The 72,089-nt window shown below is 44.1% G+C and overlaps 1 protein-coding gene across 1 annotated transcript; it reads right to left on the minus strand.

The window, feature by feature from the left end:
* Positions 1-18,334: 18,334 nt before the first annotated feature.
* LOC311021612 (interleukin-10 receptor subunit beta-like) lies at positions 18,335-59,146 on the minus strand. Its single transcript, XM_084022276.1, has 7 exons — positions 59,018-59,146; positions 58,363-58,483; positions 37,138-37,316; positions 29,257-29,411; positions 27,741-27,891; positions 21,564-21,709; positions 18,335-19,011 (listed from the first exon to the last, which is right to left on the minus strand). Exons 1-7 carry the CDS (start codon positions 59,073-59,075, stop codon positions 18,841-18,843), a joined length of 981 nt encoding a protein of 326 aa, XP_083878402.1. The 5' UTR covers positions 59,076-59,146; the 3' UTR covers positions 18,335-18,840.
* Positions 59,147-72,089: the final 12,943 nt, after the last annotated feature.

A 72,089-nucleotide genomic window follows, 5' to 3' on the forward strand; every position in this document is an offset into this window, starting at 1 on the left:
TCACGTTGGCGTTAATGAAACCCGATTACGCCAATCGGAGGTCACTAAAATTAATGTTGGCTCGTTGTGCGAATATGTAGTTTTCTCTGGTCCCCTGCCAAACTACTAGTGATGACATGTATAGCCGCATGTCATCTTTCCACCGCTGGCTGTCGAGGTGGTGTCCAGATAACGATGTGGGCTTCGTTAATAATTGGCAGCCTTTCTGGGGAAAACCTGGTCTGATCAGGAGAGATGGCATCCACCCCACTTTGGATGGAGCTGCTCTCCTATCTAGAAACATCGCTGATCTCATTGGTAGTCCTAAAACATGACAAACCAGTGTTGAGACCAGGAAGCAGAGTTGCAGTCTTACACACTTCTCTGCGCCTCCTTTAGAGCAGTCACCCACCCAAAACCAAAACCACATAAGAACGGTGTCTGTCCCCCGACCAACCAAATTAATTTGGTCCAACAGAAGAGAGATTTCACATGAAAACCTAATAAAGATTAGTACTTTCGATGTAGTAAAACAAAATAAGAGAATTAAATGTGGACTCTTAAACATAAGATCTCTCTCATCTAAAGCAGTATTAGTCAATGATTTAATATCAGATAATCATATTGATTTATTCTGCCTGACTGAAACCTGGCTGCGTGATGAAGACTATGTTTGCTTAAACGAAGCTAGTCCTCCCAGCCATATTAATACTCGTATATCTCGAGGCAGCAGACGTGGAGGAGGAGTTGCAGCCATTTTTGATTCAAGCCTGTCAATCAATCCGAAACCCAAACTAAATTATAACTCATTTGAGAGTCTGATTCTCAGCCTTTCGCACCCAAACTGGAAAACAATGCAGCCAATTCTGTTTGTTATTGTGTATCATGCTCCTGGTCCATACTCTGAATTCCTATATGAATTCTCTGAGTTGCTATCAAGTTTAGATTTTAATGTCCATGTGGACGTTGTAAATGACAGCCTTAGTGTAGCATTTACTTCCTTAATAGATTCTATTGGCTTCAGTCAGAGTGTACAGAAACCAACTCACTGTCATAGCCACACTCTCAACCTCGTCTTATCTTATGGCGTTGAAATCGAAAACTTAATAATCTTTCCTCAAAATTCTTCTTGATCTGACCATTACTAGATAACCTTTGACTTATTGCTGCTGGACTTCGCTCCTCTAGGAAAAAGCTACTACTCTCGGTGTCTATCGGATAGAGCAGTAGCTAAGTTTAAGGAAGTAATTCCGCCAGTCTTGAGTTCACTTCCATGTCTTAATGAAACGGAGGACTTCTATGTTAATCTTAGTCCCTCCCAGATCGATTCTCTTATAGATGAATCTGGAAGCCTACTGCGAACGACTCTCGACTCTGTTGCTCCGCTAAAACAGAAAACTATAAAGCATAGGAAGTTAGCTCCCTGGTATAACTCCCAAACTCGTAAATTAAAACAAAAATTGCGTAATCTTGAAACCATCTGGCGCTCCACCAAACTGGAAGAATCCCGCCTAGTCTGGCAGGACTGTCTTAAAACGTATAAGAAGGCTCTCCGTAATGCCAGAGCAGCCTACTACTCATCTTTAATAGAGGGAAATAAAAACAACCCTAGATTTCTTTTCAGTACTGTAGCCAGGCTGACAAAGAGTCACAGCTCTACTGAGCCATGCATTCCTAGAGATCTTAGTAGTAACGACTTTATGAACTTTTTTAATGATAAAATTCTAGCAATCCGCGACAAAATTACTTGCATCTTGCCTTCAATTGGACCCGCATTACCCTCAAACTCAGGAGTTTTAGAACTAGCATTAAGACCTGATATATATTTAGACTGCTTTTCTCCAATCAACCTAAACCAACTAACGTCAATGATCACTTCTTCTAAACCTTCAACCTGTCTCTAGGGCTGAACGATATATCGTTATCGTATCGTTATCTAGATATGAACATTCAAGATATTCATATCGAAAAAGCAACGATATAAATGATATAGATTTCCCCCGTGCTCGCCCTGCATGTACAGCTCTGGCAGTCACAATAAACTTCATTTTTACAATTGCCCTTGAATGCACCGCTATGGCCAGCCAACCACAAACCTTATTTCATGCTTGCTGTGGATCGATAGCTGAAGCCAACCAATGATGAACATACGAGGGCGGGACTCCCGCCGCGGGAGTGAGGGAGACTGAGACGCAGACGCAACATACGCAGCGGGGAAATCAAAAAGAAAGAATGAAAAGTGAGACGAGTGCGGAAGATAATGCGGCCGGTGGCGGTGCCGAATCTGATTTGGTGCCAAAACATAAATCATCCTCCATTATTTGGAGGTATTTTGGATTCAATAACGATAATGTCAACCAGAGCGAGGTGTTGTGCAGGTCGTGTTTGGCGAAAATTGCACCGAGTGTATTGCAATGCGTTCAGTAGCGTTACACCGTATGAGTCGGCGTCCACCAGACATAAAGACATTACAGACGCTATAACATACCACATTGCAAAAGACATGGTACCCGTGTAGACAGTCTAAAATGTTTGATTTTTTATTTGATTGGTGACTTTATGTTAATGTTGACGACTGGCAGTGAGTTATCATCAATAAAACTGCAGTTTCCACATTCTTTTGTATTATGATGTTTTTATTTTTCTGAAAAATATTTGGTTTTCACCGAACCCGTAGTCATATCGTATCATATCGATATCGAGATATCTGGCATGAATATCGAGATATGAAATTTTGTCCATATCGTTCAGCCCTACCTGTCTCCTAGACCCGATACCAACCAGGCTACTGAAAGAAGTCTTACCCTTAGTTAACGCGTCGCTATTAGATATGATCAATGTGTCTTTATTAACAGGCTATGTGCCACAGTCATTTAAAGTAGCTGTAATTAAACCTCTTCTTAAGAAGCCTACTCTAGATCCAGGGGTTTTATCAAACTACAGACCAATATCAAATCTTCCTTTTCTCTCTAAGATCCTTGAGAAAGTAGTCGCCAATCAGCTGTGTGACTTTCTCAACAATAACAGTCTACTTTAGGACTTCCTGTCAGGATTTAGAGTACATCATAGTACAGAGACAGCTCTGGTGAAAATTACAAATTACCTTCTTATTGCTTCTGACAAAGGAGTGGTTTCTGTACTTGTTCTGCTAGATCTTAGTGCTGCATTTGACACCATTAACCATGAGATTCTAATATGTAGACTGGAAAAATGTATTGGCATCAAAGGAACCGCATTAAGCTGGTTTAAGTCCTATTTATCCAATCGATCTCAGTTTGTGCATGTCAATGAAAAATCCTCCAGGCACACTGAAGTTAAATACGGTGTTCCTCAAGGTTCTGTGCTCGGACCAATTCTTTTCAACTTATATATGCTTCCTTTAGGCAACATTATTAGAGGACACTCTATAAACTTCCATTGTTATGCTGATGATACACAATTATATCTATTGATCAAGCCTGAAGAAACCAATCAGCTAGTTAAACTCCAGGCATGTGTTGATGACATAAAATCCTGGATGACCTGCAATTTCCTGATGTTAAACTCCGATAAAACGGAAGTTATTGTTCTTGGGCCTAAAGTCCTCCGAAGCTCGCTGTCTAAAGATATAGCGACTATTGATGGGATTGCCATCGCCACAAATGCTACTGTAAGAAACCTTGGAGTTATCTTTGATCAGGACCTGTCCTTTAACTCACATATTAAACAAACTACAAGGACAGGCTACTTTCACCTGCGTAACATTACTAAAATTAGGCCAATGCTGTCTCAAAAAGATGCAGAAAAACTCATCCATGCATTTGTTACCTCAAGGCTGGACTATTGTAATTCTTTATTATCAGGCTGCTCTAATAAATCTCTTAAATCTCTCCAGCTGGTCCAGAATGCTGCAGCGCGTGTTCTGACTAAAACCAGAAGAAGGGATCACATTTCTCCTGTATTAGCTTCTCTGCACTGGCTCCCAGTAAAATCCAGAATAGAATTTAAAATCCTTCTCCTCACTTACAAGCCTCTTAATGGACAGGCACCATAATATCTTAAAGAGCTCATTAAACCCTACTGTCCTCCTAGAGCACTACGCTCTCAGAATAAAGGGTTACTTGTAGTTCCTAAAGTCTCCAAAATTAGAACAGGGGCCAGAGCTTTCAGCCATCAAGCTCCTCTTCTGTGGAACCGTCTTCCGGTTCTGGTTCGTGCGGCAGACACTGTTCCCACATTTAAGAGTACACTGTAAAAAAAAAAATCCTAATTTTACGGTATATGACTCTAATTTTTTACAGTCGTTTTTCTGTTCTTTGAAAATAGTGTACAAAACTGTAAAATTACAGCCTTTATCAGTAAATGAACAATCTGCCTGTTATTTTAAGTATTATGACAGTAATGACAAATTACATTTATTTCTCATTTTTTTACAGAAAAATACTATATTATTATACATGATCTTTCCGTTTTCTTAAATTAAATCCAAATTATTGTAAAATGACAGTAATTCTCTATAATTTAATATGTAACTTGTAATAAAAAGGTTTATGTCCATAAAAACAATCTTAACACTTTTCTCTGTAATTTTACAGTAAATCTTATTATTTTCACATTTGCATGTAATTATACATTCAACCTGCAATTAAATATGTAGCTTGTTATATGAAGGTTTATTTCCATACTAACAATTTAATGTTTTTCTCTGTAATTTTAAGGTAAAACTTATTAGTTTTAGATTTATGTGTACTTTTACATTCAAACTCTGTAATAAAATATGTAGCTCATTATATTAAGATTTATGTCCATACTAACGTTTTTCTCTGTAAGGTTAAGGTAAATCTTATTAATTCACTAGTACTATGTGGTATGTATAAAAGTACTTGTATAGACTTTGGATTAGACTAGATAGTATTAGACTAGTGAGTACTTTAATATTCAAACTGTAATGGTAACAGGTATGGTGCGTCTTTCAGTGGCTGAAGCAGCGCAATGTGTGGGGAGGTGAAAAACAGGTCAATGACGGCAATCGGTAAACTTGTTGATGGGTAAAGCTTGAATTCGGATGATGCTTAAATAACAATGATTATCACAAAATAAAAAAATATGAGTGGGTTAGCATTTATACATTCCAATTAAAATAATTAATAATATATCTATGTTACATTAAACTGGAATAGGCCTTTATCTGCTGTTCAGCCAGTAATGCAAGTACCAGTAAAAATATTGATGCTTTTGATATTTTGCTTAAATCTGGACTACCTGACCACTAACGTATTACCTGGATTATTACCTGTACTATTTTACATCTGCTTGCCATGTTTTCATTTGGAGCGAATCTGAGTTGTGGGATTTCAACGGAGAACAAAAAAGTGGAGTATGGACACAGTTGAAGAGTCAGGCGGATCTGTTTGGTCAGCTATTACTTGGACTTCACTTTATAACTGCTGTATCAGGTAAGAATTCATTTCCCTTCCCTTTGTAAAATCATAACCTAACGCAGTGTTTGTGTTCATTCCCTTAATTTACAGTGATGGTCTTGTCAAACTGTTAGCTAACCGTTAACTAATGTTATCGTATAGTCGTAGGTGATTAACGTTATTTTAGCACATTTAGGTCATTTCGGTCAGCACCGAAATCTGTTTCTGAAAACATTTTATGCGAGAAATAAGCTATGCAGTTGCTGAATCCGTCTTTATTTTAGATCGACAACGTTCGAGTTTAAAAGATTTTCGACAGCTTGCGGGAGGCGGCGCCCCGTCTCTCAAAACTCGCCGCGACGCAAAGCCATTGCACGGCAAACAAACCAAATAGTTTAGCGCTGTGTCCATTTATTCAACTCAAGCATTAATTCAAGAACAGCAATAAGGTTTGTGGCATTCAGATAGCACCATACAGCTTAACTTCTACTGGAAACAGAAGCACTGATGTCAACCTGAACACTGAAGTAAACATTCATACTGGGAGCTCCAGCAGCTAGGGAGCTACCTCTCCTAGCATGAATGTTTACTCCAGTGTTACTGTTGACTTCAGTGCTGACGTTTCCAGTACAAGTGAATATCGCTGCTTCCTGCTCGCTCCCGTTCGTGTCGTCACTTCTTGTCCGCGTATTTTTGGGGAAAAAATATGGATATCCATACCGAACACCACAGCTAACTAGCGACTAGAGCAACTGCGACCATGAACGTCAAGCACTAACAGCGTCCCTCTCATGAGTCTGACTCAATGACCCGCCTCCCCAGCCCCTGTATTGGCCAGCACGTTTGTTCGTTGATTGGATTGGTAGAATTTTATCGACAAACCGAGATAGGAATAATAGAAGGTTGGCCACTCCGAGGTAAAAAACAAGACCCAAATAAAATAAACAGTTTCCAGCTCAGGGCAGGCACTGCCATATCTATGGGCAAAAAAAATTGACTCTGGATCAACTAATAATAATAGAAAAATAAATAAAATCCTTTTTATAGTAAGGACTTTTCAGTGGATCTTACTTTGTCCTAGTGTTGTCACGATACCAACATTTTGGTACCGGTACCGGTACCAACATGTGTTTCGGTACTTTTCGATACTTTTTCAAATAAAAAGTGAACGCAAAAAATGTCATTACTGACTTTATTTTAATAGAAAATCTTAGAACAATAACATATTAATCAGCAAATAAAATAAAATACCACAAAGACAAGCTTTTCTAATGCACACAATTTTAAAAATGTTAAAATATAAATACAATAATATAATATAAAATATAATAATATAAATAAATCAGCTCTTTTTTTTTTCTTCCAGAGCTACTTTTGTTAAGAGTGAAGGGCGGTGGCGCTTGCTTTTAGCACTGAATGTGGCTTTTTTTCATGAGTTTAAATGACCTGTCGTTCCCTGAGCTCAGTGTGCAGGTCTGGGTGCTTGTCCTTTAAGGAGGTGTTTCCGCCGTTAGCCATGCATGTTTTAAACACCGTTACACAGTGGTGCATCAGCGTTAACTGCCTCGCCTTGCGCATTTGTTTTAAGCTAAAGTACGGCCATATCGCACTTCGCGGCGCTGGTTTGTCCGCAAGTTGCGGCGTGGTGACGGTTGCAGCAGCCATTCTCCTCTCCGTGCTTCGCTCTCTCGCTCTCTCTCGCTCTCTCTCTCTCTCTCTCGCGCTCTCCAAGCTTTCCTTCAGCTCCGTTTGTTGTTCCAGTCAATGCTGCTCGCTAACTTGCTAGCGGTTTCCTCCGGCTTGCTTGCTTTTTCTTTTTATCTCCCCAAGCTGCGGCTCGCTCCTCGTCCTCTCAGCTGTAGTTACAACGCGGTGACGTCACGTGGCGAGTTCGCCGCGCTGTTGCGGGCGCTGTTGCGGGCGCTGCCGGCGGCGCTGCAAGTACCGGTCCCGTCCAAATGCAATATGGTACCGTTTTAAATGCCTCAGTACCCCGGTACCAAATTAGTACCGGTATACCGTGCAACCCTACTTTGTCCTTTTTCCTTTCCCCCTCCCCCAGGTGCACCAAAGATCCATCTGATTACTGGCAATTGGGAGGAGGATTCTTCTTGATCTGCTACATTGCACTGTCACCTCTGGTACAGATTAATTGACCTTTTGTGGTATGTTTTGATTTTATTTGATAATACACTGTACATTTAAGGTTAAATTAAGAGGGCTGAATAGGCTAAATTAAGAATGTAATGCATGTGCACAAATACTACAAATATTATTGGAACTACAGAGCCCCCAGGGACAGGAAAACATTGTGGAAAACAATATAAAACTGAATTGGAAAATACAAGCTAAAAAACAACTGACAACAACCCCCTCAGCCCAGCAGCTCTCCACCTGTTTCAAAAGTGAAACGCCATCACCTCATCATGATAGTACAGCTATCAGACAAGATAGACACATGGAGAAATATAATTTTTAGTTTTTCAATTCTTCCTTGGGGGTCTCTGAGGAACTGTTTGTGAATAATTGGTTGATATTGTAAATTTACAACTCAATACATTAAATAAAGGGGTTTTAGAATCAATATTGGTGTGTATTTTATTTATAATTAAGTTTCACAACCTACTTTAATTGAAACAGTGAAAACCTTTAGATGTATCGATTTTGAATTTCCTAAGTATGTTTTGAGTTGAGGATATTTCACAATAATCTTTTACATGATATTTTCAGTCAGTACAGTAGTTAAAATATTCAATGTATTACATTAAAACTAATATTACAAAAACTGAATCATTAAATATTTAGCATGTAACACACTTATTGAAGGTGTTTGATTGTAAAAAAAATATAGGAAAAATATGTAGAATAGTGGTATTTTTATGCAGAACCATGCAGAATGAAAATGTTACTTAATCTGAATTAGATGTATTATTATAGATATTTAACTTTAATTTTAGGGTTTTTGTTTGGCAGCCGTAGCTGCCAGTCATTTGACTGTTTTTAAGGTGTTTTTAACTGTTATTAAAGGTGTTTGATTGTAATAATTTAGGAAAAATCTGTAGAATAATGTTATTTTTCTGCAGAATTTTTAGCATTGTCACTTTATTAAAGGTGTTTGATCATAAAAATTGAGGAAAAATCTGTAAAATAACGGTATTTTCCTGCAGAACATTTAATGACATTTTCTGTAATAGTAATGTTTTTGAACTTTATTTGAAATAAAATATTTTACTTTAATTTTACGATTTTTGGTTGGCAGCCGTAGCTGACAGTCATTGACCGTTTTTTTACATTTTTTTTTCTTACAGTGTAGGCTTAAAACCGTTCTCTTTGACACCGCTTATAGTTAGGGCTGGCTCAGGTTTGCCCTGAGCCAGCTCTTGGTTAAGCTGCTATAGGCCTAGACTGCTGGGGGATTATTGTGACACACTGAGCCTCTCTCTCTCTCTCTCGCGCTCTCTCTGTGTATGTTCCCCCGGAGTCCCTGTGCTCTCTTGCCTAGCAGGTCTCCCTGGACCGTGGTGGAACCTTATCCGGACTGCACCGATGTTGTGGTCTTGTTTGCCTCTTACCGCCAGTATTTTTAATTAAAGTAATTGACTAAAATCGGCATCTCTACTGTCACTAACTTGACTAGTCTGGCTATGCTTTCTGGTCCAGCAGAGTCCACTGAGGTCCTGACCGATGCAGACTACTAACTGGCCTGACGCTGGAAACACCACATTGTAGCTCCACCTGCCCGCTGTGTGACTGCTCAACTACTCCTGCTTTCTGGTCTACGGCGACATGGTTGGGATGGATCCATCTCGGCTTGGCTGTGCCTGCTGCCATTGACTACTACTGTTGATACTATTGCTTCTGTTAATACCACCACTACTGTTAATGCTACTACTACTATACTACCAACACCAAATGCAGTTGGAACCCAAGGGCCTGGGCTGCACGAGATTTCTGCCTAAAAGCCTATTAAGGCAGTTTTTTTTTCTCGCCACTGTCGCTGTAACGCTTGCCCCTGGGTGATGTTGTTACTTTGAAATTGTGTTGACTCTTGAAATTTTGAGCGTATTCTAGTCCTGCTCAATGTGTTAAGTGTCCTGAGATGACTTCTGTTGTGATTTGACCCTATAAATAAAATTGAATTGAATTGAATTGAATTGGACCTATGCTGACTTTTGACCTGTTCTCCCCTGGTACCTACACAGCCTGTTCTGTTGGACTATCTTTAAATAAATGTTTTTCTCATTAAAATGTTTTGAATGTTTGTTTAATGTCAACATGATAAATGACCACAATATAATATGAACTAAACTGATCTGTAGAATACAATATGGTTCTTCATAGAACCCTCAGAAGATAAGACGGTTATTTGTGAAAACCTTTGAAAAGGGATGTTTTTAGAACCCCGTGTGAGGTCTAGATGAAACCCTTGAAACATGAAAGGGTTTTTGGTGGAACTCCTTTTGTAGGTTCTAGATGAAACCCTTGAAAAACAAAAGGGTTTTTAGTGGAACTCCATGTGTGGGTTCTAGATAAAACCCTTGAAATATGAAAGGGTTCTTAGTGGAACTCCTTGTGTGGGTTCTAGCTGAAACCCTTGAAATACAAGAGGGTTCTTAGTGGAACTCCCTGTGCGGGTTCTAGATGAAACCCTTGAAAAACGAAAGGGTTCTTAGTGGAACTCCCTGTGCGGGTTCTAGATGAAACCCTTGGAAAATGAAAGGGTTCTTGGTGGAACCCCCAGTATGGGTTCTTTGTAGAACCTCTCATGGGGGGTTCTGGGTGGAACCTTACACACACAGTTCTAGGTGTAACCCTTTGTGTGGGGTTCTCGGTAGAACCCTCCAAAAAGGGTTCCAGGTGGAACCTTTATAAAAGGTTCTACTTGGAGCCAAAAGGGGGACAAGCCGAAGAACCTTATATGGTTCTACTTAGCACTTTTATTTCTAAGAGTGTAGAGGCCTCAGGACGGCACTTACTCCTCCTACTTCGTCACTCATTACTTCTTCATAATTTTCTGAAGGTCTACTTAGCATTTTGTCGTTTACTCTCTTTACCGCTTCTGCATAGGATCTGTTGTTGCTAACCTTACATTTTTGCACCTCTTGTGCTAATCGGTACAGAAGCCTCCGTATGCTGCACTATGTTCTCCTCCACAGTTGGAGCATTTCAATTTCGCACATTTTGCATATTCATGTTCCCCTCCACATTTTGCACATCTTTGCTTCCCATGGCACTGTTGGGCTACATGCCCCATTCTTTGGCATTTGAAGCATCTAACTGGCTTTGGGATATACTCTCTGACTTTATAATTGATCCATCGCATTCTGACCTCTTTGGGAAGCGTGCTCTCAAATTGAACCAGCATTGACAAACTTCCTTTTTCACCCCATCTTTATTAGTCTGAAGTCTCTTTATGTCAAGTACTTTATCTCCTCTTATTTCTTTCTTGACTTCCTCCTCAGACATTTCTAGCGGCACATTTGTAATTAAAACTGCGAGCAGTGTCATGACGGGCCCTCGCTCTTATGCGGTCGTGGACTGCCTGCGGTCACAGGGCAGTGTCGTGGACGCTGCCCTTGGCGCGGCCGCCTCTCGTGGGGCAAGTCGAGACACAAGCGATGGACACCGAAAGGCATCCATCTGTCACGTGCGGTCGTGGAGTGCCTGCATTCACACGGCAGTGCGGCAGCCGCCTACCTGTGCAGCGGCCACCTCCTTGTGGCGCAAGTTTAGACACAAGCGATTGACATTCAAAGCCATCTGTCTGTCACATACACACATGTTCATGCCTTCCTGACATCTCTCCTCCTCCCCCTAGTGTGACCTCTCCTCCTCCCCCTGTGTCCTCCTTGCAAGCTGAAATGAGAGGAATTAGTTTAAAAAAAAATTTTACTTGGAAAAATTCACAAAATCAATGACATTTCCTGATGCCAGTAGGTGGCGCTCTGACTGTGAGTGAATATCAAAGTGCAGATGTGTTCAGGAAGGAACTCTAATCAAGTGTGCAAAGTTTGGAGCAGATCAGAGAAGAAACACTGAAGTTATAATAGTTTTGATGTTTATGGCAGAGTTCAACTGACAGCTGTGTGAGGATGCATGTGAAGTGTGCCATCTCTCCTCCTTCCTTTGTGTCCAGGCTGAAATGAGAGGAATTAAATAAAACGAATTAAAAAGTCACAAAATCAATGACATTTCCTGTCACCAGTAGGTGGCGCTCTGACTGTGTGTGAATATGAAAGTGCAGATGTGTTCAGGAAGGAACTCTAATCAAGTGTGGAACGTTTGGAGCAGATCAGAGAACAAACACTGAAGTTATAATAGTTTTGATGTTTATGGCAGAGTTCAACTGACAGCTGTGTGAGGATGCATGTGAAGTGTGCCATCTCTCCTCCTTCCTTTGTGTCCAGGCTGAAATAAGAGGAATTAAATAAAAGGAATTAAAAAGTCACAAAATCAATGACATTTCCTGATGCCAGTAGGTGGCGCTCTGACTGTGAGTGAATATGAAAGTGCAGATGTGTTCAGGAAGGAACTCTAATCAAGTGTGGAAAGTTTGGAGCAGATCAGAGAACAAACACTGAAGTTATAATAGTTTTGATGTTTATGGCAGAGTTCAACTGACAGCTGTGTGAGGTGCATGTGGAGATGTGTGCCATCTCTCCTCCTCCCTTTGTGTCCAGGCTGAAATGAGAGGAATTAAAAAAAAAATGAATTAAAAGTGGCATGACTGTTGATCTGGTGTGAAGCAGACTGCAACTGCATGTGAGATTCACAGTTCTCCATGTGTCACTGATAGATCTCTCTCTGACTCCATCTGGTGGTCGCTGGCCCCCTGTGTCTCTCCCCCCTATGCTCCCTGAGTGAAGATTGAGTGAAAACCTGGCTGAATTACACACTTGGCTAAAAACATTTTTTTTTACCCACTTTATGATGACTTTAAGGGGTGGGTCTAAGAGGCTTTTTTGTACATCTCCACTTGGGCTATCTAGGAAAAAATATTTCATGTGCGTATGCCCTACCTAGAGGGGGGGCTGTTGCTCAGAAAATGGGCATAAAATCGGTCACATTTCATGTCGCCATTAGGTGGCGCTCTACCTGTGAATTAAAATTCAGTGCAGTTGTGTTCAGGACGTGACTCTTAACAAGCATGAATATTTTGGAGCAGATTGGAGAAGAAACGGTAGAGTTATAACAGCTTTAATGCCTATGGCGAAGGTTCAAAATAGTAGGCGTCGGCGTGGCCACGCCCCTAAATATTCTGGACATCTTTGGATAACTTTTTGTCCTTAAGGCCTTTCCAACAACATATCCAATTTTGGTATTGATGGGATCAACGGTATAGTCAGTTTTTGATTTTGTACGTCCCCTGTGAATGGCCGAAAACAGCCAAAAACGGCCAAAAATTGCACTTTTTGGAAATTTGTGGCAGCGCCAAACATTACCCAATTTTGATGAAACTTGACATGTCTATTCTTTAAAGCTATGCCACATAGGTTTCGAGTTTCGTAATTTTTGGGGCAAAGGTTATAGAGTTATGCTAATTGCATTTTGGTAGCCCCACCCTCTAATGTTCATTGGCCGATATCTCCTGATTAAATGCATTCAAAACCTTTTCATACCATAGCCCCAACTAGGTCTGAGGAGTATGCGTACCAAATTTCGTCAAAATCTGGTCAACGATGTCCGAGAAATGCGCAACTTCCTTTTTTTCATAAAATCCAAGATGGCGGAAAATTTCGGTAGGCGGACTTTGGTACTCCAAGAGGATTGTTTGTAGAGGAGACTTGTCTGCACATGTTTGCAAAATTTCATGTCAATCGGAATTACGGTGCGGCGGGGCTGGCGATTCTCCACTCTAGGTGGCGCTAGCGAGCAACTTTTTCATGAGCGAAGGCGAAGATGCCAAATTCTTCAATTTTTCACCAGGCCCTATAGACACTCCAATTTTGGTCAGTTTTTTTTCATGCTCAGACCCCCAAAACGCAGGTCGAAGGCATGAAAGAATAATAAGAAAAAAAAACATTCGAATAACAATAGGGCTTCGCAGCCCAACGTTGTCGGCGCTCGGGCCCTAATTACCCCTCTCAATTTAGCCAATATTCCCGGGATATGAGAAGTGATCTGAACTCCGTCAATTGTGTTTATGTTGAGAATTCTTTCCTGTTGCTGCTTGTTCATGACAGAAATAAGAACTCTGCGATTGTTAAGAAACTTGGCAAATCATATCTTTCCAATTTCTTTTTCAATAGCTTTAGTCATTCAAACAGGATGGAAGTGCCCCGTCTCTTTTCCAAACAAAATAATTACTTTCCACTCGTTCTCGTTCTCACGTTGCACTGTATCTTCCCGATACGATCTTATTTTTTTAATGGCACCCTCTTCTTCTGGACCACTTCGATCTGACATAGATTCGCTTCTATCTTTCTTATCCTGTCTTTTCCTAATTCGGTTAGATGCAACACGCCAATCCATATCCTCGTCATCCCATCCCTCCGAACTTTCACCCATCCTACACTCACGGTTCAGTTGATTGCAATCTACACACACGCCTCCAAACAATTTTCGTCCGACTAGAAACTCCTCCCCGTCCCGCCTCCTTCCTCCTTCTTCTTCTTCTGTTTCTTGGTAGATTACTATTTTATAGTATACCGCCACCAACTGTACGGAGTGTGTAATACCATGCACGTGGCTTAAATTAAAGCACTTCTTGGGTGCAGTCGAATAGTCAAAAAATAAGGTCCTAAGTAACTCCTAGGGTGCAGTCGAATAGTCAAATAAGGTCCTAACTCCTATTCCTACCTCCTATTCCTTGACCTCTGGGGAAAACGTCACGGGTTCAAGGAAAGGCGATAGGAGAACTCGAATGGATTTAGGAAAAGACGGCCGCGGTGCTCAGAAAATCCGACCGGACTTTTACTAAGCTACGTCATCCTAATGCTGCTAATGATTAACAGCTGATGATCGGCACCGGTGATTGACGTGCGTCTGCGCTGGAGAAACTACAATAATGGACTACAAAAAGAATCCTCCACTTCTCCCCATGTTGTTGGTTTTATAAAACAGCTGGTCCACTGACCGGCTTCAGGTCCAGCAGCTCCTCCTTCCTGTTTGACAGTTTGCTGTATTTACATTTCATTTGTGGTTTTAGTTTCGGATTTTGAAATTAATTGTTGAATATGCAAATGCACATATCATTTGTTTTCATGAACGGCGAGGTTGCTCTTGCAAAGAATTGTGGGTTGGCGTAATTGCCTTTCCTTTCGTATAGGAAGGTCCGTTGCATCCTATGCTAAAGGAGCTCTGAAAGGAAGCATTGGAGCTCCTTTCCTTTGCATTTACAGAATTTAAAGTGCTCTTATTATGGCGGCAACTTGTTTACTTCCGGGTCACTTCTTCAGTTAGGAACCTTCCTAAGAGAAATAGACTATTCCACCGCAGCCCTTACCTTTCTGGCATTTCACACAATTTTTCCACCTCCCTCCAAAGCCCACCCTCTGACCCCTGCCTGACCTCTGACGCATGCGGTGAATGTAAGAAGCACCATCAGTGAAAACTAAAAAAACATGAATTAAATATTATTCTATATGTGGTACAAAATAAAATGCCCGGGTAAGGTTTAGTTACCTTTGTAGTCTTACGAACTACCATTAACGTTATTCTCGTAATTATCGTATTTCATCGCCTGTTTGTTTACAGTCAAATGCGTCATTTTCGGCCGAATTCATACATATTTTCTTGCAAACCGCTGTCATAACGTCTTGCCTCACCAGAATTGGCCCAGTAATGTAAGTCATTAAATTAGGAGCAGTTGCAGCTGTTTTGTTTACAGGCTAACTTTGTTGAGTACCTGTTTTGTCAGCTAACGGTAGCTAACTTTAACCCTTGTTCAGACGTTTGGCTTCTACATTTTTTTTCTTTTAACTTTATCGTCACGTTATATTGTCACAAAGTAAAACACCCTTTGTTTGTTTATAAATTGTGGCGCTACTTGGAGAGGAGTGTGGATGGAGATCCCAACTACGTTCCAGATCTTCGTACAGAGGAAGATGATGATGATGCTGTTGATGATGAGGACGACGACTCTCCCAGCTCTTCAGCTGGCAGGAAATGGAGGGAGAAAGGGCTGTCCCAGGGGTACCAAAGGCAAGGGCCGACAGCAGCAACCTAGAGCAGGGGAGAGGAGTGAGTGCCACGACAAGAGCAGGTCCTCCCAGGGGCTGCCAGGGCAGGAGCAGCAGGGGGGATACAGAGTGGGGAATCTGCTAGCAGCCCAAGATTCAGAGAGGCCGGTACCAAGCAGACAAGCTGCACCAAGATCCTCAAGAAGAGCCAGAGGTCAGAGGGCACGTGGACCTGCTGTACTCAGTCATGAAGATCTCATCAGATTCCGGCAGTTTAAACAGGACAGGGTAGCAGCCGAGCAGGTAAAGCAGTACATTATCATCATCATCGTTATGATTATTCTTAATATTAGTAGAATTACTGCTGCTGTTGTTGTTATTGTTGTTATGGATGAGATGTCCAGCAGCTTCTCTATTTTTGTGTTTACATTAATGCTCTTGACAGCATGAATTGACATGAAAATATCTACTCTTCCAATTTAGGATTCAACAATTCGATCTGGCATCCGCACACAACCTTCTCTCTACTGGCCTTGAGAGAGACCCGAGCTTGATGTTTCACCTGATGGCGTTCACCCAGGTTCAAGGCTCTCCTCTTTGAGATAAGAGATGACATTCAGCTCTTCATGACTTCCAGGGGTACCAAGTCCTGGCTGGTGCTGTACATCCTCCCTTTACTGTGGGAGTGCTTTACCTTGACAAAGAGTAAAAGAAAAGAGAAATGTGACACAGGACGTAAATTGCAAATGTATGTGTTAGTGTCAACCTCAAAGTGCACCATTTTATCTTCCACTGAGCATTCATTTATACACTCAAACAGGCTAGCGTTTCTATATAAATTCTGCTCCTTTAGCACAGAGTGATCTAATCACAATGTATAGGAAGTGGAGCAAGTGTATATTTCAACTCACCAAGGCCTCTGCTGCGTTGCCTCTCAGTTCCTCAGTTGATGGAGCAGGGACACCACTGAGAGGGCCAAGGTGGCGAAGGTCCCTTTTATGGGGTCAGTTCAGTCTCAATAATGAATGCACAGCCCGAAGGAGCGACGTGGGCCCGCCCTCCAGTAGGCTCACCACCCGCAGGAGGGTACAGAAGGGCCGGGTGCGGTGTGATTTGGGTGGCTGTCCTGGGCAGGTGCCCCGGCGACCCAATCGGCGGACGGTGCCATGGGGACATGGAATGTCACCTACTGGGGGGGGAAGAGCCTGAGCTACTGCGGGAGGTAGAGCGCTACCGGCTAGAGATAGTCGGGCTCACCTCCACGCACAGTCTGGGCTCTGGAACCCAACTCCTTGAGAGAGGCTAGACTCTCTTCTACTCTGGAGTTGCCCGCGGTGAGAGGCGCTGAGCTGGTGTGGGCTTGCTCATAGCTCCCCAGCTCGGCCGCCATGTGTTGGAGTTTTCCCCAGTGAACGAGAGGGTCGTTTCCCTGTGCCTTCGGGTCGGGGATAGGTCTCTCACTGTTGTTTTGGCCTACGGGCCAAACGGCAGTGCAGACTACCCGGCCTTCTTGGAGTCCTTGGAAGGGGTACTGGAGAGTGCTCCAACCGGGGACTCCATTGTTCTACTGGGGGACTTCAACGCTCACGTGGGTAACGACAGGGTCACCACCTGGTGGTGAGTTGGATCCGCTGGCAGGGGAGGAAGCTGGACAGACTTGGCAGACCAAAACGTGTCGTGAGGGTCTGCTGGGAACGTCTGGTGGAACCCTCTGTCGGGGAGGTCTTCGACTCCAACCTCCAGGAGAGCTTTGACCAGATCCCGAAGGAGACTGGGGACACATTGAGTCCGAATGGACCTTGTTCTAAGCTTCCATTGTGGATGCGGCTGTTCGAAGCTGTGGCCATAAGTCTCCGGTGCCTGTCGTGGTGGCAATCCCCAAACCCGGTGGTGGACACCGAAAGTAAGGGATGCTCCCTTACTTGGTGGTCACCGTCGTGCCCATCTGCACGATCCGTGCACCACGGGCGGATGAAACATCCCCGCAATGAGGACACATTCTCATCTTGTTTCAACAGTACTTTAAAGGTCCCCTATTATACTGTTTTTCCTCAATTCCACACAGCTGTCAGAGGTCCAACAACACTGTATTCGATATGCATTGCCCCAAACCCATCCGTGGTCCTGAATTTCAGCTGTCTAAAAGTTGCTCAAATGAGCTCTCCTGAGAACAGACTGTTTCTGTGCCTGTTCTTCTGTTGCTGGGACAGAATATAAGCACTTATGTTAATTTGTACAACCAACAACAGAGCAATCTGCATGTGACGACATTGTGAAACACCGCTATCTCACCGCAGGACACACTGAACTTCACCTCTGTGATGAACGCCCCCTCTCGGATATCTCCTATCATCACAGGAGTTCAGCCTATCAGGACACATCGAACTTCACCTCGGTGATGAACGCCCAGAGGAGTTCTGTCTATGCAAATGACTCCCTTCGTTACGTAACGAAAGGAGCTGAATCTGAACAGCCTGTAGGAGTGCCGTTGCACCAGTTTGGGGGGGGGGGGGGGGGGGGGGGGTCGCTTGTTTTCCTCATTCTGGGAGTTGACAGGGACCTTTAAGTACTCCTTACCAACAGGATAAGTAGTCACCACAACACTGTGTGATATTTATTAATATGTCTGACACCTTAGTATGAAACCAGTACTAGTAAATTGCAGACTATTAATGTGGAAATATCACAGTATGATGAACAGTGGTGCTAACAGTGGTGCTAACACCAGAATCACGTAACTGGAAGGAAATGACGTGTGCCTCCTCTACAGTGTTGCCATGGTGACTGACAAACAGGCTGCACCTTGTGGAGATGGTTTTAATCGAGAGAGAGGGATAGAATTTATTTTGTTTTTTATTTTACAAATGTAACATCCTACTGATTACACATCAATATGTATCCTTTTAACAAACACAATATACAAACAAACAAATTTAACTTTACAATGTGATGGAATCTGGAATTAAGCACTGAAACTACAGTTGGTGTCTGTGAAAGACAGAGATGAATTCTAGGGCATAGGGGTCACGCTTCCATCCTTTTAGAATCTAAATGCCGCCCTCTCCAAAATCCGCTCACGATTCGCTCACATGCTCTGATGCAGAGGTTGAGTATTTACTCGTGATGACTCTGGAAACTACGTAAAACCATGTGTGTGTCGAATTACGATGTGATGAGATATGTACAAGTGGTGACTATGATTAGGCACAGTTGGGCTTGGAGCAGTGAGTGCAGGCATGTGGGGAAGAGTAGAGGGGGACAACTGGGCCTAGTGTGAGTGCACCCATAATAGTCCAAACTGATGCAGCCTGTAGATGGGCTCTTCTTCTCCTCTTATATTTCTATGTGGCATCAGGCTGTTTACTGCAGTTGTTTTCTGCTGCCTCTAGAGGGTGCACTTCTTCCAGAGTCCCACCGTCTGTGATGATGCTGACCTGGTGGAAGATCTCCTCAGGGGGATGGGAGTCACGGATGGCCAGGTACGTTGACGAATTGAGGGGTGCCAGCAGGTACTGGTGGGCAGAAAGGAAAGGGACTAGTGTTGTACTCATCTTTAATAGAGGAAAATAAAAACAACCCTAGATTTCCTTTCAGTACTGTAGCCAGGCTGACAAAGAGTCACAGCTCTACTACAGCTACTGAAAGAGGTCTTACCCTTAGTTAGCGTGTCGCTATTAGATATGATCAACGTGTCTTTATTAACAGGCTATGTGCCACAGTCATTTAAAGTGGCTGTAAATTAAACCTCTTCTTAAGAAACCTACTCTAGATCCAGGGGTTTTATCAAACTACAGACCAATATCAAATCTTCCTTTTCTCTCTAAGATCCTTGAGAAAGTAGTCGCCAATCAGCTGTGTGACTTTCTCAACAATAACAGTCTACTTGAGGACTTCCAGTCAGGATTTAGAGTACATCACAGTACAGAGACAGCTCTGGTGAAAATTACAAATTACCTTCTTATTGCTTCTGACAAAGGACTGGTTTCTGTACTTGTCCTGCTAGATCTTAGTGCTGCATTTGACACCATTAACCATGAGATTCTAATATGTAGACTGGAAAAATTAATTGGCATCAAAGGAACCGCATTAAGCTGGTTTAAGTCCTATTTATCCAATCAATCTCAGTTTGTGCATGTCAATGAAAAATCCTCCAGGCACACTGAAGTTAAATAAGGTGTTCCTCAAGGTTCTGTGCTCGGACAAATTTTTTCAACTTATATATGCTTCCTTTAGGCAACATTATTAGAGGATACTCTATAAACTTTCATTGTAATGCTGATGATACACAATTATATCTATTGATCAAGCCTGAAGAAACCAATCAGCTAGTTAAACTCCAGGCATGTGTTGATGACATAAAGTCCTGGATGACCTGCAATTTCCTGATGTTAAACTCCGATAAAACTGGGGTTATTGTACTTGGGCCTAAACTCCTCTGAAGCTCGCTGTCTAAAGATATAGCGACTATTGATGGGATTGCCATCGCCTCAAATACTACTGTAAGAAACCTTGGAGTTATCTTTGATCAGGACCTGTCCTTTGACTCGCATATTAAACAAACTACAAGGACAGCCTATTTTCACCTGCGTAACATTACTAAAATTAGGCCAATGCTGTCTCAAAAAGATGCAGAAAAACTCGTCCATGCATTTGTTACCTCAAGGCTGGACTATTGTAATTCCTTATTATCAGGCTGTTCTAATAAATCTCTTAAATCTCTCCAGCTTGTCCAGAATGCTGCAGTGCGTGTTCTGACTAAAACCAGAAGAAGGGATCACATTTCTCCTGTATTAGCTTCTCTGCACTGGCTCCCAGTAATAGAATTTAAAATTCTTCTCCTCACTTACAAGGCTCTTAATGGTCAGGGACCATCATATCTTAAAGAGCTCATTAAACCCTACTGTCCTGCTAGAGTACTACGCTCTCAGAATAAAGGGTTACTTGTAGTTCCTAAAGTCTCCAAAATTAGAACAGGGGCCAGAGCTTTCAGCCATCAAGCTCCTCTTCTGTGGAACCGTCCTCCGGTTCTGGTTCGGGAGGCAGACACTGTTCCCACATTTAAGAGTAGGCTTAAAACCTTTCTCTTTGACACCGCTTATAGTTAGGGCTGGCTCAGGTTTGCCCTGAGCCAGCTCTTGGTTAAGCAGCTATCGGCCTAGACTGCTGGGGGATTATAGTGGCACACTGAGCCTCTCTCACTCTCTCTCTCTCGCTCTCTCTGTGTATGTTCCCCTGGAGTCCCTGTGCTTTCTCGCCTAGAAGGTCTCCCTGAACCGTGGTGGAACCTGATCCGGACTGCACCAATGCTGTGGTCTTATTAGTATTTTTAATTAAAGTAATTGACTAAAATCGGCATCTCTACGGTCACTAACTTGACTACTCCCGGGATTACTCACGGGAGTCTGTCTGCTATGCTTTCTGGTCCACTGAGGTCCTGACCGATGCAGACTGCTAACTGGCCTGACGCTGGAAACACCACATTGTAGCTCCACCTGCCCGCTGTGTGACTGCTCAACTACTCCTGCTTTTTGGTCTACGGCGACGTGGTTGGGATGGATCCATCTCGGCTTGGCTGTGCCTGCTGCCATGGACTACTACTGTTGATACCATTGCTTCTGTTAATGCCACCACTACTGTTAATGCTACTACTACTATACTACCAACACCAAATGCAGTTGGAACCCAAGGGCCTGGGCTGCACAAGATTTCTGCCTAAAAGCCCATTAAGGCAGTTTTTTCTCGCCACTGTCGCTGTAACGCTTGCCCCTGGGTGATGTTGGGACTTTGAAATTGTGTTGACTCTTGGAATTTTGGGCGTATTCTAGTCCTGCTCAATGTGTTAAGTGTCTTGAGATGACTTCTGTTGTGATTTGACACTATAAATAAAATTGAATTGAATTGAATTAAATCTGGCTTAAAAAAAATCTAAAAGAAGGGAAACACTTCACAAATTATCCTGCATGAATACTAGCAGTACCATAGGTTGCTTGCCACATGCATCAATGCTTGACAGGGTGTGAAGGTAAATACAAACAATTCCATGAAGATGCGTACAAACATGTACCTCTTTAAAATGCTGAGGCAGCACCTCTTTTGGACACAGAAAGTGGGATATAGATCTCCGATACACCACTGCGACCACCGCCATTGCCACCGCCATTGCCATGACAACAAACGTAACCACGGCCGCCACCCATGGAGCCTTTTCTTCTGCAAAACAATCGGAAACAAGAGCAGCAGATCATCAGAATGTTTACAATGTAATTTACTCAGTGACAAACTCAACAAGTCGTTTGGTTCATGTTCTGTTCACCCTCACTTACACTCATAATATCAAAGTTGCAATTGCTTATTTTGCTCTATTTTATTTACAGCTGTCGATTAATCTAAACCCCTCCTGCAGAAATTTTTCACATTAGGCCTGATGCACGGAGATGGTGTTAATGCAGTTCATTATAGCATCAATACTATAAAATACAGTATAAAACACTATAACACTACACTATAAAATGACCACACAATTAAAATAAAAAAGATTAAACAAAAACTAAATGAACAGTAGCTTCACTAAGTGTAATGAGGCTGGAACCAGAATGCAGACAACAAGGCTTGAGGCAGTTTCAAACAGTTTATTGTGACACAAAAAAGGAGTGATGATGCAAGGATTGCTGCAGAGCTGGTGAGAGCAGAGGGCGGTGAGGCAGGCTGGGGTCGGCAGGGGTCAAGCTGAAGCAAGCACTAGATTTAGTGGTCTGGTGCAGGTTTGAGTATGAGTGAAGAACAAGACAGGTTAGTAACAAGCATGCACAAAACAGAGTATTAAATACTGGAAGTCAAATAGTGAGCCGCTTGGTCTGACTAAACTATCAGAATCAATGGTAAAAAAAACAAAACATGACTAGGGTCTTTCTACTGTGGCAGGTGATTAGTGATATTAGGAGGGCCGAGGAGGCCAGGCCAAGGAGACCTGCCGCCAGGCCAAAAAAAATCAATATGCCAAAAATAAGCCACCTATCAATTCATTCATAAATCAATAATAATTTACATTAGGAGCGCCTAGACAGCTAGCTAACAACTTTAAGAAGAAGTGGAATTCAATAGACAGGGCTTTATGTTCTTGATTCTTTACTGAATGTTCTTTTCCTCTTAAGTTTTGTTGTAAAACTGTAACAAATACAGAAATAAAAATGTACATGAGTTTAAATGTCTTGTTCATTGCTAACACACGGAATCACGAGAGCTAGCATTGCTAATCAGATTACATTTCAAACTTAAAGGGATAGTTCGGAAATTTTGGACATAAGACCTATTTTCCAAGTGAGCCAGTGTGTTCGAGATGTCTGGAGACGTTTTCAAGAAATTTCATTCAGTTCTTCTAGTTGCCAAGTTCGCTTCTGCTATGGCTAGCGCAAGTCAATGGTTCTTAGCTAGACAGGCATTAAAAACAGTCTTGCCCACTCCACACACGCACAGAGTAATGTAAATAAAAGAAGTGTACAAACTTCTTGGTTATAGAAACATGGCGTATTCATTTTATGAGGTTATACCCATGATGAAAAAAATAGCTCAGAATGAACAACAGCTGAGCAGAAGCGCTTGTCGACCGTTGCGGAGAAATACGTGTCTGGTCTGAACGGGGGCAGCGGGCGCCGCACGCCCGGGTTCACACCAGCTGCCGACCCCTGTCCGGCGGGTGACCGCGGGCCCGGACCGACTGGTTACGTTGACCCAGCAAAAAAAAATACAGCTAAACACAGAACATCTGGCTGGGATCCCGAATGGCTTAAAGTCCCAGTCGGCAAGTCCGGTGGATCGAGGGCACTATGTCAGATTTTGAATGTTTACAACTCTCACGCTTCTCCCCCACGACCACCGAGCTCCTTCCCCTCAACTTCGTGCCCTCTGAAATCCCTTAGATCACGCCACCTTTGAAACGCGGGTCCGATGTTGACTCTGGCTTTATCACGGGCACCGTCGTAATCTTTCTTTTTTTCCTTATTTTCCACCGGTGTTTTCTTTTCCTTGGTTGTTTTGGACCTCCTCGTTACGGTTTTTAACTGAGGAATTGGAAGCTTGTTGCTATGTCCCTCCGCCTCCCCCCTGTGATCAGTGGCGTTTTCTTGCAGAGGCTAAGGGAAGCCAGGCTTCCTCAGTTTTTTCAGAATATAACTATCATTTAATAAAATCACTTTTTAACAGTTTACGTAATCCCTCTGTGATGTGTCTGTCATCTCCTCCATGTCTCTCTTCGTTAATTATTGAGCGTTTCATGATGTGTAAAACAGCGCCCCTCTAAATGTTACGAGGTGTATGAGCGTTGAAAACATGTCACTGCACCCTGTTGTCTGTGAGGAGGCCAAGCTGTGCTGGCCTCCCTTGGTGAGAAAAAAAAGGAATGATTGACCAATCAGGTAAGGCTATTGTCACAACACTGCTCCCCTGTGATTGGTCAGGTCAGTGTAAAGGGAAGCCTCGAACTCGTTGGCATCAGGCCAATCAAATCACAATATGTTATCGACGTCAACGTCAATGAATGAAATAACGGAAGATTCGTTGCTTTGTGTTCATCTCTTGATAAAACTAGCTAATTTTTAAGCAATTATGGAGGGTGGAAATTTGGAGTATTTAGTAAAAAATAATTTTACTAAACTGCCTCTACAACAGCAATTCCGGATTAAGAAGGAAGAAAGGTTTTCGGACCTTTAATGAGGAGAATTACTGAGTGGCTAGCTGGTAGCGCTAAGCTACAGCGGCTATGCTGGCCCTGTCTCCTTTTTGACAAGGATTCCTGCTCCCTGAATAATCATATAATAATAAGAGAGAGAGAGTGAAAGAGAGAGAGAGAGAGTCGGTGCTCAGCGTGTGTAAGTCCTGGTAAAATGATGCTGGGCGCTCATAGTTCATCCGACCACGGGAAATAGCAACATATAAACTGCAACGTCCGTTTTTCTGCTCCCACCCCGTAAAACATACACAGCTCAGAGGTTGTGTCTCACTTGGCTTCCTCTGAAATTTCCCCCACGCCACGCCACTGCCTGTGATAGTGGTACGACGGAGGGAAGAGGGGTACAAACACAGCCCTGCGTGCTGATTGGACAGGATGATCCGAGAGGCGTGCTTTTTTTTTTCTAAAACCGGATGATTAAATTTGTTCTATCGGAGCATAGTGTCGGCTTCAGTGAATATGATCAAAAATGTTGCCGACTGGGACTTTAATAACCATAACTAGAAAACTACAGTAACTAAAAAAAAGTTGAGAAAAGTTCAACTTTCAGGTGCCGACGGATCCGTCAGCCAATCAGATCACGTTATGCAAATATATGACTCTCTCTCTATCGCCTTTTTGGTACGACTGGGGAAAACACACAGACGATGTAAACAAAACATGGAGAATAGGGTTATTATTGCGGACAGGAACAGGCCAATTCTTTACGATCTGTTACTGCGTATATACAGGGGCCAAATTACAAAAACACGTAGCAGCGCTCTTCTTGCTATAACAGGATCCATTTTGCACTATAATAATAAAGAAGACAGAAGTAGCCTGAATAAGCTAGCTAGCGGGAAGCGATTTCAATGGCTGTTGGCTTTGTCCAAAAAGGCATCTCCCCCATGCACCGGCCCGTCAACGGAAAGGTACAATCTGCACATGCACGAAGAGCAGACTGGCTCTGATTGGACCAGCAAGCGGCGAGATTAACAAGCTGGTATGAGATACTGTTTAACGTTGGTTTACAATCCGCAATTCAATGTAGAGAAGAAGGTTCTGGTCAGAGAACAACTTCCCAACACTCCCAGTATGAATATGAGGAAGACGTACTGGGAGAAGTTGAACATCATTCATTTATGGAGACTGTTGAGTTGTATCAGTATGAGCCTGAAACTCATGCCCCTTTTCCACCAAGGCATTTTGAGGGCCGGTTCGGAGCTGGTGCCCAATTGCGAACCAGGTCTTCCTGTTTCCACATACAAAGAGCTGGCTCTCGGCCAGAAAAAATGGTTCCCGAGCGGCCCCAACTCCTTGCTGGGCTGGAACCGTCCCCGGAAGAAGGTCTTGCTTACGTCAGGGGCTGGGGGCGGGGTTAACGCTCGAGGCAACGGGGGAAAATACGCTGCTGAGGAGTTTTACTAATGTTACTGTTCCCAGTAAGTTTCATTTTTAAAATGTTTCACCTCATTGCAAACCAACGACACATTTCTGTTTAGTTCACCAAGCTATTGATTACGTTCGTAACAGCAGCAACTAGTGGCTATGCTTCCTCGGGTAATGTAAGCTGACCGGCTAGCTGACCAGCGAGCTAGCCAGCTAGCGTGATATTGCTAACAACAACGTTAGCATGCCACTTTCTGACTGCCGTTGGCTCACTAAACGTTACCAACTACCAACGTGACTTAACATCTGTGTTCACAGCGTCGTGGACATGTTTGTGATTAAACCACTGTTCTCTGGTTTGTGTTTGTAGAGCTGTCGGACATCGGCGATATTGAACGGAGGTCCAACCTGCAGATGACTAAACATCAAACACTCTGATCTATTGATCACATACTGCTCTACACTTTAAAAAATGTTGTGATTTTAGTATTTTGTGTATTTTATTGTTATTGTATTATTTCCCAAAATAAACACTTCTTCTGAAGAGACATGTCTGCTATGCTTGAAATTAGAGCTGCGGGGAAACCTCAGACGTATACAGTGACGTAATGACGTGGCTCTCTGGGCTCTCTAGCCGGTGGAAACGCAAACAGGTTCTCAGAAGGTTCGCAAGTTGAACCAACTCAACTCAACTCAACTCAACTTTATTGATATAGCACTTTACAACAACCGTAGTTGAAAACAAAGTGCTGTACAGAGACATAAAACAATTTAAAAACACTAAAATGAATAAAACAGACAGTAAAACAGGTGTTACATTGTTTTAAAAGCAATTAGAAACAATAAAACCATAAATCAAAGCAGGGCAATAAAAAAATAAAAATAAAAAAATAAAAAAAAACACTAAAACAGGAGTAAAGTCTCATGTGGAGTTGAAAAGCCAACTGCGAACCAGCATGGGCACCGGCCCGGTTCTTGAACTAGGTTCGCGTTGGTGGAAAAGGGGTATCACACAAGCCCAATTGTGTAAGGTGCAACTTTAAGCCAATCTTTGACCCCCTTTATACTTTGGTTCCGCCCTCTGAGATGTCAATCACAACAGAGGAAAGAGATCCGTTTTGCAATTTGGGTAAACATTAGAGTGCATTGACTGCATGCAGGTAAACACCGGCCACGGAAGCGCCGCGAATAGCCGTGGAGCGGAGCCCGCTTCCTTTCGGCGCGCTTGTTAAGAGATAGCGTAGTTCACGCGGTTCACACGATCGTTTCGGCGTCTGCTCTATTTTTTGCGCGAGCCAAGAGCGATCGCGTCAATTCTGGCAGTAAGTCACACAAAGAAACACAGTCAATTTTCAAAATAAAAGCAATTTTCAAAATAAAATACTGCGATTGAAAAATGTTTAGCTCATATTTGTGTATCTAAACAGAGTAGAGATGAATAAATTAATAAACGTGAAGAGTAGATAAACAAATGTGTATTTCAACGGTATATCTACACTACTACTGTCTACTACCACACTCTCTCTTTCTCTCTCTGTCTGTGTGTGTGTGTGTGTGTCTGAGAGAGAACGGATAAATAAAAAAAGTGTATAAACTTCTCTTTAACTGCTTGGATCACTGAGGAATGCCTGCCGGAGCTATACCAAGCTGTATACACTGTATATATACAGCCTGCAATAAAACAGTGGTCTATTTATGATACTTTCTCATCTCCTAATTTTTATACTTAATAATACAATGTCAATGTTTATTGAATTATTGTATATATAATTACAAATTAAATATATGAAAGTTACATAAGAGAACAATATAGAAGAATTTATGGTTTTGACGCTGTGATCGGTGATCGGCAATATCGGGATCAGAAGATACTGCTTTCGGTGATCGGCCCTAAAAATCCTGATCGGTGCACCTCTAGTAAACATGGTAGAGGTTTCTATAAACTAGCTGGCCGATGTTGTCAATGGACAATTAAGTGTAGTAACACTGGTCCTGTAACGACCCTACAAGAGGTTAAATGCCACTCCCCACTAGTCAGTTAGAACTGAAGGAATCTCTGGGATGAGAGCGCAAGTCCAGCTGCCTACAATAAAGCTTTCAAAACAAAACTCAAATACCATGACCTGGATGACAGAAAAGTACGTTTACCGGTGGTGGTGCTCTTGCAAACAGCTGTGCTGGGCTTGCTGGGGTTCAGATTCCTCTCTGTGATGATTTGCACTTGGACACAGTACTTGGTCCAGGTGTCCAGGTCACTGAGAACCACCCGGTTTTGCTGTATGTTGCTGAGGCTCCTGGTCTGTAGAAGAGGTAACAGAGAAGTAGTCAGGTGTGTGTTCTGGTCTGGTCTGGTTTGGTCTGCAGCAGAAACTGAACTGGTCTTATCCTCCGTCAAAACACGAATGATTACCATCCGATGGGTTTTTGGCAGCTTGTCAAATCTGAGACAGGCATATTTTTGTCCAAGAACAATACACAAAGAGCTAGAAAAAGGCCAAGAAATAAATCAAATTATTAAACTTGTAAATCCTCATTCATACATTAGCTATACAGGATCAGGTCTGTACTACTTTTGTGCTGCTTTTTCAAAGCAACTCACACTGATCCAGATTCAAACATTTCAAGATTACAAAATCTGGATAACAGGTTCTCTGAATTGGACTACATATCCCAGTGTCACCTATTAGCTATGTTGTAACAACAACAACAACAGGTAGCGTGGGTAAATTGAAGTGTTTTTATTTAAAAAGTGCCATATTATACTGTTTTTCATCAATTCCACACAGCTGTCAGAGGTCCAACAACACTTTATTCGATATGCATTGCCCCAAACCCATCCATCCAAAAAGGACACTCATGCTGACACTCTATGGCTAATAATTGAAATGGATGTACATGTCACATTTGTTGCGGAATGTCAATTAAAAGGCAAATTAAAAAAAAACAACTATATGCTATGCTTGTTCTCAAATTGACTTCACATCAGATGAATAGTTTATGGTATGTGAGCCAAATGTTAAGTTCAAGGACGGGTATATCACCATTTAAACTGAACTCAATCATTTACAGCACATACACAAATGTGTTCCATCCTGCTCTGCAGCAAACTTACATTAGCTAGCTAAAACAAAAACACAGGCTAATGTAGTCTGTTCCCCCTCCCAAAAAAGAAAACAAAACATAGTACTCATTGCTTATTTGTATGTACTGGCACATACTTTGTATCTTAGCACATATGTATCTCTTTTGCATAGCAGCTACGGGTTAACGGCTTGAAACTTGTCTCTTTGAAATCCTAACTGTAATGATATACTGTAGTGACATATTGTCGCACTTTCTTCCAACAAATGTACTAATTGTAAGTCGCTTTGGATAAAAGTCGCCCTGAATGTAGTCACCAACAAAACCTCAAGAAGAGGTTGCTTGCCGTTAGCTTTTCTCCGTCACATAGTCTCTAGAAGTGTATAAATTCTTTATAAATCTATAAATAAGTATAAATTCTTTATAAATCTATAAATTAGGCTTCAGCATTGAGATCGGTTTGATGAGGAAAAGAAGTAGGGCGTGTTCACGTGGATGACCTATTTTGAGGTGAATACAGCAAATTTCACCAAAAGTTGACACGTGTGCACGAATGAAAGCTTTCAAGGAGAATCTATCCCACCTTGTCCTTCTGGCCATCCTTCCAGTAGGTGATGTTGTAGGTGGCCAAGTGGTAAACATTCCTGAGTGAAGAGATCCTGAAAACTGGATCTGTAATACTAACTTCTATAACAGCCCCGTTGGAGAGGAGAGAGACACTGGGAAAGCTGATGATGGCTGAGGAGGAGAGGGACAAGAGTTAATGGTGGTGGGTTTAAAATAGAACACGTCCGTCTGTAAGACAAATAGCATTGTGACCTAATTAGACAATGACACAGTGATATTCAACAGTCTTTAGTCATTCTGTTTGCATTTCATCATTGACCCTTAGCTAAGTCCCACCCCTCAAACGAAGACTGGCCAATCATAGCGGATCATCAGCCAGCTCCAACCAGGTTCAGACAACTATCCAGCTCTGCTCCATAGACTCTCATGCAGTGGTTTCAAATGCTCTTCATATTGAGGCTGGAGCTAACATTCACAGAGTAGCTAACGTTACAGCACATTAACACTTGTATGCTACGCTAAGACAAACTTAATGTCTATCACAGGGCTGACATGTAGAGACAGACAGGTAACCAGTCTATCACAGGGCTGACATGTAGAGACAGACAGGTAACCAGTCTATCACAGGGCTGACATGTAGAGACAGACAGGTAACCAGTCTATCACAGGGCTGACATGTAGCTCAGGTAACCAGTCTATCACGGGGCTGACATGTAGAGACAGACAGGTAACCAGTCTATCACAGGGCTGACATGTAGAGACAGACAGGTAACAGTCTATCACAGGGCTGACATGTAAAGACAGACAGGTAACCAGTCTATCACAGGGCCGACATGTAGAAACAGACAGGTAACCAGTCTATCACAGGGCTGACATGTAGAGACAGACAGGTAACCATCTATCACAGGGCTGACATGTAGAGACAGACAGGTAACCAGTCTATCACAGGGCTGACATGTAGAGACAGACAGGTAACCATCTATCACAGGGCTGACATGTAGAGACAGACAGGTAACCAGTCTATCACAGGGCCAACATGTAGAGACAGACAGGTAACCAGTCTATCACAGGGCCGACATGTAGAGACAGACAGGTAACCAGTCTATCACAGGGCTGACATGTAGAGACAGACAGGTAACCAGTCCATCACAGGGCTGACATGTAGAGACAGACAGGTAACCGGTCTATTACAGGGCTGACATGTAGAGACAGACAGGTAACCGGTCTATCACAGGGCTGACATGTAGAGACAGACAGGTAACCGGTCTATCACAGGGCTGACATATAGAGACAGTCCAGTCTATCAGAGGACTGACATGTAGAGACAGACAGGTAACCAGTCTATCACAGGGCTGACATGTAGAGACAGACAGGTAACCAGTCTATCACAGGGCTGACATGTAGAGACAGACAGGTAACCATCTATCACAGGGCTGACATGTCAGACAGGTAACCAGTCTATCACAGGGCTGACATGTAGAGACAGACAGGTAACCAGTCTATCACAGGGCCAACATGTAGAGACAGACAGGTAACCAGTCCAGACAGTACACCGCCACAGTACTGTCTGTCCTCACGAGAACGTGTTGGTGTTGTAACATCGGCAGGAATCTCTGCAAGGCAAGATGGATGGCCTTCAGTTCGAGGACGTTTATGTGCTCCAACGTCCATGGGGGTTGCCACATGCCCCTCGCCGTCCGTCCTTCCCAGACAGTTCCCCAGCCTGTCAGGGACGCGTCCGTCGAGATGACCTGTCTCCTGTGGGGAAGGCCCCCCAGTGGGACACCTCGGAGCAAGAACTCCCGGTCCCTCCAAGGGCGCAGGGCTCGGATGCAAGCCCGGGACACACGCAGCCTCACCTGCCTGTCGCTCTTCGGGTGAAGACCGAAGGCATTGAACCAGCACTGCAGGGGGCGTGCCCTCAGCAGGCCAAGAGGAACTACCGCTGCTGCTGCAGACATCAAACCCAGCAGCTTCTGGACTCTGTGAGCGGTCACGAGACCGCCCAAGCGGAAATGGCCCAGCATGCCGAGCAAGCTGTCTGCTCTCCGTGGAGTGAGAGACGCCGTCATGCCGACTGAGTCGAGAAGGACACCGAGGAACTCTGCCTGTTGGCGGGGTTGCAGGTTGCTCTTCTCGTGGTTGACCGTGAAGCCCAAGAATTGAATGTGGGCCAGAACAGTCTCCGTGTCGCGCACTACCTGTTCTCGGGAGGGGGCGCAAACGAGCCAGTCGTCTAAATACGGCAGTATCTTCAGGCCGCGAGCCTGGAGGGGGGACAGAGCGGCTGACACCACGCGAGTGAAAACTCGTGGGGAGAGTGAAAGGCCGAAAGGTAGGACCTGGAACTGGAACGCCCTGCCCTGGAAGGCAAAGCGCAGAAAGGGCCTGTGTTCCGGGCAAATCGGAACGTGGAAGTAGGCGTCCTTTAAGTCCATAGACGTGAACCACTCCCCCTGCCGGATGGACTGCATCACCACCCTTGTGTGGACCATCTTGAAGGGCAGCACCTTGAGATACCGATTCAAGGGCCTGAGGTCGAGAACGGGCCGAAGACCGCCGTCCTTCTTGGGAACGATAAAATACTTGCTGTAGAACCCAGCGAGCTGTGCGCTGGGCGGTACTTCTGAGATGGCCCCTTTCAGAAGTAACACTTGAACCTCTTTGGCAAGTACGGACATTAAAACCGGGTCTTGTACAGACGTTACCTTGACCCCTGAAAATATAGGGGGCCGCCGCCGAAACTGCAATCGGTAGCCACGAGCCACCGTGGCTACGACCCAAGGGTCTGGGACAATCCCCTCCCAGGAGGTCCGTGACAACTGGGAAGGACAATCGACGGGCACCCCTGGAACGCTATGCGGGACCACTACCGCGGCCCGCACCCCTGCCTGTGCCCCGCTGTTGACCCCCTCTACCCCTGGAACGGGAATATGGGGCTGATCTCTGGTCAGGTGGGCGAAATCGCTGGTCACCAGAGGCCTGTGGGATGTTCCCCCTCGGCGGAGGCCGGGCCGGCAGCCGCGGCCTATATCTGCCAACGGACGCCCCGCTGACCGTTGAGGCAGGCCTACGGCACACACGCTGGACAGCGTCCCTCGACGCTGCAGCACGTTCAGCGCGGGCGAGCACCTCCTGGGATCCTGGATGGAAAACATGCCCAGGGGCAACTGGGAGATTCAGCAGCTCCTGCTTGATAGGCTCTGGCAGGGAGGTCTGTGCCAGCCAAACCTGCCTGCGGCACAACACAGCGGAACCCATGGCGTCTCCCACGTCCCGCGTCAGCTGGGCGTGGGACGACAGAGCTGCATCCAGCAGGGCCCTGGCGTCCTGGTCGTCCCGACTCAGCGTCTTGCGGAGTGACGCCAGCGTAATAGCCAGAGCGTTACCCATCCGGGCCGCTCGTGCTGCTGCGTTAAAAGTGCGAGTGGCCAGGCGGTCCGTCTTTGCGCACTCCTTACGGGGGCAGCGAGGGTTACACACCAGTAAGGCCCAGAGACGTGAGTGCGGCCATCGATGGCTCGACCGGTGGCATGTCTCAGAGTCCAGTCTCCACGGGGTAAGTAGCTGTTGCTAGCTGGCGGCAGCCTGCATTGAACTGCGGACGCTGCGTCAACTTACCCCATGACGACCTCAGCATCGCCGTGTAGTCAGGCGGCACCGGCACGGGGGGTGGTGGGGTCACACAAGGGATGCCCTCCCAGATGCCTCCCCTGGGAGCCGGAGCAGGTGTGGGCGCCTCAAGGCCCAGGATGTTCGCAGCGCTCAGCACCCGTGACATCAGGGAGCTGACGGGGACCTCTCCCGCCCCCATGGAGCTGTCACCCAGCTCTGCAGAGCCTGTCTGCAGATCTCCCATGAGGTCGTCTCCTGTGTGGTCTGCCTCTGTTTGGGGAGCGTAGAGGGATAGCACATCCGCCTCGCTCCGTTCCTCCTCCTCACCATGGCTCCCAGGCCTGGATGAGCGGGTGCCCTCCTGGCCAGGGGGCAGGGTATCTGGAGAAGAGGCCCGGCGATCTACCAGCCTGTCCATCTTCTGTGCCAGAGCCTGGAGAGCAGAGAGGATCTGGAGCGACTCCGCGCTACCACCCTCGGTCACTGCAGCTGTCGCCAGGCGCTCAGCTGGACGCTCAGCCGGACACTCAGCCGGACGCTCAGCCGGACGCTTAGCTGGACTGTGTGCAGCTCTATGGGACGGCCTGTGGGGGGACTCACGCTGTCGGCCCCGCTTGCATCGCCTCTCTCGTCGGCCCTCCTGCACGTGGCCGCATATCAGGGTGGCCCGGCGTTGTCTTTCAACCCTGGAGAGGTCGCAGGCAGCGCTGCAGGGGTTGTCGACGTCCTCCAGGACGTGTGCGGCCCCAAGACACATGGGGCACTCTCTGTGCCCATCATTGGCACTCATGGAGGCACTGCAGATCCTGCAGTAGTGGGGAGCCATCTCAGACCCAAGAAGCCTAGGTGGCGTTGACGCCTGGAGCCCTCCTCGACTAGTCCACCAAGGTACTACGGTGGCCCGCACCAGCGCACGAATGCACCTAGCAGGCGCACACTAGCCCCACCGACTGCGAACAGCGGTCTAGGGTGCCACAGAACCACAGAGGTGGCCCGCACCCGCGCACGAATGCACCTAGCAGGCGCACACTAGCCCCACCAGCTGCGAACAGGGGTATAGGGCGTGGCAGAGGAGGCGCAACGCACCGAAACAGAAAGTGCAAAGCCAAACAACAGGCTAACAATGAACAGAGAACACCTCAGAAATAAATCCAGGTAACACTCAAACAATAAACCACTCACTGCACAAGCAGGCTGGAGTAACACAAGATATTAAAGCAACGTAATTACTTACCGTGCAACAATATAAACAATAAACCTCTCACTGCACAAGCAGGCTAGAGTACCACAAAGTATTACAACAACGGAATTACTTACCGTGTAATGATAAACAAACAATAAGCTACAGTGCTAGGTGGCCTGCAGCAAACTGACAGGCTAACACAAAATCCGGCTGCACAATGCAGTAAAACACAAAGATGACAGGCAGACTCACGAAAAACTTCGGCTGCAACAACAGTGAAGCACAGAAGACCGCACGGCGGCCCACACCAGTGCGCGAACGCACCCAGTGGGCTCGCACGAAGCCCACAGCTGCGAACAGCCGTATAGGCACTGTATAAACAACACAAAATACCCGGAACTAGCGCTCAACAAACGGTAAACTAAGCCAAACAACAGCTAGCTTAGCTGACAAGAAAAACACACCACTCCAATCCTCGGGGGCAAAATATGCACCCGTACCACGCAGGTAGCGAATTACGTAAGTGGAATGTCTTACCTTACAGAAGTCTCTTCGATACTCACAAACACAGGTCTCTGAGGCGTGAAGGGAAAAGAGACTGACCCGGGAGCATTCTCTGCTATTTATTAACGCAGGTCGTTCTGCTTCCGGAGGTCATGGACATGACTATTTTGACATATGGTCTCGGTGATAGGCAGAACGAAGGTGATCATTCCTTTTTAGACCGTAGTGACATCAGAGTGAGGTCGAAACAGATCCATCTATCACAGGGCTGACATGTAGAGACAGACAGGTAACCAGTCTATCACAGGGCTGACATGTAGAGACAGACAGGTAACCAGTCTATCACAGGGCCGACATGTAGAGACAGACAGGTAACCAGTCTATCACAGGGCCGACATGTAGAGACAGACAGGTAACCAGTCTATCACAGGGCTGACATGTAGAGACAGACAGGTAACCAGTCTATCACAGGGCTGACATGTAGAGACAGACAGGTAACCGGTCCATCACAGGGCTGACATGTAGAGACAGACAGGTAACCGGTCTATCACAGGGCTGACATGTAGAGACAGACAGGTAACCGGTCTATTACAGGGCTGACATATAGAGACAGTCCAGTCTATCAGAGGACTGACATGTAGAGACAGACAGGTAACCAGTCTATCACAGGGCTGACATGTAGAGACAGACAGGAAACCAGTCTATCACAGGGCTGACATGTAGAGACAGACAGGTAACCATCTATCACAGGGCTGGCATGTAGAGACAGACAGGTAACCAGTCTATCACAGGGCTGACATGTAGAGACAGACAGGTAACCAGTCTATCACAGGGCCAACATGTAGAGACAGACAGGTAACCAGTCTATCACAGGGCTGACATGTAGAGACAGACAGGTAACCAGTCTATCACAGGGCTGACATGTAGAGACAGACAGGTAACCAGTCTATCACAGGGCCAACATGTAGAGACAGACAGGTAACCAGTCTATCACAGGGCCGACATGTAGAGACAGACAGGTAACCAGTCTATCACAGGGCCGACATGTAGAGACAGACAGGTAACCAGTCTATCACAGGGCTGACATGTAGAGACAGACAGGTAACCGGTCCATCACAGGGCTGACATGTAGAGACAGACAGGTAACCGGTCTATCACAGGGCTGACATGTAGAGACAGACAGGTAACCGGTCTATCACAGGGCTGACATGTAGAGACAGACAGGTAACCGGTCTATTACAGGGCTGACATATAGAGACAGACAGGTAACCATCTATCACAGGGCTGGCATGTAGAGACAGACAGGTAACCAGTCTATCACAGGGCTGACATGTAGAGACAGACAGGTAACCAGTCTATCACAGGGCCAACATGTAGAGACAGACAGGTAACCAGTCTATCACAGGGCTGACATGTAGAGACAGACAGGTAACCAGTCTATCACAGGGCTGACATGTAGAGACAGACAGGTAACCAGTCTATCACAGGGCTGACATGTAGAGACAGACAGGTAACCAGTCCATCACAGGGCTGACATGTAGAGACAGACAGGTAACCAGTCTATCACAGGGCTGACATGTAGAGACAGACAGGTAACCGGTCTATCACAGGGCTGACATGTAGAGACAGACAGGTAACCGGTCTATCACAGGGCTGACATGTAGAGACAGACAGGTAACCAGTCTATCACAGGGCTGGCATGTAGAGACAGACAGGTAACCAGTCAATCACAGGGCTGACATGTAGAGACAGACAGGTAACCAGTCAATCACAGGGCTGACATGTAGAGACAGACAGGTAACCAGTCTATCACAGGGCCGACATGTAGAGACAGACAGGTAACCAGTCTATCACAGGGCCGACATGTAGAGACAGACAGGTAACCAGTCTTTCAGAGGACTGACATGTAGAGACAGACAGGTAACCATCTATCACAGGGCTGACATGTAGAGACAGACAGGTAACCAGTCTTTCAGAGGACTGACATGTAGAGACAGACAGGTAACCAGTCTTTCAGAGGACTGACATGTAGAGACAGACAGGTAACCAGTCTTTCAGAGGACTGACATGTAGAGACAGACAGGTAACCATCTATCACAGGGCTGACATGTGGAGACAGTCCAGTCTATCAGAGGGCTGACATGTAGAGACAGACAGGTAACCAGTCTACCTGCTACACCACCGTGCAGCCCTTATTTTAAAATAATTTCTTACATAATTTGTTTTTGCAACTCATGGTAGAAATAGTGAGAAAAAGTTGATATCTAGTGATTTGACACAAAGATTCCAAATGTATGTGTTGCTCAGCTTGAGCTGGGTCAAAAGAAATACAGGAATTTCAATTACATCACCGGTGTTCCAAGCCGCGTGTCCAAGAGTGTTGCTAAGTGACACTTCCGTAATGGTCTGCAAAAAACTTACTCAGAGGTGTTGTTGTCTAAACCTAATGTTGGTTTTGGTTGTCGAAACCTAACTGAGAGGCTTTCTTGTCTAAACCTTCCTAAGATCATCAGATATCATCTGTATTTGCTGAAAACAGTCACTGTGCTGTGTTTTACAGTGACCAGCATTCAAATTCAGAGAGTTTGTATTTACTGTCTTTGTCCAAGGTCAGTTGGTTACTTTCCATCCAGGCAGAGCTCTCTGTCCTCGACTCCACACGCACTCTGCCGGTATACTTGGCATACTCAAATATGGAGATGTTGAGGCGGCTGAAGTCACATTCAAGGGAGGATATGTTCACACAGCCCACTCTGTAGTCTGTCACTGAGGATCTGTGGACCAAATACAGTGCTGCCATTACAGGTTTTCAGGAGGTGATTTCAATTTCAAGTGTTTGTGACAAGATAGAAGAAGTGACCAGGATTATACTGGGACTGAAATTCAGCCTCGGACTTTTGAGGTAGAGAGGCTTTCGATAATTGCTGTCTAGTTTGCTATCATGGTAGAGAAGCAATATGTACAGCCCATTTAAAAATGTTTTTCGATTAATCGACTAATCTAACAATTATTTTTTTTAGATTAATCTAACGCTAATTTTTCAGTTATTGATTATTTCACATTACTTGATCAATGTAACTATTCACACAATATGGATATCAAAACATTTCTTGTAAACATTTTAATATTTAAAATTTAACATGGCCCTAGGCACAAACTAATGAGACCAACAACTGCTTAGTGCAATGTACTGTTACGAACCTCAAATAAAACAGGTATGTTTTAGAGGGAGGCATCACAACAGTTTCTTCTTCTGATACTTCTTCTTTTTTGTTATTAGCCTATTATTATTATGAAATCTATAAATAAATTAAATTAATAAATGAATATCAAAAGGTATGGCTTATGACTATGAAGGATTGACAAATAAACACATAAATTATTCCAATAAATTATTCACAATAAAAGCACCCTCTTACTTTGTTTATTTTAAAGCTTTTATTGTGAAGCATCAGAAACCGGAAATCTCGGGTTTCCATGAGCAGTAACATAACTCGAGTCCTATTCAGCTGAAAGAATGTAAAACTGTAAAAATGTTGTTTTTTTAAAAAATAGACGTTTTCTGCAAGTATTAACAGAGAAACTAAACTTCAGACCACAAGTTTCAGGTAGAGGCTACAAAAGTCACACAGAGACTTTTAAAACGTCTTTGCTGCTCAGACGTGATGAGTCTCTCACAGAGGGGAGGAGGGGGGCTGTCCCGGGCCGCAGTCGCCCGGCCGCTGTCACTCCAGTAGAGGTGCTAAATCTGAGTCACTGTGCTGACTCACGGATCTCTGGGTCAATCACCAAACTGATCCAGTTGACTTGAGTCACTTCAGTTACTTGAGTCAGAGCCACCCACAGTATAGAAATCCTATCCGTACAACGTGATATATAAATATATATATATATATAATATAGATTTTTTTAATCTATATTAATCTCACTGTAATCTTGGAATTAATCTAGATTAAAATGGCTCATTTGAATTCTGCCGAAGGCATTCATAATACGTGTGTGCTACCTAAATAATGACTAATTAACTAATTCCGCATTGCAAGAGGTGCAAACAACCTTAGTTTTGTCAAGGTTTCTGTTGGGAAGCTTCTTAAAAATACATTTTCCCTGAAGAAAACCCAGCGGCTTCATAACTGCTTCCATGTCAGCACGTCACGTTTGATGTGGTCATTTCACAGTAGGCATACACAGGTTCCAAGTCTGACTTGCCCCTACAGTGCAATTCGGCCAGGTATACATCCCCGCTAAAATATCAAGGTGAAAGTCATCATAGCTTGCTTAGTATAGACCCAGCTCCCAACCCAACTTTGAGAATAGATTAACGGCGATATTTTTTTTAATCGCCCGATAAGAGTCTCGCATTAACGCTGCACGTTAACGCCAATAACGGCCCACCGCTAATATATATATATATATACACACACACACACACACAAAGATGGGAAAGATGGAGAGTCGCGCACTGAGTGACCTGGGGCCCTAGTTTCGTGGCGCAGCGCAGGGCGGCGCAGGGTGGCGGAGCCGGCGCAATGCAAGTTTCGACCCGCGCAGCCTTGCGCACCGTCAGTTTGGCAGTTTGGTGGATCGCCTGCGCCAAGATGGGTGTGGCGGCGCAGCAGGGGGAGGCGTCACAGATTCAGCTTGGCGTAGCGGAAGTTTCGTGGCAAAAAGCCTCGCCGAGACTGCGCTGAAAGCTCGCCAGCTCCAACCTGGTCTACTTTCGGCGCAAGGTGTAAATAAAGTCCATTCATTCAAGGCGAATCACAGCTGGCGGAGTGGAAGTTTGGCTGACTGCGCGCAGTGAGCACACGTCACCGAGACCTCACAGGCAGGTTTCCACAGTTCCAGGCACATTTAAATGCAATAAATAATCACAACAAACACTATTTAATGCAACTAATTGAATCAACACGTGAATTTATATCTATATAGATTGTCCCGTCACATCTGACGTCAGATCAAAGGCGGATGGCACGCGTAACGGAAAGTCAGCCTCTCGGACCAAAACATCTCCCTCTCTCTCTCCTGTTTTTATAATATCGGCATTGTTATTATTATGATACCCACGCACAGCGCGTGATGCGCGTGGTGGGAGCGCCGGCGCTGCTTCTGTCATCGGGTTGTCAAGTGACGGATCTTGCACTGAACCTCCCCTAACGCATTAAAGGAGAGGAGAGGAGCTCATTTGATTGGTGAAGATCTGAATCGGCTGTATTAATCCCAGTCCACGCCTCGTCTCCTCCTCGTCTCCCACTCACGCCTTCTTCTCCTCCCTCTTTCCTACTTGCGCCGGTGGGCGAGACGGGAGGTATGCCCGTTGTGCAATAAAAAGGTGACCGCGAGAGATGGAAACACCTCTAACCTAAGGACGCATCTCCGAAACAACCACCCACTCACTGCTGCGAGGATGCATTTGGCCCCAAGTTCACTCAGTGCAACAGTTTCAACGCCTCCTGCTGTTACCGATGCAGGACACCGTACAGCACCGTAGAGGGCCGAGTCGGAGCTGAAATAACAGCCTACTGTTTGGAGCCCGTTATTCAAGGAGACGAGGACCCACTTCTCTGGTGGAAATGTGCTGCCGGGCGTTTTCCGCAGATGTCACGAGTGGCCTGAAAGTACCTGTGCGTCTGTGCCACAAGCTCACCATCGGAGCGGGTTTTCAGCACCGCAGGTAAAGTTGTCAGTCCACAACATGCCCTGTTAAAGCCGGACAAAGTAAACATGCTGGTTTTTCTGGCGAAAAATCTGGACTAGATTTGTTGCCACTTGCCACACAGTTCCTATTCGCACTGTGTGTATTTTTTTTATTTAATTGATTCAGGTATTTTTATTTGGTTTTCGTTAAAAACAATATTGGAAAGAAGACTGGACTGTGTTTTAATTTAGGCCTATTGATTTGCAACAATTGTTATAATATGGATGTTTATGTTAATTCAACTCTGGTTGACTGTTGTGGGTGTGTTTGCACCTTTTATAAGCTGCTCTTTGTTGTTATTAAAAGTTCTTCGGGCTGTGATTTAATTTTATTGATTTGTGTGTGCGAAAACTGTTCTGGATGTTTACGTTAATTCAATTCTGTTTGACTGTTGTATTTGCACTTTTTTAGAAGCTGCTTTTTGTTGCTAATAAAAGTTGTTAATATTGCGCATGTTATGTTGTTATTGTTTCAGTATTAGTGTTTGGTATTCAGTTTCTGAACGGTGTAGGCACAAGCCAACAGTTTGGTGACGTAGTCTGAGCCTAACGTCAGAATTTTTAATTAGTCACGGTAATGCCGTATACCGGGGTAAAATAGGGAGGAGGTTTGACGGTATCAAAATTTGGATACTGCCCAACTCTAATATACAGTATATTGTATATTCATTGAACACGTTCATTTTTCTGTGAACTTTGAACTGAACGCAACCCATTTGTAAATAAAGAACTTGAACGTGAATGAGTTCAGATTGTGTGAAATGAACGACGAACGTCAATTGTCTCCCGGCCCTCTCCCCGGGCCGGAAGAGTTATCATACAGTACTGTGCGTGTGTGTCCAAGCGTGTGTGTGCGTGCGTGGAGTGCTCACAAGCGTGCGCTTGTTTAGGGCGGGGATGGAGGGGTTTAGGGCGGGGATGGAGGGCACAAAAATAATATTTGCACCGGGGCCTACCTATATGCTACTGATTTCACTGATACTGAAAACATTCGATTTTGTCTTAAAAAAGTATTTTTCCATTTGTTGTTGTATTTTGCCGTTTCTGTGCGTACATTGAAATTGAATCCTGGCGGCGCCACTGCACTGCACACACACACACACACACACACACACACACACACACACACACACACACACACACATACACAGAGCAACGGAGTGGGCTGGCTACAGGGCGGGGGGTGGGGTTTTGGGTGTCTTATGGCTTATTAATTTCATGAGGTTATTTACTTACCCACGATGAAAAAAATAGCTTTGAATGAATAACAGCTGAGCAGAAACACTTGTCGACCGTCGCGGAGAAATACACGTCTGGTCTGAACTGGGGGGCAGCGGATCATGTGTGATTTTCGTGGCCGTGACGCTTTGCAGCAGCTGGTGTGAACCTGGCGTCATGCCGGCGTGAACCGGGCGGCTGCTGAAGCACCGCGAACGAAGCAGGCTTCCTTTCGGCGCCTTTGTTAACCGATAGTGCAGTTCAGACCAGACGCGAAGCGACGCGATCCTGCGCGGCCGTCTCTCGGCGCAGCGAGCTGAGTGCCAGGGGGATTTGAATGGGACTTAATGTATCAATACTCGTGGCTAAAAAATCAATACTTTCTGTGGAAACAAAATATTGATTTATATCGCAGAATCGATAAAATCGCTCAGCCCTACTACCTGTGCTGCGGCCTATTTATGGTGCAAGTTTAGACACAAGCGATTGACATTCAAATCCATCTATCTGTAACGTGCAGTCTTGGAGTGCCTGCGGTCACAATTGAAACTACATTTCAGTAACAGAGCTCACACACATGTCAATGCCTTCCTGACATTTCTCCTCCTCCCCCTGTGTCCTCCTTGCAGGCTGAAATGAGAGGAATTAGTAAAAAAAATAACCAGGTGTGGCTGTTACTTGGAAAAAGTCACAAAATCAATAACATTTCCTGTCGCCAGTAGGTGGCGCTCTGACTGTGAGGCAATATAACAGTGCAGATGTGTTCAGGAAGGAAGTCTGATCAAGTATGGAAAGTTTGGAGCAGATCAGAGAAGAAACACTGAAGTTATAATAGTTTTGATGTTTATGGCAAAGGTTCAACTGACAGCTGTGTGAGGTGCATGTGAAGTTTGCATCTCTCCTCCTCCTCCTGTGTCCTCTCTACAGGCTGAAATGGGAGGAATTAATAAAAAAGGAATTAAAAGTTTCATGACTGTTGATCTGGTGTAAAGCAGACTGGAACTGCATGTCAGTCACAGCTTCTCCGTGTGTCCCTGATAGATCTCTGACTCCCCCTAGTGCTTGCTGTGCCCCTGTGTGTCTCCCTTCTGTGCCTGTGTGAGGATTGAGTGAGGAACTTGAGTGAATTACACACGTGGCTAAAAACGTTTTTTTTTGCCCACATCATGTTGACTTTAGGCAGTGGGTCCAAGAGGCTATTTTGTACACCTCCACATGGGCTATCTAGGCAAAAATATTACGTGCGCATACGGCCAAACTAGAAGGGGGGCTGTTACTCAGAAAAAGGGCATAAAATCAGTCACATTTCATGTCGCCATTTGGTGGCGCTCTGACTGTAAGTCAATATTGCAATGCAGATGTGTTCAGGATGGGACTCTTATCAAGTATGAATATTTTGGAGTAGATCGGAGAAGAAACGGTGAAGTTATAACAGCTTTAATGCCTTTGGCGAATGTTCAAAATAGTAGCGCAGTCATGGCGTCACCCTGGCCACGCCCCTGAATATTCTGGACATCTTTGGATACCTTTTTTTCCTTAAGGCCTTTCCAACCACATATCCAATTTTGGTATCAATCGGATCAACGGTATAGTCGGTTATAGATCAAGTACGACCCCTGTGAATGGGCAAAAACGGCCAAACATTTTTTTTTGGCAATTTTTTGAATTTTTTGGAAGCGCCCCACATTACTCTTTTTTTGTAGAGGACACTTGTTCGCACATGTGTGCAAAATTTCATGTCAATCAGTTACGGTGTGGCGGGGCTGGCGAATCTCCACGCTAGGTGGTGCTAGCGAGCAACTTTTTCGTGGCCGAATGCGAAACCGCCAAATTGTCAAATTTTTCACCATGGACACACCAAATTTGGTGAGTTTTTTTTTGCTCAGGCCCCCAAAACGCATGTCAAATGTGTGTCGAAATAATAATAAAAAACATTCGAAAAACAATAGGGCTTCGCAGCCCGACGTTGTTTTCGATATATTGGGGATGTGCCCGTAGGTGTGAATGTGAGCATGAATAGTTATTTGTCTCTACATGTCGGCCCTGTGATAGACTGGCGACCTGTCCAGGGTGTACCCTGCCTTCGCCCAATGACAGCTGGGATCGGCTCCAGCCCCCCCGTGACCCTGAATACAGGATAAGCGGTAGACAATGGATGGATGGATGGATATTGGGGATGTAACGATACATGTATTCATATTGAATGGAAACGGTACGGGGGTCACGGTTCGGTGCATGGATTTACACGGAGAATACACGGTATTAAAATAAATAAAACTGGAGCGTGAATTAATTACGGAACTACTGTTAGAGGCCGTCCACATGGAAACGTTTTTTGTGGGTAAACAAGTCTTGTGCGTTTTGGCTGGCCGTCTATGCGGCTCAAGCGTTTTCAGGGCCTGAAAACACACTTTTTTGAAACCAGGTCTCAGGGTAAAAAAGAAAAAAAAACGGCATACGCTGACGTCATTGCCCCGCTCCTTGACCCTTGAGCCTGACTTCTTCCCGGCGACGTCTCGTAACAACAACAACGGCGGCCTACGTGCTCGTGAACGTGCTGCAGCAGATATTCTGCTCCTCTGCACGACGGCGTATCAGGGCCACTGTATGAAAAATGGCTCCTCCTAGCTGAGTGCCTGGTGTCCCTGAGCAAGACACCTCACCCTAATTGCTCCTGACGAGCTGGCCCTGCATGGTTGACTCCGCTGTCGGTGTGTGAATGTGTGAGTGATTGGGTGAATGTCAGTCATTACTGTAAAGCGCTTTGGATAAAAGCGCTATATAAATGAGGACCATTTACCCAAAAAACGGAGCCGAGAGAGGGGGGCAATATTCCGTGAAAAAGTTGCAGAATTGCTACTTTTTTACGATGCTAACAAACAACCAACACATTTATTTTTCTAATTAATCCATCACAACGTGTGACAACGCCTCGTCAAGGTCCTTAGGGTGACGGCTGTTGATGCTTATTGTTTATACGGGCCAAATTGTCATCTTATGGATATTTCTGATTGGGTGGTCGGGTGGATAGTAGCCTAGCTTTCACTTGTTGCCATAGAAACGGCAATCATCCGGTCAAGCTCCGTCTCTTCTTCTGCGTTTTTGGTGTATTTTTGTAGCAGCAAACATCGCCACGTAAGGGCCTGGAATATGTACTTGACATGATGGTGTTTCATGAGAAAATAGTTAGCCATGTTTAAAATGTCCTGTTATGTGCTTACTCTGTCACAGCTTTGATGCCAAGACACCAGGTGTGGTGCTTGAAAGAACTCACTTTGATGCAGAACCTGTAGAATTTCAGCTACTGCACAATTCAGTGGTTCTGCCCCCTGTTGACAGTCTTCCTGGACTGAACATAATTGACATTATGAAAAAAATAAGGCCTTTCTGTGCTGGCGAGGAGAAAGACATCACATGCCCAGCGCCAAGGGTCACAGCACAGAAGAGTGCACAGAAGAATGAGAAGAAGAGGATGCGGATGTGATATCAACAAATAATTGGACTCTCCTCCACAGCCTCTTGCTTGCTCTGTGAGCCCTTATGCACAGCCTCTCCCTCCAACCAACAGCCTGGACTAAATTCACTTAATTCAAGTACTGATTGTACTGTAGGGTTTTTTCTCCTCCAATGTTTACATTGTACACTTTAAGCATTTAAATTTCAATAAAGTACCTTCTAATTCTGATCAGTCCAGTAAAGTGCTTAACGAAAATAATACTACATCAACATTACCTACATGATAATTGCTTTTGATAACCATTGTTCAAACCACTACAATACTTTCTGCCATGCAGGCTAACCAGATATCACTGAGTGGCATCTGTAGGGGGGAGGGCTTATCTGAATGAGATGCAAATGAGCACCATTGTGTTTCCTTTCTCACCAGGTGAGGTGAGATTTCCATGTGTTAGACATCATCGGATAGCTTGGAAACTACACTTTCAGAATATGCGAATAACTCAAAATGCCCCGAGGTAGACTTGTTCCTGGTTTTGCCGTGGCTGGTCACATATGCCTTTGAGTATAAACAATGTACAGGACTGGAAAACCCAACCTGACATTGAAACCTGCCCCTTTGCGTCCAAATCCAACTGCGTGTCAACCGTTGGAACATCTTATCATCAACAATGTTTGGCCTCTCCCACGCTTTAAAACAGGTTGTGAGTACCTGCTCACGGTTATGTGCCAGGCTACTCGCTACCCAGCTGTTTATACATGCCGTCTGTCCACAGCCTGGAGAGTGGCTAGGGAACGTTTGGAGAGGTCCCAGGAAAATATTAAAACGCTGCTCGCTCGTCACACTGAGCAACGTTTTGTGTTGGTGATCAGGTGCTCACGCTTCTTCCAAATATTGGCTCACTGCTTCAAGCCAGGTACTCTGGGCCCCATTAAGTCCTGCGCTGTGGGCTAAATGATAATTACGGGACTCTTGACCCCCGACAGGAGGAAGAGAACATAAAAATGTCATGTAAATCTTTTAAAGCCATTCTATAACCGCGCCTCGCAAACAGCTGACCCCGTGGTGCTAGTGGACAGCTCCTTTCAGACATTGCTGGTGGCAGCAATGGAAAGTGAGGAGTTGAATACAGTACATACGATTGTGTGATACAAGGGCGTTTAAAGAATTCTGAATCATTGAAATTCAAGTCAGAGCAAAGAGCTCCGGCCCCGTCTCGATGGCTCCACAGCTGGACAAGCCATTTAAGATCCAAGCGGATGCCAGCAACGTGGGTGCAGGAGCGGTGTTACAGGAAAATGACTGCCGTGGAACATTCGGTATGTTTCTTTTCACGAAAATGCACACGCTACCAATTGAATTATTCGTTAATCGAAAAAGGAGGCCCTCACGCTCGTTTGGGCACTCCAGCATTTTGAGGTGTATGTGACATTTCTTCATTCTCTGCAAAACCCAAACCAACAACTGATGAGGTGTTGTCTCTTCCTCCAGCCTTACAATTTGGAGATTCGCCACATAAGGGGCTCTGAGAACGTAGTCGCAGATGCTTTGTCACAAGCCCCTATGTGTGCAGAATACTATACGTGTGCTTGTCTGTGTGTGCGTGTTGGTGTTTGGGCATATGCGATAGAGTGATGTGCGTGTGTGTGGGTACTGCTAGCTTGGCGTGTGCTTTAGTATGCATGCGATTGTATTTGTCTTAATTCTGCTGTTTCCCACTTTAGTCATTTAACTAGCTACCCGGGTGCTAGTGATGGTGGGGGGTGGGAAAATGTCCTGCATTCTCAGTGTGTTCCTTGTACTTAACATACAACTATGGACTACTAATGTGATTGTTGGATGTACTCTGTGTATAATTAATAGGCCTATAGGTATGGAGCTAGAACAGTCTCATAATTCATAAATGCACACAGAAATTCATAAATGCACAAAAAAGATTTACAAATGTATTTGGGGATTTGTATATACATGTGACTCAAAACACAAATACATTTTCAATGCACACACAAATATGTTTCATTTCATATGTAAGTAAAAAATATTCACATATAAAAAACAAGATTCATAAACATATTTCCAATGCACACACAAATCTAAAAAAAAATCACAAATACATGAATGTTAAAGTATTTGCAATCTTCATCAAATACGCATTTGGGGCTTGTTACATTCATATATGAACTGTTGGACCTGTATTTACAAAGTGCTTTTAATTTGTAAACCTCCCTGCATTTGTGTGTGAAACTTTTGAGACTCCCCTGACGTGACTCTGATCCACAAATGTGTTTTTTCTAAGAGGAGGTTGTCTGTAGCCAATCAGATGTCTCCCTCCTTTACAGCCAATCACGTGAGTGCGTTGCGTTGGAGGGATATGGGTGCTAGAGCCAGAATCGACCTTATTTCTGGAGATAATTTCCCTTCTTCCTGTGCTCCCTGTCTTTATGCTGTATATATTAGGTGTACAGTTATATAAATATCTATTTTTCTTTTATAAAGAAGCATTTTATGGAAGTAATTTATTCCCTCATTCTGGGGAAGATGAACCGGTGCGGGCGGAGTTGTGTTTTAGACTTTTGGGGGAGACACTCACGTGATTGGCTGTAAAGGAGGGAGACATCTGATTTGCTACAGACAACCTCCTCTTAGAAAAAACGCATTTGTGGATCAGAGTCACGTCAGGGGAGTCTCAAAAGTTTCACACACAAATGCAGGGAGGTTTACAAATGAAAAGCACTTTGTAAATACAGGTCCAACAGTTCATATATGAATGTAACAAGCCCCAAATGCGTATTTGATGAAGATTGCAAATACTTTAACATTCATGTATTTGTGATTTTTTTTTAGATTTGTGTGTGCATTGGAAATATGTTTATGAATCTTGTTTTTTATATGTGAATATTTTTTACTTACATATGAAATGAAACATATTTGTGTGTGCATTGAAAATGTATTTGTGTTTTGAGTCACATGTATATACAAATCCCCAAATACATTTGTAAATCTTTTTTGTGCATTTATGAATTTCTGTGTGCATTTATGAATTATGAGACTGTTCTAGCTCCATATATATAGGCACTTTTGGGGGTGTTTTGGGTTATTGGGAAACCTGGGGCTCGCGCAGCCAGGATGACATTTTTATTCTAAAAGGACCAGTTTACCTGGACTTTAAGTAAAATCAAGATATCAAGGACTTTCTCTGTTTGAAAAATGTGGCTTCTTTGTGCTCTCACATATCCTGGCTTCTTAATTTGTCTACAGGATATGTGTAACCATTTTAATAATGCAGATGATTAATGAAACATTTCGAACACAGTTCATTGGTATTGGTGCATAGCAATTAAATCACAGTGTTTTTAGACTTAAATAAAAAGTGTGCTGGTGTATGGCAGTGATAGTAGTCACAGTGTCTGGACTTAAAAACAGATGCATGAATCCCCCAGGTGTTCATACGGATGGTAATCTATGGTAAATGAACTAGCAGTGCTAGTCAGGGGTCAGTGTAACAGTAAGGCTCACATAATAAACAGTGTTAAAGTAAATAGAACGTTAGAGTAAATAGAATGGAGCAAAGCTCCCCATAGTACAATATAGGGTTGCACGGTATACCGGTACTAATATGGTACCGGGGTACTGAGGCATTTAAAACGGTACTATATTGCATTTGGACGGGACCGGTACTTGCAGCGCCGCCGGCAGCGCCGCAACAGCGCCGCAACAGCGCGGTGAACTCGCCGCGTGACGTCACCGCGTTGTAACTACAGCTGAGAGGACGAGGAGCGAGCCGCAGCTTGGGGAGATAAAAAGAAAAAGCAAGCAAGCCGGAGGAAACCGCTAGCAAGTTAGCAAGCAGCGTTGACTGGAACAACAAACGGAGCAGGAGGAAAGCTTGGAGCGAGCGAGAGCGAGCGAGAGCGAGCGAGAGCGCGAGAGAGCGCGAGAGAGCGAAGCACGGAGAGGAGACTGGCTGCTGCAACCGTCACCACGCCGCAACTTGTGGACAAACCAGCGCCGCGAAGTGCGATATAGCCGTACTTTAGCTAAAAACAAATGCGCAAGGCGAGGCAGTTAACGCAGATGCACCACTGTGTAAACGGTGTTTAAAAACATGCATGGCTAACGGCGGAAACACCTCCGAATTAAAGGACAAGCACCCAGACCTGCACACTGAGCTCAGGGAACGACAGGTCATTTACTCAGGAAGAAAAGCCACATTCAGTGCTAAAAGCAAGCGCCACCGCCCTTCACTCTTAACAAAAGTAGCTCTGGAAGAAAAAAAAATAGAGCTGGTTTATTTATATTATTATATTATATATTATATTTTTACATTTTTAAAATTGTGTGTATTAGAAAAGCTTGTCTTTGTGGTATTTTATTTTATTTGCTGATTAATATGTTATTGTTCTAAGATTTTCTATTAAAATAAAGTCAGTAATGACATTTTTTACGTTCACTTTTTATTTGAAAAAGTATCGAAAAGTACCGAAACACATGTTGGTACCGGTACCGGTACCAAAATGTTGGTATCGTGACAACACTAGTACAATAATAAAATGGAACTGGGCTCTTAGTGGTAAAGTAAAAAATGGAAGAATCCTAACAGACCTCACTTCAGACTCGGGGTGTAAGGTCCAGTACGACGAGTCCTGACTTCGAGGAGCGTGACCTGTGGATGGTGGTCGGACGTGCGACTGAATCAAAGGATCCCCAGCCGGTGAGAGCACAGACCCCACCTGGTGCGGACCCGTTGCTTCGCTCCGCAGCAACTACGATGGCTTTGCGAGCGGTGGTAAGAAGGTCTTCACGAGAGACGGCTGGTAAACACTCTAACCCTAACCATTTGCCAGTGACAGTAGGGAGTAGAGCCAATGGGAGTTTCACCCAAGAGTACAACATTTATTGTTTACAAGACACAATACAATACAATTGAGAATATGGTCAATTCAGTGTGTGAGTGCAAGACACGGGCACGTGTGTGTGTGGTGAGTAACCACTCTTTCTACCTTTCCCTCCACCGGTCAGCGCTCTGTTATCAACTGATATGTACCATATAGTATTTTAGTAACTAATGTGTCTAAAATAAAGTGTTGTATTCTAGCGTAATTGTTTTAAGTATTGTGTCTTGTAAACAATACATTTTGTACTCTTGGGTGAAACTCCTTGTCTCTGCCTTTTGAAATCGCCAATTGTATCCGTAATTGAATCTGCGTGGATTTAGCTGAGTCGTAGTAATTTCATGGTCATATGAAATAAAAAGTGCATGTTAGTCCAAAACTACCAGCTAAAGCAGGCTGTGGAGACGGCCTGGCCTCTCAGGAGGGACACTAAACCAGCAGGGACCTTTCCCTACTCACTACATTCTGCCCAGGGTTCTTAAATTGCAGCCCGACAATTCGCTACACCCAGGGTCTATAGTAGGCTGAGGTGGAATTACTAGTGCCTGTGTCTGGAAATCTTTAGCCCCATTGGCTCTACTCCCTACTGTCACTGGCAAATGGTGAGGGTTAGAGTGTTTACCAGCCGTCTCTCGTGAAGACCTTCTTACCACCGTAGTTGCTGTGGAGTGAAACAACGCCAGGTGGGGTCTGTGCTCTCACCGGCTGGGGATCCTTTGATCCAGTCGCACGTCCGACCACCATCCACAGGTCACGCTCCTCGATGTCAGGACTTGTCGTACTGGACCTTACACCCAGAGTCTGAAGTGAGGTGAATGAATGAATGGTTTATTTCGGACTAAACATTGACACTATACATTGAGACATCCACATGTTCATTTCACAAATAATAGCAAACAAAAATGTCCGAAAAAGGAGTAGGCTGAAGCCAAGGGCTTATTATAGCCTATCCTTTGCAGTTTTCTGTATTTCATTCAAACAATATGGCATCCGGTGGATGATAATACACAAATAAGAAAAGAAATATATAAAAAGGAAACAAAGATAAATGTATTTCATGTATTGCATTATATTATACAACAAATAATACTAATAATGTCATATGGGGTCTATAGTGGTGCTATTTTAATGTTAGTATATAATAGGCTACCAACATAATTACTAATTATCTTTATAACTTTTTATCGTTTTATATTTAAAAAAAAATTTTAAAACATAGATTGAGCTACACATTCTTAAATCCTTATCAGGTCTGTTAGGATTCTTCCATTTTTTACTTTACCACTAAGAGCCCAGTTCCATTTTATTATTGTACTATGGGGAGCTTTGCTCTGTTCTATTTACTCTAACATTCTATTTACTTTAACACTGTTTATTATGTGAGCCTTACTGTTACACTGACCCCTGACTAGCACTACTAGTTCATTTGACCATAGATTACCATCCGTATGAACACCTGACTATCACTGCCATACACCAGCACACTTTTTATTAAAGTCTAAAACCACTGTGATTTAATTGCTATGCACCAATACCAATGAACTGTGTTCGAAATGTTTCATTAATCATCTGCATTATTAAAATGGTTACACATATCCTGTAGACAAATTAAGAAGCCAGGATATGTGAGAGCACACAGAAGCCACATTTTTCAAACAGAGAAAGTCCTTGATATCTTGATTTTACTTAAAGTCCAGGTAAACCAAAATCAGTCATTGTCTTCTGAACACGTTAAATGGGTCATAACATGTCTCCTTAACACATGTAAAAAGCCATTCAACCATATACTATGTAATTGTGGAGCTAGGCTTCTGAAACATTTCTGAGTCTTGGATTTAAAGGCAGTGTTAATTTCGTTAAGGAAAACTATGACGAAATATGTTCGTCAAAAGCATTTTTTCTATGACTAAGACGAGACGATGACGAGCTAAAAATAGATCCATCCATCCATCCATCCTCTACCGCTTATCCTGTATTTAGGGTCACGGGGGGGCTGGAGCCGATCCCAGCTGTCAGTGGGCGAAGGCAGGGTACACCCTGGACAGGACACCAGTCTATCACAGGGCCGACGTGTAGAGACAGATAACCATTCACACTCACATTCACACCTATGGGCAATTTACAGTCATCAATGAACCTATCCCCATCCTGCATGTCTTTGGACTGTGGGAGGAAGCCGGAGAACCCGGGAGAACCCACGCTTACACGGGGAGAACATGCAAACTCCACACAGAAGGACCCCGGGCCGACCCGGGAATCGAACCCAGGACCCTCTTACTGTGAGGCGAGAGTGCTACCCACTACACCACCGTGCAGCCCTAAAAATAGATCCTTGATGATAAAAACTAGGACGAGATGTCTGCCTCGTTTTCATTAACGAGACGGGATGGGACTAAAATGTTAATGGTGTGTTCTATGGACATTAAAAAAAAAACATGCGTTTTTTTTTCCTCTTAAACTAGAGAAACGGGGCTAAACAATGGTACCCTGCTTGCCCATGTGAGCGATTTATTTCCGACAACAAAACGAATGCGTAAAATTGTAAAGATGTGACTAGATGTCTCCTCGTCTCCGTGGTGCATTTCTCCGTTTTGTTTATGTATATCGATCATTATGTTCATCCGCCATCTTGCTAGTGACGTATAGAGTTACGTTTATGCATCGGACGCCTGTATTGGCTCCCGTAGCGGCTTTTATCATTGTAGTGATAGAGAAAGTTAAATACATAAATGGCACAGAAGAAGTACACTATATACACACATATTTAGGGTAGGGAGTGGAAAGGACCATTTCTGGCAACAAAACCGCCCATGGACACTACCCAAAATAATATCCATATTTTATAGACAGAAGCAGCTAGAAGCTTGATGGAATGGAATTGTCCTGTTGTAATAGCTCGTCACATGCAGCCCATAGGAAAAGAATGAGACAACAGATTCAACATAGGCCAAGTTATGGACCGGCAGCTTAAAGCAGACGCATGGGGGCGGCAGTGCTAAAATGTGACTAAAAGTAATGACTAAAAGTTGACTAAAAGTTGACTAAAATGTTTTTACTTTTCGTCGACTAAAACTACACTAAAACTATGAAGGTAAACAATGACGAAAATGTGACTAAAACTAATAAGCATTTTCGTCTAAAGACTAAGACTAAATCTAAAAAAGAAAGTTTAAAGGGGGGGTCTGAAATCACTTTGGCATTACGTATCGCTATTGTAGTTAGCATAAGCCCTCCCCTGTTGTATAAATACTTACTTATGCGCATTAGCTTCAGTGGTTTTCTGCTCGGATAGTATAATCCTCTTATACTGGCCTGTATTCTATTACTGGCCGGTCTCACTGTTGGCGGAGGTAAATAGCGGCCGGTCTCTAATGGAGGCCGGGGCAAGTGTCCACAGGCAGCGTTATTTCCACGCTTCCCATTCATTGTCAGCCCTGCAATGACTTCGCGTCGTGGAGATTTTGGCTGAAGCTATATTAGAGGATTTATGGTATGTAAGAAGCCCTGCAATGCATTCGCCTGACGGCGAGAGTCGAGAGACGGTGCGCCGCCGCCTCCCGCAAACTCTCGAAAATCTTTTAAACTGACCGTTGTCGATCTAAAACAGGGGTGTCGAACTTAAGGCACACGGGCCCGTGTTTAATCCGGCCCGCGAGATGATTTCCAAAGTATAAAAATAGCTGCAATTTTTCACTAAAAGAAACTGTTGTTCTAAATGTGTCCACTGGATGTCGCAATAGCAATTCTGTTATGCAAGCAAACTGTTTATACCTGGGCCGAGCAAGTAGGCCTATACCTGACAGCTGGCTCGGAGCTGCCTTGTCGTTCTGCCTATTACGCAGGGTTCACACCGGCCACTGAAAATGACGAAAATCTCACGCGATCCACTGCCCCCTTGTTCAGACCAGATGTGTATTTCTCCGTGAAGGTCGACAAGCACTTCTGCTCAGCTGTTGTTCATTCAGAGCTATTTTTTTCTTTATAGAGTAAATAACCTCATAAAATTAATACGCCATGTTTCTGTAACCAAGAAGTTTGTACACTTCTTTTATTTATCCGTTCTCAGAGAGAGAGAGAGAGAGAGACAGACAGACAGACAGACAGAGAGAGTGTGTATGGTAGTAGACAGTAGTAGGGCAGATATACCGTTGAAATACACATATTTTTTTATCTACTGTTCACATTTATTAAATGTATTTTCTCTTCCTGGTGTTTACGTCTTCTACCACGCTTTCATTCCCCCAAAATGTCTCTGTCAAAAAAGAGAAAAGTAACTCAACCCTCTTGAATAGTTTCTACCTCATGGTGTGTGGTGTTTGTATGGTGTGCTGAGTTAGCTCAGGATTAAGATGTGGAAATGACAAATGCAATATTTGATACCTAGAAGAGTATTTTGTTCAATCCCACATAGGCTGTGACTTAAAGTTGTATGCCTCTGTAGTTACACTGAGACAAAGTCTAAGTTCCAATCACTGAGGCATAGTGTTCTTGAAATTGCACCATTTTTTTTCTCAGAATGTTCATCTAATTTTAAGTGTTCTGTAAAGAGCATTATTTGTGGTGTGTACATTTTCAGAATATGCTCGTACTATTTTTGACCAAAGTAAAACAAAGGAAACAAATCTGAAGTTGCCGTTATTTTTAAGTTATTATGCCATGATTTTACCGGTCCGGCCCTCTTGGGAATAGATTTTCCTCCATGTGGCCCCTGAGCTAAAATGGGTTTGACACCCCTGATCTAAAATAAAGTAAATAAAGTAAAAATAAAATAAAGATGAAGATTCAGGAACTGCATAGCTTGTTTCTCGCATAAAATGTTTTCAGAAACACATTTCGGTGAACTATTGTCATAAAATAAGAGAAAGTTTCCAAACGAGCAGCCATGTTGGTCGGTTTGAAATCCGGGAGCAGACAGGACAGCTGTGAAAGCAATCGTCCAATCAGGTGCAGCCATGAAGTGTGCGCGTGATTGTATGAAGGAGAGCGCCTGTCAATCATCCTCCTAGTGGCCGCCCACCAAGCGTGCAATACTGGCAAGAGGTGAATGTTGTTCACTGTAATATGGCGAAGAGACTTTATATAAGAAGAGACTTTTTCAATAAATGAACCTACTATTTTATAGGTTCAAAAAGACACAAAATCTCGTCTTTATTCATTCTACTGGTATTCATTCTACCCTGCGCGTGGGCGGGGTTCCAGCGCCTCTAACACGCCCCCAGCATTTGAGAGAAGACAGAGGTAGGGCTGACCGATAAATCGTATTTTCATCGTCATCGCGATATGAACATGCGCGGTTAACACATCGCAAAAGATGCCTGAAACGCGATGAATAAAAATAATTTTATTTACACGCGCCATGTATTCACACCCAGCATGCGAACATTTGACCTATCAGATGGAGCCCTGGATACATGCGCCATGCATTCACACCATTTGGCCAATCAGATGAAGCAACAGCTAGCCGTCGGCGCCGGCAGCGTCCCCGGGTCCTATGTTCCCCCGGGTCCTATGTGTTCCGGAGCTACCCTAAAAAATTAATTGGTGTTAATTTTGTGGCGACTGCGAGGCTATGTAACACGATGGCGGAGAAAGGAGAGAATAGCGAGGAAAATGTGGTTGACGAAGACCTTGTGGTGAAAAAGAACTGCACTTCTGCAATTTGGAGTTATTTTGGATTCCGTAGCGACGACGTGTTACAAACACAGGTACTGTGTAAAACATGCCGAACAGCTGTGGCAACTTCCAGAGGAAACACAACAAACCTCCATCCCCACCTGCAACACAACCAGTGTTTCCCCTACCATTGTACAGGCCTAAAAAAATAAATCAATACTCCAAAAATAAGCTACCTATCAATTAATTCATAAATCAATAATCATTTACATTAGGAGCGCCTCCGCGCAGCACAGTAGACTTGCTCCGCAAGATGCGCGGCCGCAACAATCCTCGCCGCGCGCTCCCGCTACGTTTTTCGTGTACTTTACAGCTTGATGTTGTTCTGATGCCGTTCCGCCTCGTTGAACCACCACGATGTCGCTTTCTACTTTGAAAACACGGAGTTGACACTGTATTTTGACAAGCTGTTGCACTCTTTAGACTCGTGGTGTGAGCGGAACCGGACCGGTACCGGAACCGGACCGGTGCATTTATAAGAAAAATGCCGCTGTGTCTCCGTCCAAAATCCGCTTTCCTCGCGCTGCCTGCTCGCACAGATCCGCTCGTGCGCACATTCGCTGATGCAGGTCGAGTGTTTAATATAAATATATGCAGAGACGGCGCTCCTTAAAAACAACATCCACCCATGTGTGTGTAGTATTAGGACGTGATGACGTTTGTACAACCGGGCTAACGGGCCAAAGCCCGTTTGGGCTGGAGCAGTGTGAATGCAAGCCGCGGGCGACCCCCCTGGGGCAATCGTGCAGAGGCACGCTACTGATCGCGCCCTTAGGCAGCCTATGTTAATAAAATAAGGATTGTTTTTTGATAAGCTGCACTCTGAGTTAACCTATTTCTACCTGAATTTCTATGAACTACCAGGCTGTTGAGTAAACCTATAACTTATATTTTACTTGATAAAATAAGACAATATATGCACTCATGTCGTTGTAGTGTTTTACAGTATCTGTAGCTATTAATGTGATGCTCCTCATTTTCCAGACATATTATTCCAGCCCCTAATTTTGGATAATTTCCATCAACTGGCACCTTAATAAGTCACTCTCTCCTTGAATCCTTGAAAACCTTGAATACACTCTGGTTGAACAAAAATGTTGAATGCAAATATAATAATTGCAGAATTGCAGACTGCTTGCTGTGCCACCTGACTTAATCCAACTGCACCAATACACCATCCCACGCGTCTCGTCTGTATAGGGTTTTTTCGGCGGGTACCACCGGGCCTGAAAAAAATTCTAGGGGAAACACTGAGTGTACCTATTATAGCAGAAAGACAGGAACTGTATAGCTAATATGCACACTTCAATATTTGTTTATTTATCGCAAGTCATATCTCATCGCAATATTGAACAATGGTATCGCACATCGCAGATTTTCCTCATATCGTGCAGGCCTAGACAGAGGTGCTCGTTTTTTCATGACTTTGAGCCCTTATTTCATATATTTGGCATTTTTTTTAAACTCTCAAAGTTGGCAGGGTGAATAACAACACAGTGTTTTGTGGTATGCTAAACTCTGAACACATATTTATTCTTACTTTACCTGGACTTTAATGATACAATTCTGAATAAATAGTTAACAGTATGTCGTAGTCTGTCTTCTCTTTAGTCTGTCATAACAAATCTCAAATAAACCAACACGCCTAACAGGTCCCACCTATGATCTGTAATAGGTCTGTAGCATCAGTGGGTCCCACCCCCTATAGCAATTTTGTGTCTCATTTGTTGTTGTTATTATTAATTAAATTGTTGTATTTTATCAGATGCAAAAAACAAACAAGGTTCCAGGTTCTTTATTTATCATGTGCACAGAGATGCAACGTAAAACATGATAACACAAATATGATATTGATATTATAGATCAGCCATCGGCCGCCCTGCTCTCTATATATCGGCATCGCCCATTGAAAAACCCATATCGGTCGACCACTACATCCAGCACCACAACCAGCACTCCATCTACCTCCAGTGAAACAGCCTGCAGCAGGTTCTGTTAATTGTATGTTATAGCTGTATTTATGTTATTAATGTCAATATGGCCAGACACATAATCAACATTAGACTGCAAACATCTACATTTATTAAAGTTGATACTAGACATATTTAACCTCGAATAATTTATTCCCATCAAAAATGATTTGAACTTAGAGTATTTACCTTTTATCACTCAGATGTGTTTATTCCCGGAAGTGGTCATTTATGAATCACTGTGTATCTTTACTAAATGATATCTATATTTGTATGTATGCTTGGATTTGCCTGAAGGTGAAGGAACAGCAAGCACAACATACACTGCTACTACTTTACAACTTGCAGACACCCCATCAACTGGAGCATAAACCTTAATCTTTACATTTAAATAGATCATTATTGTTATTTATTTGTTTGTTTGTGAACTCATTTTATCTTTACAATTAAGAATATATATTTTTTGTCTTGAAACCATTGTTTGTTGAAAACGCGTGCAGTGGCATCGACAATGTGTGAGTGTGTGTCTGTTGGGGGGAGCACCTCATCATAATTTCTGCCTAGACTGCCCTGTTTCCAATTATCCTGATATTCACTATGATCATCTAATTGTGAGTATTTCTTATTGCCATCCACATTAAAATCCTATATCCCAACCCTACCCTCAGTCAGTATATGGAAATCTGTAAAGCTGATATTGTTTAAATCGTTTTCTTTTTAAACCAAACCTAAAACTTTCTCATATATAGACACATGGATGAATGTTATAATTGATCATAAAATCCATCCATCCGCAGCTGTAGCTTTAACCTAAACAGGCTGTGAAGGCTGGGCAGCAATGAAAGTCTGATGAAGGAGCAAATGTTTGCCAATCAGATCGGGTTCTATTGGTGTGCGATCAGTGTTGACTCACTTGTACTCAGTAGTGTAGACCAGGCTACTGGCTGCCTGCTCAGGTGGATCCCAGCTCAGCACCAGGTTCATGTTGTAGGAGCACAAGCGCACATGTGTGGGTGTACCGACTCCTGACACCACTAAACAGTCCAAATATAATGACACAAAGTTAGTATTATCACATGACTCAAGAATGTAGAGATCACCATATTTTTGATAATACAAAAAAATGTAACTTCAAGGTTTTCTACTGATAAAACACATGAATAGAACTAGATGCTTGTCTTTATGGTCATCACTGTCACGGTGGAACGCTGGTGGGTGAAAACACTTTTTTAATCAAATTGTCACCCTATTGTCTTGTCTAAACTAATAGCTCAGTGGTAGACATGCCCCCCCCCCCATCCTCTCTCTCTCTCCCCTTTCAGTCTCATGGTGTCCTCTCTCAATGAAAGGCAAACACTTTTACAAAAAAACGTCCTGTGACAAAATATCCTTCAATAAACTGCTCCCATTGTAACTGGAATGCTTGTAATGACGTATTAGTAGACTACTTGGATGGCTCGCCATTCAGCAGCTAACACACTTCCTCCAGTCGACTATACGGAGAGTAGCCTACCAAGTTTACTCAGTATTCAATCATTGACACACAGTGATGAAGCCTAATGTATTACCTGTGGATACACACAGTGGTGAAAGCGCCAGGACTAAGGCACAGACTGCGGCTGACATGTTGTTTGAAAGGCTCCTCCGTCAGTTTAGAAGTTAGACCAGTTGCGCGGCGGGAGTCAAACACTCGGTTTCATTTCTATTTCCTGGTTGCGTTCACTGACAGTAGGGGAAGTCCGCCGTCCTGTAAACAAGACTGCTGCCGGGAAATTCTGGCAGCGATGATGTGGATGAGAAGGTACATTTACTGCAGAATAATAATCCATCAACGCAGGCACTCTGTATGCATCAAGATTGTGTTAAAAGAATGTAAAACTATTTTTATGTTCTTTTTAATTTTACAGTCAGCTCTGGGAATGTTGGTTGAAAGTACAATACTTGAGTAAATGTACTAACTTAAACTTACATTTAGTTACATTCGACCAGTAATTCATAGATCCTTCTGAGAAGGACAGTGTTCCCATTCATAACACACTGTTATTGCTGTAGCTTTTATAACAACAAACAGCAGTTGAATGCATCAGTAGTCATTTAGTGGTATCTTTAGTGGTATGTGTCCACTGTTATAAACATATTAGTGTTGCTTTGTACATGAAATGGCTTACACAGCTGAAATCTCATACATAGAATACTACATATAGTATTGTGAAAACCTTTTATATGAACTATTGAAAAGTGTCCACATTTAGTATTGAAAAGAGAATGTGTGTGGAAGCATTTCAGTATGGTGTGTGAGAGCGTTTCACTTGAAGTGGAAGGTGGTTGAGAATGCGCATTTCAAAATAAAGGCGAGTGGCTGTTGGTCATTCGGAGAAAAAGATCATTATTGTTGTAGCCAATTTGGATCTGTGTGTGTGTGTGTGTGTGTGTGTGTGTGTGTGTGTGTGTGTGTGTGTGTGTGTGTGTGTGTGTGTGAGTGAATGTGGGTGTGTCGGTGGTGAGGCACTGTGGTTGCTGTGGGTTACCTGCGCACCTGTGGACATGGGTGGTTGATTGGTCACAGAGGTTAGATGAGGGAGACACATTTCAGGAGTGACTGGGAAATCATGATCAGAGAAGCCACACAGTTTTTCAACCGTGTCTGTGTGTGTGATGGCTGAATGGGTTTTCTACAATGTAGTGTTTTTGTATGAGTTAATTTTAAGTCTATTTAGTGATGGGCAAAGGGAAGCTTCGAAACAGTTCGAAGCGATGTTTCAGTATGTGTTGAAGCCTTGAAACGAATATGAAACCTGACTCTACAGTGGCATCTAGTGGCCACTTCTGTGAACTACATGCTCTGGCCAAAGAAAACACCTAATTATGTGCCACTATGAAATGAGCCGGTCTTAGGTTTCCTTAATTCAAGTAGAATACAGGTTGAATTAAAGAAACATTATTAAAAATAAATAAATGACACATTGTTATATGCAATACGATAATCAAAGATTTTTATTCAAAAATTATATTTGTTCAGCTCTTTTTGAGCTGAGTCTGTTTCTTTTTTTGGATAACACTTCCCCTGCTTTTGAAAAAATCCTTTCACAGGGTACACTTGTTGCAGGGACACTTAAACATTTCTTAGTCAGTTGGTACAAATTAGGGAAGACAGCACGTCGCTCTTGCCAGTATTTCAAAGGATCTGCCCGTCTTGGAATAGCCGTTTCGAAACATAGAGGCGTTCCTTCAATCACTGAACTACAGTCACGTGACATGGGCGTTTCAGAACCGCTTTTCGGCACAACGTTTCGAAACGTTTCGATCCGGGACTTCAGAGACGCGCCGACACGCCCGTTTTGGAAGTCACATCACTAAGTCTATTGGCACCCGACCTTTTGTAGATGCCTTTTTAAAGATTTAATGATTAATAAAGTGTCAAACTCATTCCCCATGGAGGACCTCATTTTTGTAACACACCAGCATCAGTTGGAAACGACTTCAGATTCCCTCAAGTGGCCTTTTTGTAGTTAGATTGCCACTACATTTTGTTGAAAAACTTAGCTTCTTGCTGCACTCCACCCTATTCCATGCCAGCTGATTCCAATCAAGTGGATGCATGCAGACAAAGAAAGCCTGGCCAAAGTAACGCTGAAGAATCACGGTAGGACTGATTGAGAATTGTTAAGCCGTGTGGAAGAGATTGGCCTTCTCACAAAAAGGATACAGGTAAATCCTGCTACAATTCAAAATAAAGCCTCCGGCCTTTAAATCAGTCAAAATGGATGACGTGGCAGCAGCTGTCAATCAAGGTGAAAAGGAAATTGAACGTGATAAAAGATCAGTCAAACTCACAGTTAAAGCACTGGAAGCAAAAATAATATCACAACAAAAGGAAAGGAATCTCAGAATAAAGAAACTACATAAATTAACAAAGGAAGTTCAGCAATTAATGACTTCAAAGGAAAGTGTGTCTGAGGTGCAAACAATGCGTTAAGTGTTCTTAAAGCTGTGTATGGAAACCAATGAGTTGCAACAATCATTGAAGTCAATGTTACCTGAGGATGAAATGTCAAAACAAGATGAATGGTATGAACCTCGAATGCAAAATAATAAAGAAATAATACAAAAAATGGAAAGGTGGTTGCCTGATAAAAAGGAGCATGATGATGATGATGATGATGATGATGATGATGACGTTGAAAGATACAATGAAGCTGCTGCTGGAAATGCAAATGGGCTTAATGATGATGATGATGATGATGCTGCAACTACAAACTTGCTTGATAATGCTGCTGTTTCTGTGGTCAATGATGATATTGCTCCTGGCGACAGCATTTCTAACATTGGTCGTAAAACATGTTCATCAGCTGGCCGCTCCAGCCACAGGTCTTCAACATCCTCTGCGTGTTTAAAGGCAGAGGCTGAAAGGGCTGCTCTCCTTGCAATGGCAGCAGGCCTCAAAGAAAAACATGAACTGGAAGCCCAGGAGGAGCAAATCAGAAAGAAAAAGGAGCTTCTGGAATTGCAAAGTCAAATTGCTGCTCACACTGCAAAGGTTACTGTGTTGAAGTACAGAGAATCTGATGCTCAGAGCTCCAGAGCCAATTCAAATGGAATGAATTCGTATCTGGAAAGATCAAAACGTAAATCATCTCTCAGACCCTCTGCTACAGAATTTGTTCCACAAGGTTTAAAGCATCAGTTCAATCTTCCACCATCAGGAGGCAGCAAGGCTGCAATGCCAATGGAGGCACAGCCCAAAAAGCCAGACTATCAGTTCCATCATCCACCTATAGGAAGCAGCAAAGCTACAATGCCACTGGAGGCACAGCTCAAACATTCAAACCATCAGTTCCATCATCCACCTATAGGAAGCAGCAAACCTACAATGCCACTGGAGGCACAGTTCAAACAGCCACATCCACCGCTAGGAGGGAGCAAAGCTGCCATATCAATGGGTGCACGACCCAAGGAAACATTTGCACATGGTGGACCAAGGCCTTATGTTCCAAATCCAAAACCAAGCATGTCTCAAGGATTTCAGGAAACATTTAATGTGCATCACATACAGGAACCCACCATGCATTTTACACAGGAATCTATTCAACGTACTGACTTAATGCAAACCGATGTGGATCAAGACAATCTGTTAACTATCATGCAACGGCAAAATGACATTACTGCCCTTCTGATACAGCAACAGTCCTCATTGTCACTCCCTCCAAGAGATATACCAACCTTTGATGGAGACCCACTTGAGTATAGTGCATTCCTAAGAGCATTTCAGCACGGAGTAGAAGGAAAGGCTGCTAGCAGTATAGACTGCTTGTATTTCCTAGAACAATATACAAAAGGACAACCAAGAGAACTGGTTAAGAGCTGTCAACACATGCCACCCGACAGAGGATACCAAAGAGCAAAATAACTTTTACTAGAACGCTTTGGAAATGAGCAAAAAATAGCCAGTGCATACATGGAGAAAGCTCTGGGATGGCCACCAGTAAAGTCAGAGTACATCAAGGCTTTGCAAGCTTTTTCATTGTTTCTCCGTGTTTGCTGTAATGCAATGGAGGATGTCAGTTACATGTCAGAGATGAACATGCCATCCAACATGCGTGCCATTATCCTGAAGCTACCCTATAAATTGAGGGACAAATGGAGAAACACTGCTTATGAGCTGCAGGAGAAGCACCACCGTCAAGCAGGCTTCAGTGACATTGTCAAATTCATTGAGAGACAAGTGTCTATTGTTTCTAATCCACTTTTTGGAAACATTCAGGACACAGCCATTTCATCACAAGATCATAAAATTGGAAAAAAAGTCTCACAGGCTCGAATCAAGGGAAAAGGAAGTAGTTTTGCAACTTCTGTGGCAGCTGTCTATTCTAAACCTGTGACTCAAATGCAAAAGGAGAAAAACTTACCTGATAAATCAATAAAGGTGTCTTGTCTGCTGTGTGAAGAGGGTCACAAATTGGAGTTGTGTCCCAAAATGGAAAGGAAGTTGCATCGAGAGAAAATCGACTTCTTAAGAGAGAAAGGTGCTTGTTTCGGTTGTTTAACTGTTGGACACATGAGCAAAGACTGTCATGGGCGTCTGTCTTGCAAAGTGTGTAACCTGAAGCATCCTACCATCCTCCACATTCATTCAAAGAAAGAGATCAAACAAGAGGACACACAGCAGGAGACAACAGAGAACAGTCATGTAGTTCCTCCTAAGACATGCGGCCATATAGGGGCCGGACCACAGGATTGTGTCTTGGCAATTGTACCTGTACAGATCAAGGCCAACAAAGGCAGCAAGATACTCACCACGTATGCGTTCTTAGATCCCGGCAGCACTGCCACTTTCTGCTCTGAGCGACTCATGAGGGAGCTGAAGGTCAGAGGAAGAAGCACCAAATTTCTCTTGAAAACAATGAACCAAGAAGGATTTGTGGACAGTCACATCATCTCAGGACTGGAGATAGCAGCACTCAATAGTAACACCTACTTCAAATTACCTGATGTGTACACACGGTGCAGGATGCCTGTGACCCGTGATAACATTCCACGGCAGGAAGAGTTAAGTGCCTGGTCTCATCTCAACTCTGTTGAAATTCCTGTCATTGATGCTGATGTGGAACTGCTAATCGGAACCAATGTTCCTAAGGTAATGGAACCGTGGGAGGTGGTAAACAGCAATGGAGAAGGACCTTATGCCATCAAAACCCTACTGGGTTGGGTTATTAATGGACCATTGAGAGGAGGCAGTGATATTAACAGCGGCTGTCATACCATTACTGCTAACCGAATATCCATTGCTCACATAGAAGAACTGCTGGTGAAGCAATATAACCACGATTTCAATGAAAAATCAACAGATGAAAAGCCAGAAATGTCCAGAGAAGATCTCAAATTCATGGATATTATGAACACCTCAGCCGAACTTAACAATGGACATTATTGCTTGAGATTACCTTTCAGAAACGATGATGTTATCATGCCCAATAATCGCCACGTTGCTGAGCAGAGGGTCCGCTGTCTGAAAAGGAAAATGGAGAAAGATGTTACATTCAAAGAAGAATACACTCAGTTTCTCAGTGATGTCATAAGTAAAGGTTACGCAGAGAGAGTGCCAGAACACCAGCTGGAAGGGAAAGCAGGCAAGGTTTGGTACATCCCACATCATGGCGTGCGCCATCCAAAAAAGGGAACCCTGAGAGCGGTGTTTGATTGCGGTGCAAGTTTTAAAGGCACCTCTCTCAACAGTCAGTTACTGCAGGGGCCGGACATGACAAATTCTCTGTTTGGAGTTCTCACAAGGTTTCGTCAAGAACCTATTGCAGTGATGGCGGATGTACAGGCAATGTATCACCAAGTCAACGTTGCAAAACAGGACATAGACTTCCTCCGCTTCCTTTGGTGGCCGAACGGCGATCTGGCACAACGTCTCACTGAGTACAGAATGACAGTTCATCTGTTTGGCACAATATCATCACCTAGCTGTGCTAGCTTTGCTTTAAGAAAGGTCGCTGAGGACAACAAGGCAGCCTTTCCAGTATATGTCATTGATACCATCAAGCACAACTTTTATGTGGACGACTGCTTGAAGTCCTTGTCTTCAGAAACTGAAGCTACAGCATTGGTGAGAGACCTGACAGCTGCCTGTTGTTTGGGAGGCTTTCAGCTGGTAAAATGGATCAGCAATAACAGATCGGTGCTGGAATCCATTGAAGTGGAAAAGCGGGCCAAAGAAGTCAAAGAATTGGACTTTGACAGAGACAGTCTCCCTGTTGAGAGAACACTGGGGTTGCAGTGGTGCGCAGAAACCGATACCTTTAGGTTCAAGATGACAGTCCAAGAAAGACCATGCACAAGACGAGGTATTTTGTCTACTGTAAGTTCAGTGTATGACCCCATTGGATTTTTGGCCCCCTTTACCTTACCCGCCAGGTTGATGTTGCAAAACCTTTGTCTGAGCTACAGTTGGGATGAGCCCATCCCTCAAAGCTACCAGCAGCAGTGGATCAGGTGGCTAGAAGATCTAAAAAGGCTCAGCATATTCAGCGTGCCACGATGCATCAAGCCCAAAGATTTCGGACAACTCATAAGTGCCCAGTTGCACAATTTTTCCGACGCCAGCGAGGATGGGTACGGCACGGTTTCCTACCTTCGTCTGCAGAATGAACAGAACCAGGTTCACCTGGCTTTCATCCTGGGAAAGACACATGTTGCTCCAGTAAAGAAAGTGACAATTCCTAGGATGGAACTAACAGCTGCTGTGCTTGCAGTGAGGGTCGACAGGATGTTGAAAGCGGAGCTGCAGTTAAACCTGGAAAGTTCTATCTTCTGGACAGATAGTACAACTGTGTTAAAGTACATCGGGAATGAAACAAAGCGCTTTCACACCTTCGTGGCTAACAGGATTTCTGCTATAAGAGAAGCTACTGTCATCTCACAATGGAGGTACGTGGACACCAAGCAGAACCCAGCTGATGAGGCCTCTCGTGGGGTCAAGGTTGAGTATCTTCTTACAACCAGCAGATGGATCCATGGCCCAGACTTTCTTTTCAAGAGTAAAGGAGAATGGCCCACTAACATTGTGGAGTCCACTTCCATCAGCAGTGATGACCCAGAGGTTAAAGGAGAGGCCATAGTGAACACTGTGATCATCAAAGATGCACCAAAAGCAACAACTCAGCTACTGACCTACTCTTCTTCATGGAAAAGGTTAAAGACCTCAGTAGCCTGGTTTCTCCAACTGAAAAAAGTGCTGCAGCTGTTGAGTCAGAAGAGGAAAGAAATAGAAGCTTCGGTGTCGAGCAATGGGCTTGACACAATTCAGCAAAAGAATGAAGTTGAAAGAACCATGAGAGCATTCAGAGCCACACTGGGTGGTCAAACCTTGTCGCTCGAAGACACTTCAGCAGCTGAAAGTGCCATCATTCAGTATTGCCAACTAGAAAGGTTCAGTGGTGAAATAGCAGCACTGAAAAGTGGAACATCTGGAGTGAAGAAAAGCAGTCACATTTACAAACTCGACCCAGTGCTGGAAAATGGGCTTTTGAGAGTGGGAGGACGGCTCAGCAAAGCAGCTATGCCAGATGACATGAAACATCCAGTCATTCTTGCTAAAGATCAGCACATCTCCATTCTCATCATACGCCACATTCATGAACAGCTGGGACATTGTGGAAGAAATCACCTGCTTTCCAGACTTCGCCAACGTTATTGGATCACTAACGCAAATTCTGCTGTCAGAAGGCTCCTTTCTTCTTGTGTCATGTGTAGACGCTACAGGGGAAAGCTGGGGGAACAAAAGATGGCAGATTTGCCAAAAGAGAGACTTCAACCTGACCTCCCACCATTCACAAATGTGGGTGTTGATTATTTTGGCCCTTTTGAGGTGAAGGCAGGCCGCAGCCTCATTAAACGCTACGGCGTCTTATTCACTTGTATGGCCAGTAGGGCTGTGCATTTGGAAATGGCATATTCTTTGGACACCAGTTCTTGCATCAATGCACTGCGCAGATTCATTTCTAGAAGAGGCCAAGTCTCACATCTCAGGTCAGATAACGGAACCAACTTTGTGGGGGCAGAACGTGAACTGAGAGAAGCTCTGTCTGCACTTAACCACAAGAAAATTCAAGGTGCATTACTTCAGTCTGGAGTGAAATGGAGCTTCAACACTCCTGTTGCATCCCATCATGGAGGTGTATGGGAAAGAATCATTCGAATGGTCCAAAGGGTACTGAACTCTGTACTTCAGCAGCAACACACAGACGATGAAGGATTGCAAACTCTTCTGTGCGAGGTGGAAGCCATACTGAATGATCGTCCCCTCACAAAAATCTCAGATGATCCTAATGATTTGGAACCCTTGACTCCAAATCACATCCTTTTGTTGAAAGGCAAACCTGCTCTACCGCCTGGCCTTTTTGAGAAAAGCGACCTTTACTCCAGACGACGTTGGAGGCAAGTTCAATTTCTTGCGGATCTCTTCTGGCACAGATGGATTCGGGAGTACCTACCTCTGTTACAGGAGCGACAACAGTGGATGAAGGACAAGAGAAACTTTGTTGCAGGAGATATTGTGCTTGTGGCGGACTCAACTGCTCCTCGCGGATCCTGGTTGTTAGGATACTGCAGACCTTTCCGGGCACAGGAGGTCTCGTGCGGTCTGTCAAAGTACAGACCAAGTACAGCACATTGGAGCGACCGATCACGAAGATCTGTCTTCTGCTGGAAGCTGATGAAACTCTTGTAGAGACTCACGTCATACCTTAGCATCAAGTTTGACTCTATGGACATGTGAACATTACCAACTGCGATAAAAAAAGAAAAAAAAATGTATAATTGTAATTGGCTTCAGTTGTTCTATTGTGTTGAATTGTTATGTTATTATACAGTAACAATTAGGGGCCGGTGTGTTGTAGCCAATTTGGATCTGTGTGTGTGTGTGTGTGTGTGAGTGAATGTGGGTGTGTCGGTGGTGAGGCACTGTGGTTGCTGTGGGTTACCTGCGCACCTGTGGACATGGGTGGTTGATTGGTCACAGAGGTTAGATGAGGGAGACACATTTCAGGAGTGACTGGGAAATCATGATCAGAGAAGCCACACAGTTTTTCAACCGTGTCTGTGTGTGTGATGGCTGAATGGGTTTTGTATCACAATGTAGTGTTTTTGTATGAGTTAATTTTAAGTCTATTGGCACCCGACCTTTTGTAGATGCCTTTTTAAAGATTTAATGATTAATAAAGTGTCAAACTCATTCCCCATGGAGGACCTCATTTTTGTAACACACCAGCATGAGTTGGAAACGACTTCAGATTCCCTCAAGTGGCCTTTTTGTAGTTAGATTGCCACTACAATTATTATTTGGAGTTTGAAATGATCTATCATATCACCGTCCCACATTACATTTACATTTAGGTCATTTAGCAGACGCTTTTGTCCAAAGCGACTTACAATAAGTACATTTGTCAAAAGAAGGAAACAAAGAAACCACAACGTATCATTGCCGATAAAGTAAGAGCTAAAAATAGAACAAGTGTTAGGTCCTCATCTGAGTAAAGTAGTGCTTCACTCAGATGAGTGAAGCACTACTGTTGCTCAGTGCTACGATCAGAGTGCTATAGGTAAGTTTTTTTTTTTTTTTTTTTTTTTTTTTTGTGGGGGGGGGGGGGGGGGGGTGTTAGTGGGTCATGCTATGCAGAGTCGAGGTGAAGTCTAAACAGGTGAGTCTTGAGCCTTTTTCGGAAGATGGCAAATGACTCTGCTGTCCTGACATTGGTCGGGAGTTCATTCCACCACTGAGGACCAGAACAGAGAAGAGTCTGGACTTTGCTGAGTGACATTTGATTGATTTCAGCGATGGTGGTACCAGCCGGCCAGCTGAAGTAGAGGAGCGAAGTGCTCGCTTCGGGGCATGAGGTTTGACCAGTGTTTGAAGGTAGACAGGTGCCTGTCTACCTGCCTGATAACGTTACATATCAGCCCTGTAATAGACTGGTTACCTGTCTGTCTCTATGTGTCAGCTCTGTGATAGACTGGTTACCTGTCTGTCTCTACATGTCAGCCCTGCGATAGACTGGTTACCTGTCTGTCTCTACATGTCAGCCCTGCGATAGACTGGTTACCTGTCTGTCTCTACATGTCTCCCTGTGATAGACTGGTTACCTGTCTGTCTCTACATGTCAACCCTGCGATAGACTGGTTGCCTGTCTGTCTCTACATGTCAGCCCTGCGATAGACTGGTTACCTGTCTGTCTCTACATGTCTCCCTGTGATAGACTGGTTACCTGTCTGTCTCTACATGTCAACCCTGCGATAGACTGGTTACCTGTCTGTCTCTACATGTCAGCCCTGTGATAGAACAGTTACCTGTCTGTCTCTACATGTCAGCGATGTGATAGACAGGTAACCAGTATACTATACTATACCGTATAGTGTTTTGATATACATAGTGTTGGGACCTAACCGTTAGGACTACACAATGCGGCCTACAAAGCCTACACAATGCGGCCCGGACAAAGGAACGAAGGAGATAAAAACTACAACCACCATTTTAGTGTCACCTCGCACCTGGTCGCGAGATGTGACGTCACACAACTGGTGCCCTATTGGCTGACAACTGCAGGGGACTCCAGGGGGTCCGCCGGACCAGCCGATGGCTATAAATCCCGGCGCCACCAGAAGCACCTCCTCTCTCCATCGGAACTCGCGTTACACCAGGAGGTGAACTTTTAACGTCTGCAGCGTTTTCCTTTGTCCTAGGCCGCAGTCTTTCCCCCAAACTCGCTGGACGAGCAACAGACTGTTTTACCCCTCTTTTTCTCTATTCGTTTTATTTTTCTTTTGTTTATCATTTTGGATCCCGAGGAGACCACCGCGACAGCGCGACTCTCCCGTTCCCCGCGGTAAGAAGAAAAACTTTCTTCGTCCCAGCTGCCAGCAGAACGGATAACTCGACCCGTCTTTGTCTGAAATCAGCTGACTAAATCGCCGAGCCCCGCGATTGTTCCTTATTTCCCTGCAGAAGGAAGAATAACTAACGGTTTTCTTCAACCAATTGGATCCGGCGCTGAACGAGCGCCCACGAACTACCGTCCGTTGCCGGCGTCAAGGAACGCCATCACCGCACGGGACGAAACCTGGGTTGATTTCTGTAACAGTGTTTTCGACTAACCTCCGCCATATTCGTGAGCTCAGAAAGCCTCTACTATCAGTTAAAAGACCGGTCTCGCGGAATAAACGCCAGTTCATTCACGCGAGCCCGTGTGATAGTGGCACGGCTTCTGGGCCTCAGAATATCGCTCGCGCATTTTCTCTCTCTTTGTTCGTGTCCCGCTAACACACACACACATACACGCCGCACGCACGTGTCCTAAGCCAGCTGTTCCCGGCGGACGCTAGGGACATAGCTACATTTGGTGGCTACATACGGCCATCTCTCTCTCTCTCTCTCTCTCTCTCTCTCTCTCTCTCTCTCTCTCTCTCTCTCTCTCTCTCTCTCTCTACTCCATCGGACGTCAGTGGCTCCGCCCCTGAACGCTGCGAGGAATAGCTCCACCTCTCGCTCTCTCTCGCTACCCCATCGGACGTCAGTGGCTCCGCCCCTGAACGCTGTGAGGAATAGCTCCATCTGGTGGCCGCACGTAGCCATCTCTCCCTCTCTCTCTCTCGCTCTCTCTCTCTCGACACACACGCACACACACACGCACGCACGCACGCACACACACACGCACACACACTCCACGTGTGTCTCTCCTTCGGTTTAGCTTAGTTTTGTGTGTTAGGTAGTTAGGTAATAAGGCTTTGTTAATTGCAGTGTTATTGATTGTGATCATTATTACCGATTTTAATAAATCTTATTATATTATAACTAGCGGTCTCTTGTGCTTGTTGTGTAGATGTCACTGGATAACAGCGGGTTGTGAAGGCTAGTGCTTGAATTTCACGCCCTTCTTAATTGTTAGATTGTTTTTATGCTTCCATGCCAATGATCACGATGATTGGCATGTGAATATAAAACCTTTATATTGAGACTGAATACAGTTTTAGGTTATCTTTTCCCTGATCCCAGGGTGGTGCCCCGTTTATTCATGATTATATCATGATAATATATTAAATATAATTATTAATACCGATAATCATATTGATATTAATAATTAACCTTTGATAACCAAATCTGCTCCTGCTACAACCCCAACAATAGGCTACATTATGTTCATACACTCAACAAAAATATGAACGCAACACTTTTGTTTTTGCTCCCATTTTTCATGAGATGGACTTAAAGATCTAAAATTCATTCCAGATACACAATATTACCATTTCTCTCAAACATTGTTCACAAATCAGTGAAATCATGTGATAGTGAGCACTTCTGCTTTGCTGAGATAATCCATCCCACCTCACAGGTGTGCCACATCAAGATGCTGATCTGACATCATGATTAGTGCACAGGTGTGCCTTAGACTGTCCACAATAAAAGGCCACCCTGAAATGTGCATTTTTTTGCTTTATTGGGGGTCTGGGGACTCAGAACCAGTCAGTATCTGGTGTGACCACCATTTGCCTCATGCAGTGCAACACATCTTCTTTGCATAGAGTTTATCAGATTGTCAATTGTGGCCTGTGGAATGTTGGTCCACTCCTCTTCAATGGCTGTGCGAAGTTGCTGGATATTAGTGGGAACTGGTACACGCTGTCGTATACGCCGGTCAAGCACATCCCAAACATGCTCAATGGGTGACATGTCTGGTGAGTATGCTGGCCATGCAAGAACTGGGACATTTTCAGCTTCCAAGAATTGTGTACAGATCCTTGCAACATGGGGCCGTGCATTATCTCTGTGCATTCAAAATGCCATCAATAAAATGCACCTGTGTTCTTCGTCCATAACAGATGCCTGCCCATACCATAACCCCACCACCATCATGGGCCACTCGATCCACAACATTGACATCAGCAAAGCGCTCACCCACACGACGCCACACACGCTGTCTGCCATCTGCCCTGAACAATGTAAACCGAGATTCATCCGTGAAGAGAACACCTCTCCAACGTGCCAGACGCCATCGAATGTGAGCATTTGCCCACTCAAGTCTGTTACGGCGACGAGCTGGAGTCAGGTCAAGACCCCGATGAGGACGACGAGCATGCAGTTGAGCT

Source organism: Eutrigla gurnardus (assembly GCF_963514095.1).
Source record: "Eutrigla gurnardus genome assembly, chromosome: 12".
Lineage (NCBI taxonomy): Eukaryota > Metazoa > Chordata > Actinopteri > Perciformes > Triglidae > Eutrigla > Eutrigla gurnardus.

Bases quoted from the DNA above. Each gene is read 5' to 3' on its own strand.
- LOC311021612 (XM_084022276.1), bottom strand. From the start codon at position 59,075: ATGTCAGCCGCAGTCTGTGCCTTAGTCCTGGCGCTTTCACCACTGTGT. The intron at 58,484-59,017 runs GTAATACATTAG...TGGACTGTTTAG, and splicing joins ACCACTGTGTGTATCCACAG to TGGTGTCAGGAGTCGGTACA. The intron at 37,317-58,362 runs GTGAGTCAACAC...TTTGGTCCACAG, and splicing joins GTCTACACTACTGAGTACAA to ATCCTCAGTGACAGACTACA.